Raw genomic sequence first — 70,705 nt, 5'->3', positions numbered from 1 at the left:
TGCATTTTCATCATCTCTCCAATATAACATACAACCCATACTACATACATCAATCCTTACAACTGGAAGACCTAAATTTTCCACTAGCTTTTTCATATCGTAAAAGTCACTTGGCATGATGTTATCACGAGGCATTGTTTCCCGCATTACTTCAACAAAAGAGTTGAAGCAATCCACAGACACATTATGCTCTGCCTTGATATTTAACAGTCTTGCTGTCACTGATACTTTCGTGTGGTTGTCACAACCTGCCCATAAAGGTTCATCTGCTGTTTTCAACTCTTCCCATAACCGATTAGATTGAAAAGTTCCATCACACACATTCTCATCAAAACCTGTAACTCCTGCCTCTTCCAATTGTGATGCATGACTAGTTCCCACTTGTTCAAGTGGAGGAGTTAAACTAGTACTTGCATGATTCGATTCTGGAAAAAAATTATGGCCTGCTTCATCAAACACCATCCCCTGATATGGATTCAATTGGTCATAATAGCTACATTCTTCCCTAACAAACATTTGGTCGCTTCTTCGATATCCGTCATCAGATATAAATGGTTCACCGTGGTAAGTCCAATTATAATAGTTCGGAGTAAACCCAAATCTACAAAGATGTTCTCTAACTATGTCAATGTCTTGAAATTTTCCATTACTGCACTTTCTACATGGACACCTTAACTTATTTCCATCCATGAACTCATATTTATTACTAGCAAAGTCCAAAAATAGTTCCACCCCGATTCGAAACTCATCGGTCAATCCTTGACGTCCAGGTAGGTTCTTATTATACATCCAACCCCTGTCTCTTTGCATTGTGTCTGTATAAAAATAAATAAATTCTCGTACAATATTAAAAATATCATATCTATTGTTTAATATTGTTAATTAAAACCATAAAATTCTAACAATTACAATTTTCTTTTTTACGAAATAATTACTTTCAACTTGAAAAAAATGAAAAAATTACCATGTCAAGAAAACTTACCAAGTATTTGACTGAAACTTTTGTAGTAGAAAGTGGTCTATTTGATGAGAATTGCAACGTTCACTTGGATTGCGAGACCTTCAAATAGACACGTACCTGAAATAAAAACAAATGACTTAAAATTAATTTTTTAATTATCTTTTATATTTTCTCTTTTTTTTTTTTTTTTTTTTTTTGTCCTTTCTTCTTGGCCGGTCGCCGGTCCGGCGACCGCGAGCTTCGCTGGGCAAGTTCGGCGACATCGAGCTCGCCGGCGGCGAGGCCGCCCTGGCCGGAACCGGCGAGGGCCGAGCTCGCCATGGCGGGCGAGCTCGCCCGAACTTGCCCGGATGCGGGCGAGCTCGAGCTCGCCGGCCATGGCGAGCTCGGCCTCGCCCGATCGGCGAGGCCGCCCAAGCCGCGGGCGAGCATTAGCTCGCCCGGATCTGGGCGAGCTCGAGCTCGCCGGCCATGGCGAGCTCGGCCCTCGCCGGATCTCGCGAGGGCCGGCCAAGCCGCCGGCGAGCTCGAGGTCGCCCGGATCTCGCCGAGGTGCGGGCGGCCGGAGCTCGCCGGCCATGGCGAGCTCGGCCCTCGCCCGGTGCCGGCGATGGCCAGCCAAGCCGCCGGCGAGCTCGAGCTCGCCCAGATCTCGCCGAGGTCTGGGCGAGCTGGAGCTCGCCGGCCATGGCGAGCTCCGCCGCCGCCGGCGAGCTCGCCGGATCTCGCCCGGATCCGGGCGACCTCGAGCTCGCCGGCCATGGCGAGCTCGGCCGCCCGCCGCCGGCGAGGGCCAGCCAAGCCGCCCGCTAGCTCGGCCCTCGCCCGGTCTCGCGAGGGCCAGCCAAGCCGCCGGCGAGCTCGAGCTCGCCATGGCCGGCGAGGCCCGGATCTCGCCCACATCCGGGCGAGCTCGAGCTCGCCGGTGCCGGCGAGGGCCGCCTCGCCCCTGGCGGGGCCGAGCTCGCCATGGCCGGCGAGCTTGGCCGCCGAGGCTAGCCCGCCCGTGCGTCGGCGAGGTTGACCGACGGCCATGGCCAGGCCACCGGACCTCGCCCCATGGCCGGCGATCGGCCAAACCAGTGAGGAAAGGAAAAATTTTTTTTTAATAACACCAACAAATACAAATCCAGCGAAGAATAATTTTGCGACGAACCGTTTTCGTCGCCAATTATTCATGAAATTAGCCACGACACTTACCGGCGAAAAAGCTTTACCGAGATTGATTTGCGCGTGCACCGATAAGTAATTCGAGAGAAATTAAAGAGAGAGACGGAGAGAGAACAGCGAGAGGATAAGAGGAATCAGTCGACAGAGAGAAATTAGGGGTCGGGACAGATATCAAATACATCATATTTCGTATTGCAAATTTGCCACGAATAAAATTCGTCGGAAATTTCCGATGAAAATTTTTTCGTCGCAAAAATTCGTTGGAAATTTGCGACGAAAAAATTTTCGTTGGAAATTTGCAACGAAAAGTTCCACGAAAAATAAAATCGTCGGAAATTTCTGACGAAAATTTTTTCGTCGGAAAATTTCGTCGGAGATTTCCGACGAAAAGTGCTCCGTCGGAAAATTTCGTCGGAGATTTCCGACGAAAAGTGCTCCATCGGAAATTTCGTCGGAAATTTCCGACGAAAAATGTTTCGTCGGAAATTTCCGACGAATTTATTTTTCGTTGGAATTTTCGTTGCAAATTTCCAACGAAAATTTTTTCGTCGGAAATTTTCGTCGGAAAAACCCGATTTTTTTGTAGTGAATTACACACCTAAGTAAAGTATGAGATAGAACTTTATTTCTGTAAACAAGAGATTCATAGATGCAGGGACTTGCTCACGCTAAATAAATCTAACGCCATTTCGGTACATTTTTTTCTTTTTTGTAGTCTTGGTCGATTTTAAGCCTAAAGCCTCAAACATGCAATGAGTGATCATGCAGCTGCGCAAGCAAGAATGTAGCATTCAATAATTAAAGCATGTAAATAAATTACTTAATGGAAGGAAAGAACCTCGTTGCACGAAATAACAAGGTTTTGCAGCATGTCAACCTAAAAGCAAGATGACAATGCGATGTATGTATGAACTAAATATGATTTCTAAATGCAATGATTATTTGTTCTTTTCGGGTTTTTCTTGTTTTGAAGATTAAACTATGTGCAATTCACGAAATGTGACTATTAATCCACATGATGTGATTTTAATAAAACATTAACATTAAATTATATGACTCACTAAATGATATGCATTATGTGACATGAATATTCTGAAGCTAATAAATCCTATATGCAATCTATATGACATTTTATTTGATTTTGATATTTTTAATGAAAACTATTGATCATCTTAAATCTATACGGCATATTATGTGTCATTATCCTAAACATGAATTATGAACACACCTAAGTTCTTAATATGACAATGACACATAATATGGCATGTATACGTAACAATTAATTAATCAAATGATGCATCGAAATATATGTCCCATCGATAACTCACCAATACAATTCAATGACATATTACCTTAATGCAATGACAATTTATTTAATCAATTACGCATAGCAATCATAAGTCACGAACAAGACATGAGATAGGCGAAGGTGTTGAACTCCGGCGATGTAGCAGGGGTTTGCTAGCATGTATGATGAAGCCTCCCCCATTGGCTAAGCGAAGGTGTGTTGTCTGATATAATCATCTGATGGAAAATCGATTCCCCTTAGCCCCCAAGATGATAGAGCGTCATACCTTTTTTAATTTTTTTTTCCCCATCTCTCTTAAAACCAACCATTTTTTTAATGTTCCGTGTAAGCCCCCCAGGGAATAAGTTTGATAATTCTATTTTATATAGAGTTTATTTATTATTTTAGACTTAATATTTGCTTAGTTTTAATTGAATTTGATGTCTACTTTATTTATTTTAATTAATTTTTATAGGTAATTGAAGTTAAAGGGAGCTTAGAGACTAATTCTGTAATTTGCCGACTTTCCACGCGTTTTGCCCTCCTAAGCTGCGTGAAAGTATCCAAAACAATCCAATTGTTCCTAAATCATGTAGAAACTTCCCAAATTGGAGAACAAAGCCATTCAAATCTGAAATCAAGAAGAATCAAGCCTATTTTGAGAAGAAAATCAAAATCCAAGCTAAAAAAAGAGTTTTATTATTGAGAGAAATCCTAATTTGGAAGAACCTTTAATTGCAATCCTATTATGATTAATGTGATATCCTGAAAATTCGACACACTTTGGTGAATTATGAAATGGTGATTTCATCGACGCTCTATTAGTTAATTCTTGCCCTGATCTGATCACTCAAGAAATACTAACCAAAGGGGAAAGGCTATCGAGGTATATACTTCCAACAACCGCCCATTAGTTTGAGATGTACTATAATTGAGATTGATTGATTTCAACCACGAAGTATAATCCGATTTTGAGTGTCGAATGCTCAAGGATTTCACACCTGAACCATAGGACGTCGTCTCGTAATTTTTACGAATTAGCCATCGAAAATTCCAATTTCGGAAAAGAATCAAAGAATAGGAAATTTGCCGCGAGAAACGAAAGTGAGCCAAATAAAGCCCGTTAGGCCTTGCGCTCGAGGGGGCTGGCCATTAATGCCTGATAAGGTTAAGTCGGTCCATAATTCGGTGCTCGGACCGAGGACAAAATGATAATTTGGGGGACAAAATTTAAGAGATATTACAAAAAGAAAATTGGAAGATTTTGGGGGGGGGGGGGGTAATGATTAAACCCACAACCCCTTCTTTTTCTCTATCTCTCTCCCTCCCCTCCTCCGGCTGACTTCCCACACAGCGACTCCCCCATTTCCCCGCTGACACCACCAACTCCCCACCAAACCCCATTATTTCCCTCTTTCTTCCTTTTTTTCTTCTTCTTCTTCTTCTTCTTCCTTTTTTTTCCTTCTTCGGTGCTGTTGCTTCTTCGTGCGTCCCCTTCTGCTGCATTCCTTCGGCTTCTGCTCTTGCTTTGCTTCTGCTGTTTCTACTTCTTCGCTGCTGCTGCTTCTGCCTCTGCTTCTGCTTTGCTGCTGCTGCTTCTGCTTCTGTTACTTTGCTGCTGCTGCTGCTTCTGTTTCTGCTTCGCTGCTGCTGCCTCTGCTTCTGTTTGCTGCTGCTGCTTCCTTTTCGCTTCTGCTTCTTGCTCTGCTCCTCATTTTCAGCCCGCCAGACCAGCCCTTTCTCGCCGGAAACAGCCACGCCAAGACGCCACCACCAACCACCATTTCGTCCCCGGTTCAGCCCTCAAGCAGTGCCGAACAGCCGCCCACAGCCGGCTGGTTTCTACTGGAACGTCAACTTCGTCGCCCGTCGTCCGTCCCCGCCATTGCAGCTGCTAGTCCGCTGCTGTCCAGCCACCTAGCCGACACCACCAGCCACCATTTCACGCCCGGAACAGCCCCCAAGCAGTCCCGACCAGCCACCACAGCAGCCGCTCCTTCGCCGCGCCCGGATCGCTGCCGTTCATCGCTGGTAACGCAAAATCGGAGCCGCCACGAGTGAGCTCGTGTCGTCGCCGTCGTTCTCGTGTTAACGCCGTCGTTAAGCGAGTAAGTTAACCCCTAATCCCTCGTTTAGGGTGTTAAACTTGCTTAGATTAGTTTAGTTTAAGTTTATGGCTAGTTAAGTGGGATTATGTGATAGGTTATCGTTAAATTAGTAGATAATTGTTAGCGATAAGTTATTGGCGAATAATAAGTTATCATTGGATGCGACGATAGGTTATCGGTATTTAAATGATAAGTTATCGGTAAATTTTAGCGATAGGTTATTGGTATGTTTGATAAGCTATGATTATTTGTATGATAGGCTATTGTTGTGTTCGCAATAAGTTATCACTATTTTAACGACAAGTTATATATTATTTTATCATTACTATTTATTTTATTAAATAAATTAATTTTCGTAATTAAATAATAATATTTTATTAAAAAATAATAATAATATATTTATTAATAAAATATTTGATTTCCAAAAATTAAATATTAATATTTTCGAATGATTTTTAATATTGAATTGTGATTGTTTTATGCACAAATTGTGATGCCAACGTTGGATTTCGCAGTATAAGTTTGGTGTATATGGCAAATGATTTGAATGATTATGATTCGAGAAAATATTTTGAATCTTTGAAAATAAATTATTTTTGGATATTATTAAATAATTAATTTTCGAATTTATTTATTATTATTTCGAAAAAATTTTAATCTCAAATTATGATTTCTATGCTTGAATGGTGGCGATTATGCCGTGAATCGTCGTATTAATTTCATTATATGACAAATTATTTTGAATGGAAGTTTCTAAGGAAAATTTATGAGATTTTTGGAATTAAACTATTACATGGTTATGCCAAGAGATGATAGTGATGCTTTGTGGTTGATAAACGTGTTTGGCATCGAAGCTTGCAAGAATTGATTGACTGTTTGCATGTGTGATCACTTGGTTTGTTATGTGGTATTGTGTGAGCACTATTTATGGATGCATGGGTTAATTGAAAAGATAATAATGGGCCGGAATGTTTGTGTGCTCGTGTGGTCACCCGTCGGAGCCGTCTTGCTGTAGATCGCTTGACGATGCTCGATTTATCGAGGTCTGCTGCAGATCACGCTTGATTTTATCGGATGCCTGGAGATTATCTGGATAGCCGATACTCCGGATGCCGAATCGCGGCCCGATGGCGAATTCGATGCTCCTTACGGGATACCATCTTACTGTAGATCGTTTGATGTTGCCGTATTGGAATGCTGTCTTACTGTAGATCGTTTGACGCAGCCGTGCCCGACAGGGCGGGACGGAGCCCGGTCATGCCGGAAGACTGCCATCTTGCTGCAGATCGCTTGATGTGTAGTTGCCCCGAAGGGGCATAATAATTGGAATACGTATGATGCATAGTGCATGATTATGTGATAGAAACTGATGGGCATGGTATGGGATGTGCCCAAGTGGATTCTATCTTATAATCGAGACACGCGCGCCTGTGATGCATTAATGCATCGGAAATATATTTAAATGCTTCGAGTATGTGATATGTTCATTTCATCAATGGGTGTACCAAGGTGAGGTAAGGATGCCTGTGGTTGTTTAGTGATGTTGCTGTTGGTGCTTTATTGCTTGATTAGGGACCCCCAAGGCGAGTTGGCCTCCTAAGCGGGGCTTAGGCCATTAACTTACTGAGATTTTATCTCATTTGTTGACCTTAGCATGTTGTTGCTCCCTATGCGGTTTGGAGTACCGCATATTTTGGTTGGTCCTTGAGGGTTAGGCCTGGAAGCTGATCTTTTGGATGGAGTAAATTAACCCTAGCCTTTATCTTTTTGATAGCTTTTTGAGGAAACGCCTGAAGTGGGCTTGTAAGTATGTTCCCAGGGTTAATCGATTATTAAAAAAAAAAGGAGGGCTTTTGTTATGACTGGTTTTCTTCTGCTATCCCTGATTTGATCGTTGTATGGGGTTTGTTGTGTTGGTTATCGTTTTCGTTTGCGTAATTCAAAGATAAAAAGAAAAGGGTCGGCGACGAGTCCTAGGTCGTCACATCATAACGACCATAGCGGGATGTTGCGTGTCCGTAGGGTTCGGGGCGTAACAATTAAGGTTTCTTGGAAAGCAAGAGGAGGTCTATATAAAAGCCATAAAACATGATTTCAGAAAATCAAGGGAGAGAAAAAGAAGAAGAAGAAGGAGGCGACTTAAACATCAAGCATTTGATTATTCTTGGTGAATCTGTTCTAGTTCTTCATCATGTTTAGTTTAGTTATTATTTTTAGTTTAATGTTCATTATGTTCTAGATTACTTGTTAGAGCTACAATGTAGCTTAACTCTGATTGATTAATTTTCAAGATTTGTTTATGTAATTATAGATCTCGTATGTGTGAGTTATATATCATGTGCTTAATGCTTTTAAGTGCTTGATCACCATTTGAATGATTTTTGTTGCATGCTGAAACCGAAAGGAGATTTTATGCGAGTGCTTTACGATATATAGCCATGAATTTAACTTAGATAGAGATATACTAGGTTGTTTGTGTGGTTTCGATAGTAAGTAAATCGAGGGTGGTTTATTGAATCCGGGAATATTCATAGATTTTAATGCACTTAGGTTTACTTAAATTCACATGGACCAAGTGTGGGTTGCTAAATCTAAGTAGGGTTGCTATACCGGACCAAGGATAGTAATTTAAAATAGGAAGTTCTACCATCACACCATGATTTCAATTTGATTGCATGACGAGCTTGGTTAATTAATCTTCATTAGTTAAGTGAAATCGGATGCTCTAACGTTTTTAATTCTTGATCAAAGTCCTTTGCTCCTTGCTTCTTTATGTTCGAAATTTTTAGGTTTAGTTTGTGAATTTCTATTTTCAGTTTTGGTTTGCTACCTTGGTTAATTTAGCTTTCGGAAATTTCAATCATAATAGGTTAATTTAGTTTTCTTTAGAATTTCGATTGTTTTATTAAATCTTTACTTAGTTAGATAAAATTGAGAACTGTTCACCTTTAGTAAGTAATTTGATTGATTTGTCTACAATCTCTAGGTTTAGTAAATTTGATTGATTAATTTGATTGAATATTCATAAATTTCTAGGTTTAGTAAGTAATTTGATTGATTTGTCTACAATCTCTGTGGGAATAATACTTTAATTCATCACTTCATTACTTGTTCGATACATACACTTGCGTTGCTAATTTAGAGAACAAAGTCCTCTTCTTTCTTTTATAAACTTGACTTTTTATCTTTCTTGCAATCCTTTATTTCCTGTTTTAGATTAAATTTATTTGCTTCCTGCATGACCAACTTTCTTCCCCTTTCCCTTGAGTATATCTTTGTTATTCAGCCTCTCGATATTTTTTCTTTACTTGACCAAAGATGTCTCTCTTTTTACATGTTTCCTTGTGTTGAAAAAATCCTCTATGTTATCTTGAAGATGACAAAATAGTTAAAGACTACTGATATGTGTATTGATTGAATAGTACTGGATGATTCCAATATGAGGAGTCTTTGCCACCGTCAAGAGTGCTCTGAAAATATCAAGGGACCAGTGCTAATATCAGGGATGACTAAGATATTGGACGTTGAGATGTTTGCAAGCTGAAAGGATCTTCAAATAAGGTAAACAATTGGAAAGACCTGGATCGAGGGTGAACAAGCCAAGAAAAATGGGGATGTTTATGATAGCTTGGAGGAACCAAGACAAGGTGAACAATTAGATGGAATTTGGTGATGGTGAACAAGTCTAAAGCGAGGATATTTGGTAAAGCTTGAAAAGACCATGAAGGAGAATAGCTTAGTAGTGTAACGCCCCCATCTCGAGGTTATTCATGTGACGTTCCGTTCATTGTTATCTTTCTTTACACACAAGCGGAAGCATAATTTCGGGACAATCACATTCAATACACACAGCGAAAATAAGACAAGAAGTATCATGAGCAAACCTTATGTTTACAATGCATGCAAACATGTTTTAACAAGCCCTTCGGGCCATGGCAAACAACACATATTTCATACGCACTATAAATAGCAAAACTCGGCTTGGGTTGTCCTATATCCACTACGGCCTCTCGCTCCTCGCTTCTTCACCTCCACCCCGGTCCTGTCCGCCTGGCCATCTCACATCCCACCCGTGGCTTTATCCCGGAGCCTGCCCGTCCACACCGCAAAGCACCGTTGAACCCCCATAGGGATCCAACCCATTCTCCGTTCGCATAGCGATACCACGCCATGTACGGATGAGGCACCAAGTCTGTTAGGCCCTCATCGAACATCACAAGCGTCGTGATTCAGCGGTAGGCGCGGTCTTCTCTGACATCTATCACGGTGAGAACTTCGGCTCTTTGCTCCACGGGATTGCCAATGCGGGCCGGGGGAGATGCCATCCTACGGAACTGAAAAGGGGAAACAACGGGGGATGAGTTGGGGAAACTCAGCAAGTGAAAACACTAATATCAAGCAAGGATATATCGATCGCCGTTAACATAAGTCGGCCCTTACCGCACCCGCATCAATGGCAGATCAATAGCAAAGTTCAAACAAGAGAACATCACTCATGGCCACATCATGTACACTTTACCAACCAAGGCTCGGTTCTATCTCATAACAATATCAAACATGAAACATGATCAAACTAAGAAAATGAACCAACTACGACCAACCAAGCGACCGAGAAACGGTCCAAGCAAATCACGTTACAACGCATCTCAACATCATTTCCCGATATTAGGGAATTCACTTACACAACAATTAACAAAACTAGAGAACAAGTTAGAGACGGGCGAGCTCGGGTGATCTTCGGGCTTCCTCCTTGCTTGGCCGACTAATACGAGGCACACAAAGGCCAAACCGTGGGCTCTTGGGTGGAAATGAGTAGTAACATGGGCCGGTTCGGGACTTTTTTGGGCGTGAGCTTCTCGGCCAAAAGTGAGAAAACAAGAAACAAATGAAGAAGAAGAAGATGGTGAGGTTGGCGTGAGGATGAGGAGAGAGTGGCGTGAGAGAGCTAGAGGGTGGCGAAGCCTATTTATAGGCAAGCCAAACTTGCTCACCAAGTTGCTCTCCAACTTGCTCAAGAAGATACATGGCCATCATGACAAGGCCTCCAAAGTCAAGACTCATCATGGCATGCATTTAATGTCATTAAATGCTCTTAATGAACTAAAATGATGAAGAGGCCAATGCTTATCTTCTTCTCATTGGCCCTCTCTCTCTCTCTCTCTCTCTCTCTCTCTCTCTCTCTCTCTCTCTCTCCTTGGCCGAATGGCCTTTCTCACGGCTCCCTTGGCTTGGCCAATTAATGTTTGTAATTATGAAAAGGGTCCCTAAAGTCTAAGCTCAATTAAGGCATGTCATCATGATAGAAACTCCAAAGTCAAGGTCATTTAATTAGGCTTCTTGAACAAGTTTCATTCTTGGCCATTCATTTCCAAACTTGAGCTTCAAGTTTTGACTTCTCTAGAATTATCCAATTCCAAGCTTGCTTCTCTCTCTCGGTTTCCATCTAGGCCGACCTCTAATCAAAGTATAACATGTCTCATTTGAAAGATCATAACGTGTAATTTAAATCACCAGAAGACATCTAGTCGAAATTCCAACGTCCTCATATAGAAAATGCTAAATCTTTGAAGTCTGACAAAACCGGACGGCTTTGCACTGTTCACGAAATCGGACTTGAAAACATAGTAAATGGACTCCGAAAATTCTCAAATTTGAATACGTCATAGACAAGGCCTTAACAAACATTTTTCATGAGGAACACGAAATCTGAATCTCTCTGTAAATACCATTTTTAGTAGCTTCAAAGACAGACTAAAACAGTTCGCTGGAACAGAATTCTTATTTCTCAAAGTAAGCTCTGTCCAGAATCCAAATCATCTCGAAAAATTCTCAAATTTATATACGTTATAGAAAAGGAAGTTCTTAACAACTTTTGTGAAGGAAAATTTTCCAAAATCAACCAGAAAAGCTTGTAGAAAATCGACAAAGTGTGAACATCACCGAAATACCCATCCTAGGCAGTTTTACTCGGTCCGAATGTAACAGCCCGAATTTCGACGTAATTCCGGGATCAATAAAATTGACAATATTTCGCATTTCATTTTAGTAAGTCTCGCCCAGAGCTGATCACTCTCGGGATACTAACCAATGGGGTATGGCTAACTAGGAAACGGTACGTGGACTAGGGACTTGACAGTGAACGGGACACCGATCTCGAGATACGATAAGTGAATATTTTTTGCCAACGTGGGCCGATCTTAGGAAAGGTGATGGATTTGGTTTGGCCAAGGCCAACGAGGTACAATCGGATCGCAGGTGATTCTGCAAGATCGAAAGTGCACGTGGCCAACCAGTCCTGAACCTGAACCGAACGATCGTGATCTTTGGGACTAATGATAATTTCTCATTCTCTCAATGATCGGGACCATCGTAATTCGAATAACCCTAGGTCGATACGCGTATGTCCTAAACAGCCGCCCGTAGCCAGAGACCTTGAAATTGAAACTCGAGCGAGTTTTGATCACGAAATTGGGCCCGGATTTCGATGTCGATTTTCGAAGGCTTAAGAGACTATTTGTGGGAATCTGACGTCATATTACGCTGGCCACACACGTTTGGAGTTAGTACGAGTAAAAAGTGGAATTTCGGTCCGGGAGTGAAAAATTACGATTTTGCCCCTGTGGGCACCGAGGCTGGATTCGGAGGCCATTTGAGGTTATTTTTCGCGGCCAAGGTTATTTTGGGGTGGCCACGCACATTTAGAGTGGTTTTGGCCAAAAATTGGAATTTCGACAAAAATTGGAAAAATAATATTATTTTATTCCCGAAATTTTGACGTGGATTTTCGAGGGCTTGTGCGATGAATTTCACGATTCCGACGCCATATTATGTTGGCCACGCACATATGAAACACGTATATGCGAAAATTGAAATTTCGGTTCGGGATCGGAAAATTACGAAAATGCCCCTAAGACCATTTTATTTAATTCCGAAAATTGATCAAAATTTTGGGGTTAACCAAGGTTAATTGGGATTAAACCAGGTCTGGTCAACCATGGTTAGGGACAAAAGACCATTTCACACCCTAAATTATTGGATTAGGGCAAATCCTAGCCTTTGGATCAAGGGCAAAATTGTCCATTGGCCCAAGATTTGGACACTTAGATTCCACTCACATCAAGCTTGACCACATTTGACCAGACCATCTCTCTCTCCTGAAGATCATTCGGCCATTTTCCCCAAATTTTTCTTCCTTTTCCCGTTTCATTTCTACCGTGGGCACGTTTCTGCATTTTCTGGTACTGTTCACGCCGAAACAGTACCAGCCGGAGCTGCTGGCCACCCACCAGCCGTCGCCACAGCACCCTTGGACCTCCCTCTCACCTGTTCAGCCACCACAGTCCCGGTTTTAGTCCAGAACAGCCTTTTCTCTCTCTTTTTCTCTCTTCCCGTTACAGAACAAGATCTCGCCGGAGCTTCACGGAGCTCCGATCGCTGCCGTCCGTCGACGCCCACCGTCCGAAGACGTCCATACGTCACCACCCGGCCACCCGTCCGTACGGTACTGTTCACGCGCCGTACGGATCACTGTTCACGCCGGACCGTACGGACGCCGCGGCTGTCACCGGCACCTCACTGGCCACCGTCCCAGCCCGTCCGTACAGTGTCCATACGGAAAGTATTGTTCACTGCGTCCCGTACGGGAGTCACTGTTCACAGTCCGTACACCGCGCCGCCGTCCGCTGGGAATTTCGCCGCCGGTTTCACTGTTCACCAGTGATCGGCCGCCGTTCCCCGACGTCGTGATTTTGGATTAGGTGAGTAAAATTCCTAAACCCGGATTAGGACTGTTAGTGCGTTTTTCTGGACTGATTTAGGTATTATCGGTACAATTTGGACTGGCTTAGATAGTATCAGTGTGTATTTCAGACTGGGTTGAGGACGGATTGGTAGAAATTATCATTTGGAAATTTAGTGGATTAATGAGAATTATTTGGGGAGATTAATTGGATTAAATGATCAATTTAGGAGCCCGTTGGAAAATTACCGGGTATGTCCGGGTTGACTGATTGTACGTCAATGTGCTTAATTGTGATTGATTTCGTACTGCTATGTCATATGTGGTGTGGCTGATTTTATGGAGTGCGATTGGCCATTGTTTGGTTTACAATGATTTACTGATTTGTGAATCGCACGTTAGGCCACACGGTATTAATTGGGCCAATTAAGCACGTGTTGTGACATTGGGTGTCTGAATTATAGTGGTGCTCGTGGTGCATTGCATTGCATAACATGGACACGCATTGCGTATGCCAAGAGTGAGGCATGTGATGAACTTGCGCGAGAATGCGTGTCTGCCATGAGCATGTGATCACCTAAAATACCCTGAAGCGTTATACGCTGGGTTCAGATAATAATGAGTTGTGTGATCACCTAAGGACCTTTGGGTCATGACCTTCGGGTCGATACCGTCCTCATGCACTTTAAAGCAGGACGATGCCCGGTACGTCCGGAAGGCGACCATCCTCATGCACTTTGAAGCAGGCTTTGGTTCGCAAGGAGAACAGTGTTGCGCCTCATGCACTTTGAAGCAGGCTAGAGACACTGGGCCAGATTGGTTGCTGCGCCTCATGCACTTTGAAGCAGGCTAGACACACCGGGCCATGAATGTTGTTGACTCGAGTCGTAATAAATAATAAATTGGGCGATTGCTAGTGTGCCAGTGTGGGCCAGTGGGCCGGGGAAATACACGTGACATGTCGACGACATTTGCATGCATGAACATGCATGGACTGGCATGCGAGTGTGTGAGCCTCGGTGCATGAGCATGTGATTGGCGTACGTGTGATAATATGTGCCACGTACGTGCCGTGATTATTATATATTGAACTGCCTAACCTGCAGGGTCAGATAATTGTTTGACTATTGTGGTATTGTGATTTGAATAATTGTTTTCAGTCAGGAGATTGCATGCTAGCCTAGCCTAGGTTTAGGGGTTGAACTCATTGAGATTCGTCTCACAGCTGTGTAAAACGAAACATTTCAGACCCCCGGCCGTGAGGATAGAGAGGCCACCGCCTCTTTTTGGGATCCCGTTGCAGATCCAGCAATATACCAGTACCTACCCCTCGGAAAACGGGGAGGCTTTTGTGAGATATCGATCCGAAGTGATTGTGAATATAGGCGAGTATTATTATCAGAAGTAGGAGTACGTGGCATGGTGCCACCGGGATGCCGCTGGAAATGAGGGAGAACCCCTCAGGACCTTCGATATCCCGGTCGATAGTGTTGGGTTGATACAACCGATTATAGCGGGTGGTGAGGTGATCAATCCAGAGGCCACGCCCGAATGGATGAGGCAGGAGGAGGAGATGGACGAGGAGCCCGAGGTAATAGCAGAGGACCCTGAACCGATGGAGAAGGATCGGAATGGCGAACCCGAGGCCATGGAGCAGGACGGAGAGGAGGACGGAGAGGTGGCAGAGCTGGGATCGGATGAGGAAGGGATTGAGCTTTACCTTGACCCAGAGTTGGAGCTGGACTCCGAGGACGAGCGAGCTCAAGCTATGGATTCGGAGGAGTCAGGGCCAGTAAGGACGCCTCCGAGGAGTTATCTGATGACCCCACCGAGTCGTTCAATCCTGACTGGGAGCCTTAGGGCCGCCCAGTGTCCTTAGCTAGCAATGAGGGCCGCTACTTTTTGAACTGTTGCCCTCTCCCCTAGTTTAGCCTGACCTCCCTAGCCGCTTATCCCTTTTTGACCAGGTGGCTGCTAATCGTGTGTAGTCTTTGTGTGTTCCTGTAAATGTTGTACAAATGGTTTTTAATAGTAAAACAAATGTGTAATTATTTTCTATTATGGTATTTAATGTATGGCTATCCTCGGCTCATACTGTAATTGTCTGGGTTTGTTGATTTTATACTTCCGCTTGTGCTTGATCTTTGTTGGGTGTGGGTCGGCGGCGCTTCCTGGGACGTCACAGCCAACTTATCGACCTCAGGTGGGATGCTCACGCTTCGTGGGGTACGGGGCGTGACACCGAAAATCAGGCCATCGTACCGCTCATTTCAAATCCAAAAATTCTGAAATTAAAGTATGTAAAACTTCATGATGTTTGGAACAACTTTCAAGAAAAAGTGTTTGGAAATTCGGATCACAAAAGTCTCCCCAAAAATAACAAAATGAAGGGGTACAAAGGATCCGAAATTGGGTTTTTCAAAACAAGAGTAAAAATTTTAGTTCCGATCGGAAAACTACCAACTTAAACCATAGTCATTTCCCTGAGACTGAAATTGAGGATGTTATAGGTAGAGTCATAATCGACAATATACAAGGAATGACCAGAAGATAAATCAATGGGATCGTTATCGAGAGAAGTAGACTGATGGCGGGAGTAGCTGCCAATATCTGATAGGTAAAAGACATGTGACATCTTCAGGGCTTTTAATACAAAAACTAGCATTAGAGTTGACCAGGAGCAGTTCTACCATTAATGAGCAGGAGAGAGACTCTGATAAAAGTACACTGACACTATTTGGGAAAACTACCACTGTCGAAGAGACGTTGCGGATGTCAAAGAGTCTTATTAACGATTCTTAGCGACATTTTGTTGCTAGCAACTGTAGAACCAATGGCTACTTGAGGTTTCAATGAGTAAAGGTCATCAAAGGATGAATGACTATACATCGAGTTCAAGAGAAGTAGTTGAGTTGGGTGGAAATGAACAACATGAGTCATGTGCTTTGAGCGTTCTTCTTTGCTTTGTTTGGTTTGGTAGTTTTTTTTTTTTTTTTTTTTGGTTTGGTTTGGTAGCTGTTGTGTATTACTATTGTCAATGTTTGTGTAGTGCTACTGTTTGTAATTAGTGATAAAAGGAAGTGCACAAGAGTAATAGTAGTACGTGAGTGATATTGTGATCTATTGGAAAGGCAATAATTGCTAATCGCAACTTCTCTTGTTAATAGTGGATTACAGCTTTGTTGTGACTATTAATATTGAGAGTAGATGTAGGCTTGGGAATAAAGTCAAATAGCTATATATTCGCTTGTCATATCTTATAACTCTTCATTATCAGCCTCAGCTATTCATTATCATCAGTATTTATTTATCAGCAGCATGCGCACCTTATTTCTATATTTTGTATATGCTACTGTTTGAAGTTTAACTTGTTATATTCCGCAAAAGTTCTTCATAGTTCCAAAACAACCTATTCAAACCCCGCCCCCTCTCTCTAGGATTTATTGTTCACTCTAACAATTGGTATTTGAGCCTCATTACTTGTTATTTGAAGTTCTAAACTCCAAAGCATAAAGATCTTGTTTTGACAAACCTTACAAGAGGTGATTTTACAATTTTCTGTTTGTTAACTATCCATCCTTTATAGTCAAGATTTCTCGAATTACTTCATTGCTATTGCGACCTTTCTTTTCCAGGGAAAAGATGAAGTTGTAGAGGTAATGCCTAAAGGCATGCCAAGAGCCCTCAATTAGGCGCTAGCTATCCCAAGCCCTTCTCTCATGCAACATTGGATTTCGTTTTAAATTTGAGATTAATCCTAAAGGGATTCTACATGAGACAGTAGTCGCCACTTGCTTTTTCGAGGTTGGCTAGAAAGTAAGCGAGACACGGGAGTTTGTCTCACTTCCTACGCATCCAGAGTTTCTTAAGTTCGGGGACTTGATAGCTAATAGTCTAATTAGCGTCATTTCGGTACCTCTAACTTCGTTTGGTTATTCATCTAAGTGATCAAATAGTCTTTTTAGTTATGAGTCCTAAATGCCATTTGATGTCGCTAAGTGTTCATGCATTGGTTTTTCTATGAGTTTATTATGATCCCAAGGCTTATTCTAACTATACTAAAAAGGAAAGGAACAACCAATGTATTGATAGTGCAAGAATTAAACACCCAAGTATTTAAAAATTCAAAGCAAAAGTGCAGAAATAAAAACCTAATACTTGTTGGGCAAAAAATATATATGGCCATGTTATAAGTCCTACGACATGATCCCCCATTAGCTTGACCCAATACCAATCCGGCAAAGAATATACAAGACTTCGTTATTAAGCCCAAGGACAATAACCCTTGTGAGCTAAATTCCTGAAATCAAGTATGAATCTAACTCTAAACTTGAACGACGAACTCGGCAAGAGTTCACCACCAATCGACATGTAAAGATAAGGCATGCAAATGTGAAATGATTTGATCACATAAAAGAACCAACCGGGGGTCATGGCCACCTATTAACACTATCCCAGGGACACGTTATTTAACTGAAAAGAAGAACAATGCTTGCTGTCCCTGAGTTGGACATCAGCATATGGCCTTGTCTTTGTCCAGAAACGAGACCAAACAATGCTAGAAAAGATGAAAAATCAATAACAGGTCAACGTGTCGTCATGAACAACCAAAGCAACTCCCGAACGACTTCGAAATCCACAAAAGTCACCCTCAACGAATGTTGACCAGCAGCATTACAACACATATTCCATGCATGAGATTGTTATCCATATTAAAGTGACGAGGAACATGATCACCAACTCAAACCGACTCACATCTGAGCATGGACAACACACCACTTAGTCCCACTAAATCAATATAAGACATGTACACGCATGGGTTTGGCGAGGAGTTTGCATGTATCCCACACAGTTCGAAATGACATGCAAGTCGAGTCGAATAACACTCATCAAGACCAAAGACTAATCTGGACAGCAAGTAATCATTGAACACAATCGTCGTCTTTCATCGGTCATAGTCACCAGAACATGAGACAAACGATTGTGCTTGCAAAGATTTTATGTAACAGCCAAATCAAGCCTAAACAAACTTGAGACTCTCCGTTTCTCATGGAATTAAGCAACTCTTTAATCTGGACAGCAATCGCCCACTCTCGGTTTCATGCAGTTATGTGAAGCGAAGTCCTCGAAGCACACGAACCCGTCCCCACTTGTCCACCTCCCCTATCATGCGCCTGCACTCCTCTATCGTCCACCCCTCGTCCCCGAGCACCACGAATGAACGAAAACGTTGGACTTAGCTTATCCATGACTGCAATACGACAAGAAGGAAAAGGACGCATGCTCCAAGTATATGACTCAAAATCAGAAAGTCAATATATTCCCAAGCTTCGATTAATCAAGTTTATACTTACCCAAATGATGAGTAGGTGATAAAGTCCAGAAAGACTGGAGGGTCGTGGAACTCCAGTGAAAGGTGGCAGCTTGTGAGTAAGCTATTCTCAACGGCAATATCTCTGCGGATCAACAAAAGAGGAACGACACGATTCAACTAAACCAGCTACAGAAAACCGAACAAACGAAAATGTTGGACTTAGCTTATTTACCGAAAACTGCCCCATCTTCTCCAATATTTGCTCCTGTGTCTCCGGCATCATCGTGCAAAACAACTCCCAAGTGACACTTGCAATCACCGTGAACAAAAAGGCGGCCCTAAAATGATCGCATTGTACAGCGACACATACATCATCAATAACACTGCTCTCATCACCTGATTAATATCAACATCGATTACGCACTCCAGCGCACGCAACATCTGTGGAAAGATCTTTCAGATGTACACCCATGTGATTGGCCCCATCCTGATGAAGAAGAAGGCCACCTAGGACAACGAGGTGATTCACATGACCCCCGCCAATATGGGTTTCATGTTGCTGTGGGCGATGATGGTGAGACGCATTCCGAGAGAGGTGAGCGACAAGATCATCTCGCCAACGCTATTCAACATCAACGGTTGCCGCCCAATCGTTGCTGCGAGTAGCATTGGTGGGATGATCATGTCACTCGACTCTCTCAGTAGGTGCTTCATTGTCATTGACCACAGCCACACGAAGCTCATGTGGACAGTGACCATGTGCATCTCCCCAGTGTTGTCCTACGTGGTCTTCTTCTCCATTAGAATAGGACCAATCATATGGTGTACAGCTCAGAGATCTTCCCACTGAGGTTGCGGGCACTGGGGTACGCATTCGGCGTTGCCCTGAAACGAGTGGGGAGTAGAGTATTAATGATGACGTTCTTATCGCTATATAAGGCGATCACCATCGGCAGGGCCTTATTCTTGGTCGTGGCTATATGAATTGAGGGATGTTTGCTGATGTGGTTGAGGACAAAAAATAATTACTATTATGAAATTTCAAGGAAAAAAAGCCAACAAAAATTTCTTAGGAAATTCAATTCCAATGAGAACAGGAAGTCTTTGATAGGTGGTAGTGAATTTTCTGTTTCGCCCATTTGAGTCCGGCCCCACTATGTAGTTTAGCCACACTCTTTTTCTTGGCCTTGCGTAAATTTTTTTGTGCCGTGCATGTTGAATACACATTTTTTGGAGGACTTCTAGCTAAGAATTAGGCAGAGCTTTTCATCTAGAATTTTGATTTACTCGTGATTAGAGAATTCGTTGGTTTTCCACGTGGGAAGGACTTTTGGGAAGTAGGACAACATTCAACTCTGGAGAGACGAATTGAGGAGGTTCGCAAATATGACCTATTATCAAAATCCAAGACATGGATGAAGTGTTCGAATTTGCAAAAGTCCATTATGAGGATTTAGATAGGGAGTAATTTTGTGTGGATTATTGGTTCACGAATATTTTGCCATATTTGTGGATCATTTAATGGAAATTTGGAAGGTAGAGAGATTTCTCAACGTGCATTCTTCTTGTTTCAGGAAAAATTAACATTACAAATGCGATCTCTTCTTTATGCATCAGTTGCAACCTTCTCGAAGTGGGTCTGCCAACCAGGGAGATAGGTTTATAGGTCATGTCGAGTTGAGGACCAACAGTCCTCAATCGGCACCAATTCTCCCAAACCCTTAGCTCGATGTTGGAATTTCATTTTAGTTGATTAATCCTATAAGAATTCTATATGATAAGGAGTCACCGCTAACCTATTAAATTTGGCTAGAAATCAAATGAGATATGGGAGAATACCTCCCTTCCTACGCAACCAGAGTTCTAGATTGGAGGACTTAATTACACTAGTTATTCAACTGATACCCTTTCATCACCTAACTTGGTTCATTGTTAACTAAGTGTCCCATGTGGTCTTTGTCCAATTATTAGTTCTAATGTTTTCGTCTGCTAAGTGTACATGTAATCTTTTTTATGTTTATTATGGGCCTAGAATGTAACTTAACCATTCAATTAAAACAATGAATCACAACACAAAAAATGATATAAGAGCAATCACAACAAACGCATCAAGAATAGTGATGAAGAACAAATAAAAGGTAAGGTACGGTAAAATAACCCAATGCAATGTCGGGTAAAGAACATCACAAGGCCTCATCTTAAGTGACAGGAGAGCAACCCTATGAGCTAAAATCAAATAAAATCCAAAGTGTAATTCTAATTCTAATATCTAAAACGAATCTATTGTTAATGAAACCTACAAAAGAGGAAAAACATGTATACGAACTAATCCTTAGATGCAAATCTAAAATTAATGCAATGAGATTTTGATCTTTTCAATTTTATACAAGTTTGACATTTTCTATATTTTTTTTCTTTTCATTTGTTTCATCTGAAAAAAAAGACTATCTAAAGTTTGGATTCATTTCCAAAATTCAAAGAAAATATCTCCCTAAACAAATCAGCCCAAACTAAATTGAAATTCAACTAACGCTACAACCTAAGATGCAACCACCTAACTGAGGCTTGCACAGTTGCACTTATTTCTCCTTTTTTATGTATTTTTAATTTTTATCAGTTTTTTTAATTATTTTATGATTTTTTTATTCCCTTTAATTTCTTTTTCCCCTTATTATTCTTCTTATACGCCCAAACACGTAGCACAGCTAAACTTTCTCTTCCTCTATAAATATATTTTTTTAGTTTTTTATTGCTTTCTTTCTTTTATTTTCTTTCTTTCGATCTCTTTCTCAGTCCATCACCTTAAGAACATGAACTCATTCTTCGCTTGGTTTCCCTTTGCCTCTTTCATTTATTATTTCTTTCCAACGTCCGACAGAGAAATGATCAACTCTTTGCTTTGTTCATCATTCACCTAAGCTCTGTTCACCATTTTTCTAGCTTCAAAAACTTAACATCATAAAAAATCTTCATCAACCAGGGAACTGATTGATGCCACAATCCATATTCTAATCATCACATATGCAATGAAATTTTGTTCAAATCACAAACAGGAACTCAATGGCAGACGATCTTCAAGAAACCAGTAGTTAAGATTTCTCGTCTTTATTTCTCCAAGAACAGAGTATAGAGGTACTTACCTTGTAGATTCAGATGTTGATTTCAAAAGATGATCAAACTAAGAAGCTGAGTGAACACGTTCAAATCACAAATAGGAACATACGATGCAGATGTTCACACGTATAAACAGCTAACTGCATCAACGGCTTGATATCTGAACAGCATGTAATGATCGCAGACGTCCTTACTAGCTGACCGATATAAGATGCTTTGACCTCTCTAATAGTTAATGGCCGTCCTTTCGAAGATGCTCTAATATAAACTTCACTGAACAAAAAAATTCAAGAGGAAGTCACAACTACTGAAGAAACAAACAAACAAAAAATATGGCACGCAATGCTTAGGTGCTGGGCAACAAGCAGAAAGCCAAAGCATTGCACAACATACTAGGGAAAGGAGAAAATTTTTCTCACTGCATGCTGAATTCTGCAATTTTGTCGATGAATATTGGTGCAAGAGAATCAAATTTCCTTGGGGAACCTCAAATTTCAGCTATGAATGCATTGTTATAACTGGACTAGTAGTCAATAGTAAACAAATTAGATGTTTAAAAGTATCAAAGGACAAGACCTCTAATGAAGCTTACAAGTATAGTTTGATTTCAGAAGGTATCTTCTGAAGTGGATCCACACCGTCCACATTTTCTCTCTTATCTTTAGACCTCTGGGTTAAAAGTATGTCATGATCATCATCCGGAAAGGGCTCCGTGGGTTCTGGCATGAGCTCATCGATGGCCCCAGCAAAAATTCCAATATATCGCCAAGTATTTTCAGTGACCCGTCTAAGAAATTCTTCATCTAAGTCCTTGTACTGCACCCATGTTACCACAGCGTCAGAAGTAATTACAGAACATAAGAAACCATAGCATGTGAGGTGCAGAAACTTACATCGACTGATTCCTCGAGCTCGATCTCAACAGCACGAATTTTTCTATTTGATACTTCTTGCTGAAATCGGGAAAGGCGGCCCTTGTGTGAGTCATTTAAATTGGAAATAAAAAATTAACTACGCTTGATTCAATTGTAAATATAGGGTTTATCCATTTTTAAGTACAAGAACATAATTGCACACGAACGAGATTCCGCAGCTTTAGTTCATAAACATCAGATAAAGGATCAGCGTGATGTGAGATCAAGCACATATCGTTTTCATTGATTTCACCAAACACGAATGATTTACATCTTACAACGCTTAGAAGGACATCCGTATATAAATAATAGTTAAGAGAAGAAACTTACGAGGACGTTCGTGTACTTGGCTTTTCCATTTGCATTGGCAAAGTTCGAAAGGAAATCCTTGGCGATTGCTATCAGCGTCACAACGTCAAACTCGATCCTGGTTTCACGAAACGCCACCGATTGATTCGACGAACACGCACAAAAACATAGCGAGAGAGAGAGATTAACTTTATCTGCCTTGACGTCGAGGTCTTCCTCAGCCTCTCCCTCAGACTCAGCATAAACATGTCTTGGAGGCGTCGGCGTCAGCAAAGAAGAAACGAGCAGGAGCCGAGTTCTTCAAAGTCTCTGATAAGAAAATACGGTAAGACAGTGGTGCAATCAGTGAGGCTCCGGAGTGGCACGGACCATGTGCAAGACGTGGCCGCACACCAAGGCAGGTAAGGACGTGGTGCTCCTCGCTGGACCCGCTGCTGCACATGAAGGTGGGGGTCATCAGGATCAGCTTGGCTGATGCTTCGCTACAGGGACACCAGAAGGGAGCAACGTCAGCCAAAAGACCGCAAGAGATGCCCCGAAAGCTTCTGAGTTCGTTGGACGGTGGCTGGAACTCGCGGTGGCGGGGTTCGCTGAACACGGTGTGAGCGTTGGCGGAGCACGATGGCCGGCACCGGCAGCGGGACTGATCATGTGAGTTGAACACAAGGAGAAAAAGGGATAAAGCTGCAGGATCGTTCCCCCCTTGCAACGAAGTGATGATGACCTTGTTTTTAGCCACCTTCTTTCTCCTATACCTGCACAATCTTCATCCGTTCCTTGTTTTTAGCCACCTTCTTTCTCCAATACCTGAACGATCGTCATCCGTTCCTTGTTTTTAGCCACCTTCTTTCTTCTTTCAAAAACCAAATCCCTATCCCTCTCAGATTTTTCAATCTCCAGATATCCACCAAATTTCCGCCGTTTTCTGAGGGTTTGAGCGAGTCATGAGGTGTTACAAAAGCCATCTTCATCCATCGTAACTGTCTCTAGATTCATAGTGAATTTGTCACGTTTTCCTAAACAAGAAAAATCCAAGAATGCAGAATGGTGAGAGAGTTCGATCCAGATATGAATGAATCAAACAAAAGATCTCAAAGCAAGACTAATTATTGGTTTATAAGTCATAAAATCACTATGACCGAGGTTAAGACGAGTCACGAATGGCATCGTCATTTAATCGTGAGGAACAGTGTCATTTCGTCTTGGATGTGTTTATTATACACTTCCACCCACTATTTGCCACATTGAAAGCCATATCGGTATGTATTCGTTTCAAAAAAAAAAAAGCTATATTGGTATGCATGTTTAGTGTACCTCCACCATGATTTATAAAGTCAATTTAGCTACTTAATCTAAATGAGACTTGGTTTTATTATATACATTAAATTGATCTTACGCATAAGTCTTTAGCAATCATAACTGACCGCCTACAAGAATCCAAATAATCTGAAGTTATAACAAAATTGAAGTTGAAAAAAAGTTAATAATGTTAAACTCTTCTATTCCGAATCTCTTTTCGACTAGAATTTAAGTTAATACTTTCATAGACCTTCTGTATGTCCAACAGACAATTTATTGTTTGTATTTTCCGTTCTCAGTCAACAAATAATTCCAAATAACATACGTCTAATATAAAACTACTGGCACTAATATAAAGAGAATAAACGCGTGAAAATGGATTCTGCCTACTTATCTATTTTATTAGGGCTGCACTTTTTATACTCCCTTCTTGGCTAAAACACTCCTCAATACAGTAATTTGATTATATTGCCCTTTAAGGTCCCGCTTTTTAGCATCCCTCTTCTGTCAATGTTCTATAAAAGTGTTCCATCTTTTTCTGGTCGTGTCCCCTTTTTTAAATTTTCTATTTCTGTTCTTGTGAGTCCCACGTTCTCTCATGTAACCACTCAAAGCAATAGAGAGACAGAGAAATTGAGACTTTCATGCTTATGTAGGCGGAGGCGGCTGAGATGGTTCTCATGACCCAAGACAGCACCTTCTCGAGCCACTGAGTGAAGGCTCTGCGCCACATTTATTATGGCAAAAAGGGGATCGTGTTCACGAAGAGTGGCGCATACTAGCAGGGCATGAGGAGGATGTACACTCTACATCACATGAGCCCAACGAAGGTGGAGTTGCTCGCGTTGTGAGGAGGAGGAGCTAGTAAGGGTGATGGGGAGCTGAGGGCGGCAGCCTTGAGGCATACTTTCCACAATATAAAACACTTAATAAAAAAAAACCCTTCTTTGCATAAAGAATCGATGAGATTGGCAGAAGCAACGTTGCTCACAAGCAAGTCCTCTTGGCATTTCATTACCTCCCAGAGCCTGAGAATCAATTTTTTTGCCTTCTCCCAATCTATCTATCGAAAAAATCCACTGACCAATGTGCTATATATCCAACAATTGAGCCTTATATCATCTTCAACCATTTCATCAAGTAACTTTTGTGCAGCCCTCACCGTGCCCGCCTTACATTACCCATTGATCAAAGTAGTGTAAGAAATGCAGCTCGGGCAATGCCCCTTGCTCCTCATATCTAGAAACACCCTATGCCCAAAAGCTAGTCTCGAAATATAGCACAACTGATCAATTAGCTAGTTAAAATTAGTCAATGAACACATGTACCCGAGCTTGACATCAGCCAAACACCTAATGACCCGCAACATGCAATGTGGGCTGCGAGAATCAAGCAATCTGGCAACGATCATGTTCATCCGTGACGACATAAAAAGACCAAACAAAGGAGACGAACCGACGATGGGCCTCCTTGAACCATTTCGCATCGCAAAGAGTGTGAAGAACGTTACTGAGGTTGAGTGAGTTAGATTGGTAGCTGTTGAGACGGAGGCGGTCAAGGAGGCAGAGGGCTTCGTCGATGTCTCGATGGTGGGTCCCTGACTAGGATATGCGAGCACAAGGGCATGACCTTTCTTATTCTTCATTTCTCTACCTCTTGAGAGAAAACGGAGAGAAGGAAGAATTAAAGAAAGAGAACATGAGACCCACAAGAAAAAAAAGTTGAAAATCAATAAATAAAATAAAAAAGGGACACGGCTAGAAAAGGGGGACACTTTCTTAAAACAGTGGCCGAGGGATGCTAAAAAATTGAGATACACAAAGGGCAATATTGTCATAATACTGTATTGAGAAGTATTTTAGCCAAAAGGAAGCGAAAAAGAGTTAATCGTGGGCATCAGATTTTAGCGATTATATGACCAACGGCCTACTAGATCTTTTGTTCAACAAAAGTTAGACTATGTGGGCTGAGGCCAACTCAAATGTTTTGCTAGCCCATTAAATTAAAAACATTTTAAAAATAGAAAAATGAGATAGAATTTGGAAAATGGGATTAATTTAGAACAAGGAAAAAATCGATCATTAAAGCAGATGGAAAACATTTGAACGAAACACAAAAGGCTTGCTTTATGCGGTGTAACATGTATATATTATATATGAATTTTATTTACATATGTAGTTAGTTTAAATCATAATGACGATGCTTGTATATATCATCATCTCGAGAGCGCTAGTATAAAGAAAAAATTATATTGATAATATTTTTCATGTACATAGATTCATTGTTCTTTACCCAATATATATGAATTGGGCGGTTGCCAAGTAGAAGGTTCGAAAATGCTATGTTAAAGAAAAAAAACATGTAAATTATATATGTCCTTTCAGTCGATGTTAAGAGCAATCATGTGCAAGTCTCCAGCCAAATCCATATGGCTCTATCACTATAGTACATTTACTATCTGTCCCACGACTAACCTATGTGTATATCACATAATCAATAATTTTCGAGACCCCCAAATAGATATTCCAAAACATACACTAACATTACAAGACCTAAAGTGGAAACAAATTAAGGCTTCTTCGTGTTGTCTCCACATCATCTAAGCCATTGACACAGAAATATATTCAATTACATGCATCAACGATTAAGAAGTGGTTGACATTGGGACATCAATGAGAGTATCGTATGAAGTAGAGTATATTCCTCGCGTACCCCCTGCGAATCAACAAAAGAGGAACGACATGATTCAACTAAACCAGCTACAGAAAACTGAATGAACGAAAATGTTGGACTTAGCTTATTCGTGATTTTTTGCTTATTTTCCTCGCCGATGATCGCCACAAGCAAGACAACAGGGCATCACCGAAAGTACCGCACGTAAAAACGTAAGGAAATAAACTGGAATCAGATATACTTAACAAATCAACTGATAACAAGCGATTTATGCCATGACGCTTTCAGATCTGAGGATATCAGTGTCTATTTCTCAGCCGTGCCTGTAAGGCATTTTATCAAAGCTGCTACAAGCGCTCGAACCTACAGTTGAAGCTTTCACGAACGTCTTTGACCGTAATCGGGACTAGGGAAGGGCTCTTCGAGTGAAACCCAGCCACTTTGCAGCTTTCGATCGCGAAAGAGAGTACTACTTTCGGTGCTCCTTCAAAGATGAATCCGACAAATGGCGACGGACAGCGACTAATAGCGTCAGCGGCTACTGGAATTAGGGTCTACAAGTAATCTTCAACCGAGATCTAAGCATTTGAAAAACTTTTGGTCACAGAATAAAGGAAGACGGAGCTTGGCAAACCGCAACTATGGACGCGAATGAGAACGACATTGACTGCCATTTCGTAGCGATTAATATCGATGAAGATGGCTGAAGACCGAGATTTTATTTCATCTGGTTTTTCTCTCGTGTCCCTTGAACTCGCTGCGGGAGGATCACTTTGTACAACAACACGTACATAATCGATAACACTGCACTCACCACCTGGTTCACAACGTCGATTGCGCACTCCAGCACACGCAGCCTCTGCGGAAGGATCTTTGAGCTATACACCCATATGATCGGCCCCATCACGATGGAGAAGTATGTCATGTAAGACAACGTGGTGATGCACATGGCCACCGCCCATATGAGTTTGATGTTGCTGTGGTCGGATGGTTAGCCACGTTCCGAAGGAGGCGAGCGAGAAGATCATCTCGCCAACACTATTCAGCAACAACGGTTGCCGCCCGATCGTTGCTGCAAGTAGTATCGGTGGTATGATATTCGCACTCGGCTCTCTCAAAACGTGCCTCACCATCATCGACCACAGCCACACGAAGCTCACGTGGGCGGTGACCATGTACATTGCCTCGGTGTTGTCCACATGGCCTTCTTCTCCATTGGGATGGGGCCGGTCATATCGGTGTACAGCTCAGAGATCTTCCCGCCGAGGCTGCGTGCACTGGGGTACGCAATCAGCGTCGCCTTTTAATTGAGTGGTGAGTGGAGTATTAACAATGATGTTCTTATCGTTGCATAAGGCGATCACCATCGATAGGGCCTTATTCTTGTTCGCGGGGATCACGAGCATCCCGTTAAGCGTCCTTTTACACGATGATGCTAGAAGGGGTCAAACACCGGATGAGATGGTGCAGTTTTCCGGTAAACACACAAAGTGGAGGCTTACAACGAGGGTGATAGAGATGCAAAAACAAAAAAGAAAAACAACAACGGGGTCGGTGGTGACGCGATGGAGGCAACAGCGAGGGACAGATTGGGAAATGATTATAAGGTAGGGGGATATATGGTAAAAATGGATGCCTTTGTTGAAGTATTAGAGTAATTGTACAGGATATGAATTGGGTGATGTTTGCTGATGTGGATGAGGACAAAACGAATTACTATGATGAATTTCAAAGAAAAAAAGCCGACAAAAATTTCTTAGGAAATTCAATTCCCATGAGAATAAGAAGTCTTTGATAAGTGGTTGGGACTTTTTGGTTAGCACGGCTCCACTATGTACTTCTGCCACACTCTTTTCCTCGGCCTTGCTGAAATTTACTTGTGTCGTGCATGTGCCATATGCATGTCGTGCATTGACGTGCACGCTGTTCACGTGCAGTGCATGCGTCGTGCACGTTGAATACACATTTTCTAGAGGACTTCTAGCTAAGAATTAAGGAGAGTTTTCCATCTAGAATTTTGATGTACTCATAATTAGAGAATTCATTGGTTTTCCACTGTTTCTTGATAAAGTGGGAAGGTCTTTTGGGAAGAAGGACCACATTCACCTCTTGAGAGACGAATCGAGGAGTTTGCAAAGATCACCCATTATCAAAATCCAAGACATGGATGAAGTCCTCGAATTTCCAAAAGTCTATTATGAGAATTTAGATGGGGAGTAATTTTTGTGCTTTTTGTGTGGAGTATTGTTTCACGAAAGGTTTGACATATCTGTGGATCATTTGATGGAAATTTGGAAGACGGAGGGATTTCTCAACATGCATTCTTCTTGTTACGAGAGAAATTAACGTTACAAAGGTGATCGTTTTTTATACATCAATAGTGACCCTCTCGAAGTGGTCTGCCGTCCGGGGAGACACTTTTATAGGTTATGTTGAGTTGAAGACCAACGGCCCTCAATCAGCACGCATTCTCCCAAACCCTTAGCTCGATGTTGGAATTTCATTTTAATTGATTAATCTTATGAGAATTCTATATGATAATGAGTCACCACTTGCCTATTGAGGTTAGCTAAAAATCAAATGAGATATGCCTATGCAACCAGAGTTCTAGATTGAAGGACTTGATTACAGTAGTTATTCAACTCATACCCTTTTCACTATCTAACTTGATTGATTGTTAATTGTCTCATGTGTTCTTTGTCCAATTATGTGTTCTAAAGTTTTTGTCCGCTAAGTGTCCATGCAATTTTTTTGTGTTTATTATGGTCCTAGGATTGAACCTAACCATTCAACTAAGAAAATGAATCACCAACACAAAAAATGATATAAAAGCAATTACAACAAACACATCAAGAATAGTAATGACGAACAAATAAAAGGTAAGATACGGTAAAATAACCCGATGTGGTGTTGGGAAAATAACATCACAAGGCCTCATCTTAAGTGCCTGGAGAGCAACCCTGTGAGCTAAAATCAAATAGAATCCAAAGTGTAATTCTAATTCTAATCTCTAAAAAAGAATCTATTGTTAATGAAATCTAAAGAGGAAAAACATTTATATGAACTAATCCTTAAATGAAAATATAATATTAATGCAATGAGATTTTGATCTTTTCAATTTTATGTAATTTTGACATTAATTTTCTACATTTTTTCTTTTCATTTATTTCATATGAAAAAAAAGGACTATCTAAAGTTTGGAATTATTTCAAAAAATTCAAAGAAAATATCTCCCTAAACAAATGAGCCCGAACTAAAATGAAATTCAACTAACACTACAGCCTAAGATGCAACCACCTAACTGAGGCTTGCACTTATTTCTCCTTCTTCATGTATTTTTAATTTTTATCAGTTTTTTATTATTTTCTGATTTTTTTCATTCCCTTTAATTTATTTTCCCCCTCTTTATTCTTCATTTACGCCCAAACACATGCTTGACAGCTAAACTTTCTCTTCCTCTATTCTTATTTCTTATTTATTAATATTTCTTTCCTTCGGTCTCTTTCTCGGTCCATCACTTTCTGAAAATGAACTCATACTTCGCTTGGTTTCCCTTTGCCTCTTTCATTTATTCTTTCTTTCCAACGTCCTACAGAGACACGACCAACTCTTTGCTTTGTTCATCATTCACCTAGCTCTTTGCTTTGTTCATCATTCACCTAGCACTGTTCATCGTTTTTCTAGCTTCAAAAACTTAACATCATAAAAGATCTTCATCAACCAGGGAACTCATTAAAGCCATAATCCATATTGTAATCATCACATATGCAATGAAACATGTTCAAATCACAAACATGAACTCAATGGCACACGATCTTCAGGAACCAGTAGTTAAGATTTCTCGTCTTTGTTTCTCCAAGGACAGAGTATAGAGGTACTTACCTTGTAGATGCAGATGTTGATTTTCAAAGGATGATCAAACTAAGAAGCTGAGTGAACACGTTCAAATCACAAATAGGAACATACGATGCAGATGTTCACACGTATAAACAGCTACTTGCATCAACGGCTTGACATCTGAACAGCCTGTAATGATCACAGATGTCTTTGCTAGCTGAGCGGTATGAGATGCTTTGACCTCTCTTATAGTTAATGGCCGTCCTTTCGAAGATGCTCTAACATAAACTTCACTGAACAAAAAAATTCAAGAGGAAGTCACAACTACTGAAGAAACAAACAAACAAACATGATGTTTTGCTCGGAAACTGACAATATGGCACGCAATGATCAGGTACTGGCCAACTAGCAGAAAGCCAAAGCATTGCACAACATACTAGAGAAAGAGGAAAAAACTTTTCTCATTGCATAAATTGTAAAAATCTCGTCATCAATCAGATTGTCAGCAGCCTGAATTCTGCGGTTTTGTTGATGAATACTGGTGCAAGAAAATCAAATTTCTTTGGGGAACCCTCAAATTTCAGCTATGAATGCATTGTTATAACTGGACTAGTAGTCAATAGTAAATAATTTTGATGTTTAAAGTATGAAAGGACAAGGCCGCTAATGAAGCTTACAGGTATCATTTGTTTTCAGAATGCATCTTCTGTAGTGGATCCACCCCGTCCACATTATCTCTCCTATCTTCAGACCTCTGGGTTAAAAGTATGTCGTGATCATCATCTGGAAAGGGCTCCATGGGTTCTGGCATGAGCTCATCGATGGCCTCGGGGAAAATTCCAATATATCGTCGAGTATTTTAAGTGACCCGTCTAAGAAATTCTTCATCTAAGTCCTTGTACTGCACACATAGGACCACAGCGTCAGAAGTAATTACAGAGCATAAGAAAACTTAGCATGTATGACAGCACTGAGTGAGGTGGAGAAACTTACATCGACTTAAGTCCTCGAGCTCAATCTCATCAGCATGAATTTTTCTATTTGCTACTTCTTGCTGAAATCGGGAAAGGCGATCCTCGTGTGAGTCATTTAAATTGGATATAAAAAATTAACTACGCTTGATTCAAGTACTAGAACATAATTGCACACGAAAGAGATTCCGCAGCTATAGTTCACAGACATTAGATAAAGGATCGGCTTGATGTGAGATCAAGCACATATCGTTTTCATTGATTCCACCAAACACGAATGATTTCCATCTTACAACGCTTAGAAGGACATCCGACTATAAATACTAGTCAAGAGGAGGAACTTACGAGGACGTTCGTGTACTTGGCTTCTCCATTTGCATCGGCAAAGTTCGAGAGGAAATCCTTCGCGATCCCTGTCAGCGTCACAAAGTCAAACTCGATCCTGGTTTCACGAAACGCCACTGATTAATTCCACTAACACACACACAAAAACATAGCGAGAGAGATGAGAAAGAGGAACCTTTACCTGCCTTGAAGTCGAGGTCCTTCATGGCTTCACTTCACCGAGGCTCAGCCTCTCCCTTAGACTCAGCATAAACATGTCTTGGAGGCGCAATCAGGGAGGCTCTGGAGCGACACGGAGCGGGCGCAAGATGTGACCGCACACCGAGGCAGGAAAGGACGCGGTGCTCCTCGCTGGACCTGCTGCGCGTGAAGGTGGGGGGCTCGTCAGGATCAGCTTGGGTGATGCTTCGCTACATGGACACCAGGAGGGACTAACGTCGGCAAAAGACCGCAGGAGATGCCGGGACAGCTTCGGAGTTCGTCGGACGGTCGCTAGAACTCGCTTGCTGAACACGGTGTGAGCGTCGGTGGAGAGCGATGGCTGGCTGCGGCAGCGGGACTGATCATGAGAGTTGAACACAAGGAGAACAAGGGATAAAGCTGAAGGATCGTGCCCCCCTTGCCATGAAGTGACGATGACCTTGTTTTTAGCCAACTTCTTTCTCCAATACCTGCACGATCTTCATCCGTTCCTTGTTTTTAGCCACCTTCTTTCTTAGATTTTTCAATCCCTATCACCATCAGATTTTTCAATCTCCAGATATCCACAAAATTTCCGCCGTTTTATGAGGGTTTGAGCGAGTCATGAGGTCAAGAGATAAGAGATTCGGTTAGAGAACAGAAGGAGAGATAAATTGAAGAATTACGAGCAAATTTGCAAGAATCATTTCGTGGTAATTTCATATGAAAACACACATATGGCTATTTTATTTCCCTTGTCCGGCTTAAATTGATGACGTTGATTCGGTTCTGTTATATCCATCAAATTGATAACTTGATCTCGCGCATAAGATTTTAGCTATCATAACTGACCGCCCGCAAGAATCCACGTTAGCTGAAGTTAAAACAAATTTGAAGTTGAAAAGAAGCGATTAGTGTTTAAATTCTTGTGTTCCGGATCTTTCCAACTAGATTTTAAGTTAGTACTTTCATTCACCTTTCGTATGTCCAATAGACGATTTCCTTTTTGTAGTTTCCGCTCTTAATCGACAAAGAATTCCAAATAGCATACATCTAATGTAAAACTACTGGCACTAATATAAAAAAACAAAAAGAGAATAAATGCGTACAAAAATATATCTAATGTCATGTAACTAGTTAATATATAAAGCCGTTTTCATATAATTTTTCACAGCTTCTTAACCAATTAATGTTCGCATTAGGTACAGCGTGTTAATAGGAAAATGAAAGAGACAGAGAAAGAAAGATGAGCAAAGGTTTTAAGTGGTTCGGTCAGCCAAGAAAAAATTCCTTGGAAGCCTACAACCATGGTAATAATCCCCATATTTCTTAGCTTCTTGGGGGAGATTCGTTCTCCTTAAGTAAAGAAGAGTACATCATGGTTGCTAAACACAGCCTATGATTTTTATGGTAAGTAGAACTATTACACATTGGACCTTGGATCTTAATCTTATCATGATTTGGCAAGTTTATCTCGCCAACATTAGGCTTAACTCTGTTTTTAATTAATAAGTTGATCGGGCGCATCATATTTTAGCGATTATATAACCGGACGGCCAACTAGATCTTTTGTTCGATAAAATTATACTATGTGGGCTGAGGCGAAGTCAAATGTTCTGCTAGCCCATTAAATTAAAAACATCTCAAAAATGAAAAAATAAGATAGAATTTGGAAAAATGGGATTCATTTGGAACAAGTAAAAAACCGACCACTAAATCAGAGGGAAAACAATTGATTCGTATGATGAAACCGAAAACGATATACAAAGGCTTGCTTTTTGTGGTGTAACATGTATATATTATATTTGGCTTTTATTTACATACGTTGTTACTTGAAATTATAAAGAAAATTGGTTTGTATATCATCATCTCAAGAACGCTTGTACAAAAAAAAAATTATATAGATAATATTTCTCATACAAATAGATCCGATATTCTTTACCCGGTATATATGAATGGGCCGGTTGCCAAATTGAAGGTTCGAATATGCTATGTTAAAGAAAAAAAGATGTAAATTATACATGTCCTTTTTGTCGATGTTGAGAGCAATCATATGCAACTCACAACCAAATCCATATGGCTCTATCACATATTGGTATAGTACATTTACTATCTGTCCCACGACTAACCTATGTGTATATCACATAATCAATCATTTTCGAGACCCCCAAATAGATATTCCAAAACTTACACTAACATTACAAGACATATAGTGGAAACAAATGCTTCTACGTGTTGTCTCCACATCATCTAAGCCATTGACACATAATATATTCAATTACATGCATCAACGATTATGAAGTAGAGTATATTCATCCACTTATAAGCACTCCAGAAGTAGAGACATTCAATATGGCCGTTGGCCGACGTAGTTCCCCACCGGGTCATAGTTGCAAGTCATGAACACGTCCCCGTCGTCGCAGACCACGCGGGCACACCCGATCCGCCTCGTCGTCTTCCAGACGATCTGCGTGTAGTGGCCGCACACTTGGCCTTCATCGCATGTGTTGGTCGCGTACGTGTAATACTTCTCCTCCGCGGCCCAGATGCCCACTGCGTCGCTCGGCGTCCATGACGACCCGCTCCCCCAGAATATGTTCTCTCCTAGCTTGAACCCGTCTTCCGGGAAGGAATGCTCCACTTTGCAGTCCGACTGCCTCTGGCCGGCCCACCACCTCGCGTACCTTTCTTACTAGCAAGTCACATTAGTCGTAGGAATCCATGGGAAATATATCAGAGTAGCTTGAACTACATCTAAATGAGATTTTCCTTATTTTTTTCCTATTTGAGATTCTAATCTTTTCTCTGAAGTTTCTACCAATTTGAGCGTGTATGAATTTGACGTAATTGGCTTAGTGTTTAAGAAATGGACATGTACGTGCGTAGACTATGTACACCGCACAAATTTAGTTGCCCACGTCACCAAGTGCAAACAATTTCCGATTTAGACTAGCCATCCTATTTTTTGCTCATGTTCCATGTAGTCCATAAAGTTAATAGTACATGTGCCGGTGATAATGTAATGCTCCCTCGTCAATCAAAACAAATTATGTATATATGTATGTAAAAGTTCCCGGCAAGGTATACCAAAATCGGTTTAAAAAATTGAATTATCAAGCGACGCAACAAACTGTAAATGTCTCTTTGAGGTAAGTGAGCAATATCGAATTTGGGGTGAGATATAGGAAATCCACATAAGATTTATAAAGTATAGCATATATTCGGTTAAAAATTACACCAAGAATCAAGTGCCTAAGGAATGAATAGAACGAGATCAGAAAATGTAATATCCTTGCCAAAGGCTAAGGAATGAACAGAACAAGTGGCCAGGCTTTAGATAGGGGCAAAGTATTCAAGTTATCGCCATTTGAAGCCGATCTTTACTTATGCATAACTTCACGTTCACGATCCTGAATCTAATGTGAGATGGGAGACGCCACAGCCTTTATAGATTCAACAGAATTGAGTGAAATCAAAGTTAACGTACCGCTCGAGTTCGAAGTCCCACATCAATGGGAGCTCCCACTTGGAGGCTCGCACGAGGTTGTGAGTGAACAAGAACTGGAGGGACTCGCCGATGCAGTTCCAACAGAGTTGCTGGGAGACCCTGTATATCGTCTCGTTGTCTGGCTTTGAAGAGAGCAGCTTGGCTTGGAGCTGTGGAGAGAGATAGGGAGTGGCCGAGACAACAGAGATTCTGCTGATGTTGCTGTGCGTGAGGAGTACAAGGAATAGAAAGAGGGAGTGGTGATTGCCCATGGTTTGTTCTTTGGGATGGGTACGAGTGTGGGTGTTGCAGAGCTCCACAATAATGGCTTTATATGGATCCTAAGAAGGGGTCTTGGGAGCATAATTCCAAATCAATTATTTCTCAATAATTTCCAAAGCCATTGTTGCAAATTTTCCACAATAATGATACTTATCTTTGGGATGGAGTGGTTTTGTATCTTGTACTATGAGAAAACTCATTTAAGATATGTAAACCGCTGACTAGTGACATATTTCACTAACCCCACAAATGAGATAAGATGAGCAAGCAGGCCCAAACCTCCAAACCTTAATGGGGGGCTCGAATGTGGGATTGTTCGCATTGGATGTCGAGGGAAGTGAACATGTACCATATTCCGCACATGGAATGTCTATTCTATGAAGGCCAACCCGTGTTCTTAAGGAGTGTTTTGATTTCTAAGGTATAACTCCAATGGTTGCACCGTTTCTAATCGATCGTCGTGAAACTGCGTCACCCAGTTTGAAAAAATTTGTAACACTAAATAGCACGTGTTTTTAAGGGTTTACGCGACAACATGTCACAACATAGCAACGATAGAATAAAACTGAAACTCCGCCCACAAGGTCCTTCCTATAGATTGATAATCATACACAAATGTGTGCGACATCTATTCCTTTGTGATATTGCGAGGTTTTATATTATTTCTTAAGCAGTCTCGTGATCATGATTCGGAATGAAGTCATTTTCTGAACGGTCGATATGTGTCGACCACGAGATGGAACGTGGACGTAAAATCTTTTACAATGCAAAAGAAGGTCCTATGATTGATTGGTGACCTCAAAATATTATTTCATCGCCAAAGGATTTGGTTCCCCTGACTGAATGGAGAGTGGAATCTGCAGCAGTTGAATGGTGGGAAGTTGGATGAATCTGGGCCAAGTAAATTGGCAAGTCCCAAGCACGCGCTTCGGGCGTTTCTCCGGCATGAAATTAGAGACATAAAGTAAAGACATGATTTAAGGGCCTTCTCGTGAAATCAGAGCAGGGTGGCTTCTGTTGTTGAGCACCCGTGAACTCTTGTCTTGTTCGCATTATACGACAAGATCGTCCCCCGTAGGCCATTCTAGAACTCCACAAATGTTCACATGTCGCTAGAACGTTATGTCTGGATTTATGATGTTGATGAGAAGATTCGATGCATCAAAACATGCGCAAATTCTCGAGGCAAACCCTATCAAAGAGTTATGGATTTATGATTCTTCAATCGCTCAAGCTTCTTTAAGCATGGCAACTAAGAAACAAGTGAGATTAGTCGGGTGCTTTATAAGTCTAGGTTTATGCACCCTGATGTTGGCCAAAATACGTATAATCATGTCCGCCAGACAAATGAAAGCCACGAAATGTGAATGCATTCTCGAATTCAGCCTCACCTCCCCAACTCAAAGTAGTCTTTTGGTAGCTACGCCCCATGGATGAAGCTTTCTCCAAAATGCGTCTATGTCACAGTTTGCATGCATTTGCGAGGATCGATTAAGCAGGTCGTATGCAGTCCCAAGATATAAATGGTACCTGCATAAAAGATTGTAAATCTTAAGTGTGCAATTCACTTAACTGATAAGATTTATATTGATTGTTCAACAATCTGGTAGCTACATAATAGTGTTGTATCGATGGCCTTCGTTATTCTTAATTCTCTAAACCAGTTTGTTTGCAGGAAATTGAGTTTTTAAGAAATTTTGGAAAATATTGTAGACCACATACTCATTTTACTTTGATTAGTCTAATAACTATTGTGGAATATTAATCCATTTGCAACGTGTCGTTTCCGATGCCTAAACTCCACCCACGGCGAACTCAAGATCTAGTTTTGATTGTTTTTAACCTTGAGATATCAATGGACCAAAATAAATTCTTAGTCCTCAATTCAACCGGCGGCTAAAACTGTAAAACTTGTTTGTGCATTTATCCCCAAATTGGACCATTGCAAACACATGGAGCCTTGATGATCAATACTGATGGACATCAGGACTATCAAGGAAGAACAGCACTGCAACGGGTTTTTTTTTTTTTTTTTGGTCGGTAAAAACTTATTTCATTACTCATTAGGAAATTCACCAAAGCAATGTCCCATGTCTTTACATAACAAAGAAAAAAGACAATGGGGAATAGTAGACAGCTAGTTCATTGGCAAAGATTCATTCCAGTGGGCCTTCACTACCAAATCCGTGGCCCGGTTTACTTCTCTCTGGACAAAATGCAACTGACACACCCTCTAAGCAGCCCAAGAGATTGGTACAATCCCTGACTGACGTTTGGACGGCCCATGGAACTTCGGCCCGGCCCATGATGTAGCTTTCCAACAGAGTACAATATGACTCGATCTAAACTGATGTACTTCCGTCGTTCAGTATGCTCGGCAAGGCTTCTCTTTGACTTTTCACGAACAGCACTTGCAACGGGTTTAATAGGTGTGAACTTGAAAGGGGCAAATGTTGGATATTTCAACGATTTCGAAATATTCAAAGCCATTGTTTTGTAACGGCTCTAGTAGAAATGTAATGTCTAATTTGATTTGTTTCTTTAAGGATAAGCGCACCATAAGTCCTAACTTGCCATGAAAGTGCATTGAGTGCTAAAACTTTCACAAAGTGCTATCAAGTTCTAAAATTTATCAAATTGGTGCAATCAAGTCATCCGTTAACTTTGTCCAACTTGACAAACGGAAAATACTGATATAGCATTTTTTTTATTACTTTTTCTCTCCTACATGACATTTATATTATTTTCTTTTTCATATTTTACTTAAATTATATTAAATAAATTTAAAAAATAATTTTTAAAAAAAAAAAAGCCAAATACCGCTATCGCCGCCCATCGTCAAAAATGGCCGATGGAAGTAGCCTGGGCCTTACTGAAGCCTAGCGACCCTCGTTAGCCCCCAATGAGAGCCTGCTGGCCCAGATCTGGGGAGGACGCAACCCTCCTGTAGATCTAAGCAAGGATCAGCGGCTCCCGGCGAGGGTCACCAATCATCAGCAATGACCAGGCAACCTCCACCAAGCCTTTCCAGCGATGGATGGCGGCGGTGACCACCAGCAAGGGACTTTGATTCAATTTGTGTTTCTTTTTGTAGTTTGTGTTTTTTTTTTAGCTTTTTATATTTTTAATCTAATTTAGTTTGTATTTCTTTTTATTTTGTTAATGTTTTTCTAATGTGGCGCTTAGTGGGCACTACATCGTCACCACATGTCTTAAGTAATAAAATAAGACATGTCGGCATTTTCTGTTAGCTTAGTTGGATGGATTTATGGAAGAGCTTGATTGAGCCAATTTGACAAGTTTTAAGACTTAATTGTATTTTTGAAAGTTTTAGACTCGATTATACTTTAGTGATAAGTTTTAGGACTTTCAATGCACTTGTATCGTTTCTTTATTAACCCTTTTCCTTTCATTTACCATTAAAGAGAATCTCCAAATCACAATAAAAAGGGCAAAAGATACCAAAAACCCTAAACTATGTACACTTGAACATATTTACCTTAAACTTTTTTCTGTGATACCAAAAATCTTAAATTTATACCAGTGTGACACATGTACCCTCCGTCAAAGTTTTATCAATGAGAACAATTAAAAATCTACCTATATGGATGCCATAAAGCAAACAGTATTAATATGGTGCTTACGTGACTTATATGAAATAAAAATGAAGTTGTTTTGGCTGACAAAACATTGACGGAGGATAAATGTGTTACATAAGTACAAGCTTGAGATTTTTATATCACAAAAAAAATTTAGGGTAAATGTGTCACAATGGGCATAGTTTGGGTTTTTGCTGTCACAAAAAAAAAAGTTTAGGATAAATAAGCTACATTGGGCATAGTTTGAGATTTTTTGTGAATTTTGCCCAAAAAAAAATACCAAAAACAAGAAAGTCTCTCTTTTCTTTCCACTTATTTGCTTGGCTTCACACATAACAATGTTGTTCATGTTCCCTTTATTTATTGTGTGCGGAGAAAACAAGAAGATATGTTGTAAACTTGGAGGATAGTCGCTACAACCTATCGCACCGAGGTTCATACTTCGAGAAGTGGTATTATCCATAAAGATAGTGCTTGCACGCCATACATTTGTTCTTATTTCACATCTTTTCCAACGGTTAAATGCAACAATCTTAAGGATAAGTCCTATGGGTCTCCAAGTTGAAATTTTTGCCATTATCACCACCGCTGCCACCGTTGATGTCTCTATCTCTGCTGCTCCAATTGTGTTACCACCACTTCTACATATGTCCTATGCTAAACCATTTCATAACATATCAAAGATTGAAATTTTTAATGGCAACAACTTCAAAAGGTGGCTAGAAAGGGTTTTCTCTATCCTAGATGTACATGGAGTAGCTTTCGCACTTATGGAGGCTAAGCCAACTGATAATAAGCTACTAGAACAATGGATACATGCTAATAAGATATGAGCAGACAAAAGTTCGTGATTGGAATTATTGGTAAGAAATGTATGATCATAAGGATATGAAGACACGTGTCCATGAATATCACAAGCTAGTGGAGGACTTGAAGGCAAAAAACACCAATTTACAAGAACTTATTGTAGGGTTGCTAATTGAAGAGCAGCCAGATTATTGGAATGACTACAAGCAATAACTCAAGCACAAAGACAAGCAATTGTTACTAGCCGATCTGGTCGAGCATATCATCATGAGGACACCCCCGCAAGGAGATGAAGGCTGCCAAAGCTAAAAAGATTGTTACCAGGGCAAAAAAAAAAAAAATTTTGGTAAGGTAATTTACCAGGGCAAATTTGGTGTAAGGCAAACCTCAATATTGCTAAAACAGGTATAATAACAAAAAAAAAAACCTTATTACAAACACAAAATTGCCCACCCCGTCTTCAAAAAGAAAGACTCTCACTTTGTTTATGGTAAACTAGGTCATCATGCAGCGCAATGCAAAAAGAGAATAAACGAGAAATGACAACCTACTAAACCAAAAGTCAACCTGGTTGAAGCAAATGACTCTAATGACATAAATGTTGTGGTCATTTTCCAAATGGGTGATAGATTCTAGTGCTACCAAGCATATTTGTGCAAATAAAAATGCTTTTTCCTCCTATACTGCAGTAAGGAAAGGAGAAGAGATTATTTATCTTAATGATTTGAGAGTTGCTCAAGTTCTTGGGAAAAAAAAAGTTCTTCTCAAACTCACATCTAACAAGACTTCGGCTCTAAATGATGTACTGTATATCCCTAATATAAGGGCGAACCTAGTTTCCGTAGCTCTTTTGGGAAAGGTTGGGGCGAAGGTGTCATTGTCAGATTTGAATGACAAAGAATAATGTCTTTATGGGAAAGGGTTATCGTAATCAGGGAATTTTAACGTTTCCAATTCTATCAATGAAATTACTTCTTCTTCTAGTTACTTGGTTGAATCTATTGATTTATGGCATGGTAGATTAGGACATGTTAATATTTCTTATATTAAGAAAATGCAAAAACAAGGTTTAATCTTTGGGATTAAAAACACATGTTTTAAAAAATGTATAATATGCGCCAAAACAAAATTAACTAAAAAGCCTTGTATGTTTGTAAATAGAGAATATGAATTGTTGAGTTTAATTTATACTGATTTAGGTGATGTAAAACAAACTATCACTAGAGGAGGTAAATCATATTATATGACTTTTATTGATGATTATTCTAGATTTACCAAATTTTATTTGTTTAGGCATAAAGATGAAGCTTTTGATATGTTTTTTTTAATAAAGCTAAGGTAGAAAATCATTTGAATAATAAGATAAAAAAGTGGTAGATCAGACAGAGGTGGTGAATATGTATTGCTTAATGAATTTTGTGAAAAGGAAGGAATAATTCATGAAACTACCCCTCCTTATTCTCCGAAATCAAATGAAGTAGTAGAAAGGAAAAATATGACATTAAAAGAAATGATGAAATATATTCTTCTTAGTTCTAAAGATCCTAATAATTTATGGAAATAAGTTATATGTCACATCCAAAATAGAATTCATTTTAAGAAAACTGGTAAGACACCTTATGAATTATGGAAGAATTATTGTCCTAGCTTAAAATATTTGAAAATGGGGGGATGCCTAGTTAAGGTTATTCTTCCTAGTTCTAAGAAAAGCAAAATAGGATCTAAGACATCTTATTGCATGTTTATTGATTTTACCAAACATAGTGCTACATATAGATATTTTGTATTAAAAAGAGATGTGCTTAATAATAATACAATTGTTGAGACAAAGAATGTGGAACTTTTTTAGCATATTTTTCGTAAAGATCTAATACTATTTCACATGCACCTCTTCATAAAAATGATATTAAAAAATCAAATGATTAATTGAGGAGTAAAAGACCAAGGAAAGAAACTTCTTTTGGAAATGATTTTAATACTCATCTTGTTGATAATGATCCTTTTAACTTACTTCAAAGCAATTTCTTCTAGAGAAAGTATTTTTTGGAAAGAAGCCATAAAAATTGAGATTGATTATATTTAATAAAATCAAAGTTGGGAATTGGTTGATTTACCAATAGGTGCAAGACCGATTTGTTGTAAATGAGTTTTTAAAATGAAATTTAATCCTTATGTTCCATTGATAAATATAAAGCAAGGTTGGTTGCAAAAGGTTTTACTCAAAAACAAAATGTTGATTATTTGATACATTTGCTACAATAACTAGAATTTCATCTATTCGTCATTTAATTGCATTAGCTTCCATTTCCAAACTTGTTATTCACCAATTAGATGTTAAAACAGCTTTTCTAAATGGTGATGTAGAAGAAGAAATTTACACGATGCAACATAGGGCTTTATTCTTCCTAGCCAAGAAAACAAAGTTTGTAAGCTCGTTAAATCCTTATATGGCTTAAAGCAAGTACCAAAGCAATGGCATGAGAAATTCGATCAAGTTCCAATTAATAATGGATTTTCCTCTATTGGAATAGATAAATGCGTGTGCACAAATATCATTTATGGTGAATATATAATTATTAGCATATATGTTGACGACATACTTATTTTTGGTATAGGCATTGATGTTGTAAATGAAGAAAAATGTTGTTTGACTTCTAAATCTGATACGGACTTGGGAAAAGCTAATGTTATTTTGGGTGTTAAAATCATAAGTGATAGTGGCTGAATGCTTACTCAAGAGCATTATGTAAATATGCTACTTAAAAAATATGATACTTTGATGTCACATATATAAGTACTTCTTATGATGCTAATACCCAATAAGTGAAAAACATATGGGTAATATGTTCACTCTTGGTGGAGATGCTATAACTTGTAAATCAGCTAAACAAACAATATTTGCTAAATCTATTATGGAGTCAGAATTCGTAGCTCTAGAACTGGTTCACACAACGAGGCTGAGTGGATAAGAAACTTCTTAGTAGACATTCCTTTGGGAATGAAACCAACACCTTTTGTGTCTAAAGAACCTCCAAATCTAATACTAGCACATGAAACTCAGCTTTTTCCACAATCAGTCCGCTTAATCTCTACATAGCTAACAGAATTGAACACAAAACCAAGCCCATCAGAATACAAAAGAACTTTGCGGCTTTGAGGATGCGAGATTCATGAAAGTTTCCGCGAAATGAACAGCGAGAAAGCCGCAGAGATAAAAATCATAGACAGAGTAGAAGTAAAATCAACGAAAGCCAGGTCACTGCAGATCACATCCCTGCCCTGTCCCCACTAATCTGGGTTCCGGCAATATGAGAATTTTGGAATTCTGTATGCTAACAAGATCCCTGACACTTTGTCTAACTCAAGATTTCACACCCCACGACAATTCCAGGTGATCATCTTGAGAGATCCATTAGAGTGAGGGACTTCCTCCAAATGAAGACCACGAAAAGCATTAACTAACCGACTATCAGCTTTCATGGGAAAACTATAACCAGAATAGGGTACCGCCCTAGTTATTATGAGCATGAAATTCACTCTAATAAGCTCCATTTCTAATAATAGTATATGAAACTTCGCTTTCTCCGCAATCACTCCGCCTAATCTCTACAAAGGTCACAAAATTGAACACAAAACCAAGCCCATCAAAATACAAAATATCAATGTGGCTTTGAAGACGCGAGATTCTTGAAATTTTCTGCGAAATGTAAAGCAATAAATAAAGTCATCAACAGCTTAGGATCTGTTCTGATTGACAAAACAAAACAAAAATAGCTTCGAAAGCAATGGAGGGGAAAACGAAAAGAGGAAAAATGTAGCAACTTGTTCGAGGCCATAATCAAAACCAAAAGAGATTTGATAGGCATGGAGAATCGCTGATTTATCACCAACCTTCAATGCAATTTGCGCCATCGATTTTAAATCGATGCCTTTGCTTTGCTAATTGGCTTCTCCGTCACAATTTTGAGGAATCAAAAAAGCTCACTAGAAAAAAGAGTTAAGAAGAAACATAGTTGAAGATGATCAGATGGACACAATGGATTCGCAGAAAAAAGAGTTAAGAAGAGCCATTTGTGAACACTAAACAGAGGCAAGTACAACAGATCCGAACATCTAACTTATTTGAGAGAGAGAGAGAGAGAGAGAGAGAGAGACTCTTACCTCTGCAAACGACTTGATGATTGAAGCTGGATTGGCAAAGCAGACAACGTTCTTTCGCGATGTAAAGATGCAACAAATGACAAAGTTGAAAAAAACAATTTAACAATAAGTCCCAAAAAAAAAAAAACAATTCACATTTCACCATCTATATATAACAAGGAGTCATTCATCTACAATATCTACTCCTAAAAAAACAACAGACTCCATCTCCGGCTCATCAAGTGAAAGACTCGCAACTTCAAGTACCCCAACATCTTCAAACGTGTCAAATGCATCTCCGCCAATATCCCACATCTTGGTCTCTCCTTCTGCATATTGTGGGTTTTTTCTTGATAGAAGACGAAGGTTGCTGTGAATGAAAACCAAATCTTCTGCACGTTTTGGGGTCATCTTATTTCTTCTCATCGAGTGCACAAAAGAGTAAGTGCTCCAATTTCTCTCAGCACATGATGAAGAAGAAGGTTGTGCAAGAAGTTTTAAGGCTATGTTTTGAAGCATAGGTGCATATGCACCATGATTAACCCACCAAGCCTTAGGATCCCAAGAATACCGATCATGAATGGAATCAAATTCTCTAAAATCCCCATTTTTGCTCGCAAAATCTACATACTCCAAATTTACCTTGTGGTGCTCATCAAAGTTAGGAAAGTATTTCCTAAGGCATTTTAGTCTTTCTTGGTTGATCTCCTTATTCTTGTGTGGAGAAACTCGAGCAGGATCTTCATTGAGCCATTGATCACTATAGTATCTTATTCAATAAAATAAAATCAAAATAGAAAACCATAATAAGTAAAATGAGTATTATATTATCATGTCAAAGAAAGAATAACTAATAAAGTAATAATCTCATACAATTTTAGAACTTACCTAGGATTCAGGGCATGTGCCAAGCAATGAAGTGGAGTGTTCATAGTCCAACGATCCACAAGAATTGTATGAACCACCTCATAAAATGTAGATTCCTCATCTAGCCTTTTCACTTCATGCGCATATATAGCTCTCTTCACTTTTTCAATCATTGAATCCCACATGTCGTAGACTAAGTGAAGACAAGGCTTGTCGGTGTCAAAAATTCTAAGCATGTCATAAATAGGAGCCGTGAAGGAAAGTATATAATCAATTGAATCCCACAAAAAATCATCCAACACCTTCTCCTTGACAAACTTAGCTCTCCCATGATTATCATCTCGATAGATATTCCATTTGTCACAAATAACCATACTTTGAAGACCACCTTTTATTAGTTTAAACCTTCTAAGCATCACAATCATCGAAGCAAAACGTGTATCCGCTACGGAAAGCAACTTCAAGTTAACAAACTCATTGTATATTGCTAATCTCATGGAATGGTTCGTGATGAAATGTTTGATTTGCATAACATCCCCAACAATCTCTGAAATCCAACTACATTCCTCATAAACTACTTGATTGATCTCCACATTCTTTGCGGCACAAATGTTCTTCAAAGCTAGATTAAGGGTGTGCACCACACAAGGCGTCCAAACAATGGATGAAAATTCTTGCTCGATGAGTTGTCCCGCGCCCTTACAATTTGAAGCATTATCCGTAATTACTTGAACCACATTCTCATGCCCAATTTCATCGATTACTTCTTTCAACGAGTTAAAAATAAAATGCATATCCTTTATTTCTCCCGAGCAATCAACCGATTTTATAAACATAGGTTCTCCATCCGATACCGCCATAATATTAATAAGTGGTCTCCTTTGTGGGTCACTCCATCCATTACTCACAATACTTACACCCCATTCCCTCCACATGTTTCTAATAGGAGCATACAACCTATCGATATTTGCCTTTTCTTTTTGCAGCAAAGTAGTCCTTAATAAATTATATTTCGGTGGTACATATCCCGCAATATTATGATTAGCGGCATAAGTGAAAGCGGATTGAAAGTAAGGGTTCCTTGCTAGGTTAAACGACAAGCCCGCCGAATAGAACATCCTAGCAATTTCATAATCTAAACGTTCCCGTTCAGTCATGTTGAGTGCCTTCTCAATTGATCCTCCACTCCCACTTCCAATCTTCCTTTTTTTGGAGTCAAAGGATGAATCCATCCCCTCACCACCACCACTAATTGAAAAACTAGAAGGGGGTAAAGGTACATTTTTAGGCACAATACTCATTAATCTAGTATTGACCTCTTCATCTAATCTTTCCATCTCGAAAAGATCCTTCTTTTCTACTTTTCCGCATTTTCCAATTCCTTTTCCACTTATCATCAACAAATGGGCCCTAATTCTCGTGTATGAACTCTTAAAATCTTTTTCACAAAAATTGCATTTCCAAGACACATTTCCCCCCGCATCGCTATGAGTAGCTAACTTAGTAATATACCTCCATAGTGGTTTATTGAAATCTTCATTGCTAGATGTAGGTGGTCGAGTACTGGAAGCGCCACTATCCATGCTTGAAGTCAATCTACAAAAAATACAATTACAAGAACTATAAATTTAATATATACTAGTAAATATGATGGCCAAAAAGCAAAAATAAACATATATAATAATAAGCACATCCATTGTTACCTCATATCATTGGTGTATTGCAATAGAATGAAAAATATAAGAGCAAAATCATATCATCCAAATTGCCTAAATATTTAAATTACCATTGTAATGCAGTTAATAGTTAATAGGGCTAAGCATGGTCCAGATGAGCGGTTCCAGAAACGGTTCCGAAAAATTGGAACCGGAAACTGCCTATTGGTTCCATGGATCCACCCGGGACAAGATGGGTGGATCCATGGAACCGATCGACCATTACTACAAAATTGCATTCACCTGCTCGAATCAAGCAACACGTCATCAAATCGGACAAAATCTTTAACTACTTCTTATTCATATTCTCGGAGGCATTCTATCAAACATGTTATATGCAGCCGATTGAGGAACAGACTACAAACATTGCAAACTCAGATTCCAAACCAGACTACAAACATTGCAAACCGACAAATCCCGAACTAAACTTCAACAGCTAGGTCGAAAATCGAATTCGCTAGAAGTAGGTCGCATATTGAGCAAATCGAGCAAGCGTGACTGGTGTTACCGGAATAAAACTGACCAAAGCGATCAGTGTTACCTAGTTAATCTAAGCCAACACGCTTCTCTCACTCCCAGTGTCAAGAAAATTGGAATGCAACGTCCGATCAGTTTACTTCAAGAAATCATAGAGCACTCGTTCAACGGAAACTGAAGCTCTACACTAATCGACAAACTTCCAATATCCAACAGACTACCCGCGAAATCAGCCTCAAATAATCGGGTAATCAACAATAATTAAGGAGATTCTCGTAATGAATGGCATTAACAAGGAATGCAGAAGTCGTCATATTTTACCGACACATGTGAAGGGGGCAATCTCATAATGATCTTGAACTAAACCAAAAACCCGGTTTAATTAACCATACATAATGCACAAGAAGTTGAAAAGCAAAGATCCAAATTTCTTGATGATAAGTCTGCAGTTAACAGAAACAAGAACTACTGCAGTGAGGTTGCAGAGACCTACCTACAATGGCTCTATCACAAGCATAAAGTAGATCTCAGTTGAGCAAGTAGCAAGTTCTAAGTTCGAAGGGCTTTTATCCGTAGCTAAAATCTCTGTCGATTGCATCGTCAAATAGCTATATTAAATGACTAAAAATTCCATATAGAAACTTTTACTTACTTGAAAAATTCTCCATCAACTCTGCATTAGCCCACAGTCTCCAAACCCAATCGGAAGCAAATAGATTGGTACATGAGCTGATTTAGAAGTCAACTAAGAACAAGGACCTCCCCTGCAATGCAGATAGGACGAACACGGTTAAGCCGGATCAAACCATTTCCACACCTCTTTATCACACCCAGCCGCCGAAAAGAATCACAGAAACAGTGCAAACATTACAAATTATGCTCAGACAAGGTAAAGCATTTGTACAAAAAGATAGCCTTGATAAAATCTACATATAAAGCACGAAAAATAAGCCATATAAGCACTTTTGCTCACATGATGAATACCCATCAACAAATGCAAGATGGGCACCGGACAACATGTGTCAAAACTGTACTGCCAGAGGAATGAATCAACAACGAGGATCACGTCTGAAGCAACAAAAAATCCACCCAGTGAGTCTCCCGGCGTGTAAATTTGAACTAAGTGAGAGGCAAAAGAGTGGCCGGACACGGAGAGAGAAGGAGCAATCGCACCGGCGAACCCCGGCGACCGTGAGCTCGACAAATTTCGGGATCGACATTGTGATTACAGAGGCGGAGACAAGACAGAGAGAGCGAACTCACCAAGGGAAGCTAGCGATTGAAGTCCTCGCCGGCTGCAGGCGGCGGCGCCGGACGCGAGCTTCCGGCGGCGGTTCCCGGCGGTCGTGAGCGAGCGAACGGTGGCGAGAGCGCGACGACGGGGGGATGAAGGGGAGATCGATGGATAGAGAGAGAGAGAGAGAGAGAGAGAGAGAGAGGGAGGCGGGGATGGAGAGACTTGGGCCGTCGGATGGAAAAGCCCAGCTATCAAGGTTGCACGCGCATCGCACGTGATCATGCTCTCATGCAAGAACAAAGATTTAGATTGGAGACTTGTTTTAGAATATAGGGAAGAAGAGGAATGAAAGGTTTAAGCTGTGTGAGAGCTCGGGAAAACTATTGCTCATTTCGAAAGACACAACATTCTCCCGAAACTTGAAAAGGTGAAAGTAGCGATCTTTCGAAAAAATGCTTTTTATTGTGATTCATGTTTCTTGATTAATTAAACAACACGTCGTTTGATGAAGAGGTAATGATATTGGAAATATATTAACTTTTTGTCCTTTTACATTTTTAAGTCTTCATCGTGACCTCTCGAAATGATGCCATGTTACCTGTTGACATATTGGATGATTAAGATCATATGAGTCACACACATGCAATCTTTCTTGTCATCAAGTTAGGGGTGTGCATGGTCCGGGTGGGCGGTTCCCACCCCGGAACCGTGGATCGCCCGCTACAGGACCGGTTCCAAAAATTGAAATCGAGAACCGCCCGTCGGTTCCATGGACCCGCCCGAGAACCGGACCGCCGGTCCGGTCCGGTTCTTGGGCGGGTCCATGGAACTGGTTTCAACAAGTTTTCCTAGACAAATAAAAAAAAAATCTGTGGACCAACATCGGATCAACAAAACAAAAGGAAAAGAACATAACTTTTCATACAATTCCTACACTATGATCGATTATATTAACCACATCATCCATAAAATCAGTGGGTACCCATTAATTATTGGGAAAAATGACCAAGGTATCCTAACTACACAAGAGCTTCAGACATGATAATCAATTTTCTTCTTTTTTTAAATTTTTTTTGGTCAGATTTTTTTAATTAAAAATTTAAAAAATAAAAATATATTATTATTATATTACCGGTCCGGTCCGGGTGGGCGGGTGGGCGGTTCCACACCGGGAACCGGGAACCGGACCGGTTCTGGGCGGTTCCAGACAGTCTGGGCGGATCCCGATTCTTTTGCACATCCCTACGTCAAGTGATACCTAAATGGAAATGATTATGTCCACAATAATGCTTAACTTTTGCTGAGTGAGCAAGTCAAATCAGTAAAACCTTATCACTTTCGAGGCCTCACATTGAGTCGAGTAAGGCGGGAAGAGGAGCCGGAAGACCGTCCACATCAAAGATATACCACGGATCAAGCGAACATTGGCACTATCTCCTCATTCCTCCACATTCATAAATTAGGGGCATTTTTTTTTAACTAGAAATAGCCTTCCTACACGAAAAATTAACTTATGCAAGATTGCCCATTTTTTGTGAATGAATGCTAACCCGACCCGACCCGACCCGACCCAAGTTTTATTTTTATTTTTCCATTTTATTTATGAACCAAATAAAAAAATAATTCTTTAGAGGTTGATGGTGGACTATGCTCCTGAGTTCGGGTTAATATGGTGTTAAATGAGACCTTGATTTTTAGGCGAAGCCCAAAACCCATGCGAGTCTTGACGTCAAGCCGACATGACCTTTTATGTAACCCGGCCTCACACTCTCCCTCGTGAAAGAAGACTTAGGCTACTACTCCATCTCTTCACTGGAAACAGCATGAAATCCAACCATTCCTTGGCACGATCCCTTGCCTAAGCTATCCTAAGTAACGCAAAGATGCGAAGACAATCTCAGCTTCTAAGGGGAAAAGCAATGCTTGCCGAGATTGAGACAGAAATAAAACAAAGGAGGGAAAGAGAAGAGAAATCGGCTCTCACATTGCAAAGTAGAGGAGAGAGCGAGGTCTCACGGAACGACATCGTCGGATCAAGATCGGAGAGGATCGAGCAAAGGGATATCTTGCCGCCGTGGGAAGTCGCGGGTCTCGACTTTGTCGTGACGATTCATTTATCCTCCTTCAATGTTTTTCCTCCATTTTTAAACTTAGAAGCCAAGGACAGCAGCAAGCAAAGGACTCGGACCACATCGGCCAAACGGGGTCAAACCGGCGCCGCCGCCGCCGCCCAGAGATAAACTCCCACGAGGTAACTCCGATCACTACCCCTTCAACTCTCGCGTTTCTCACGTGGTAAAAAGAACTACGAGGAACCCGACAACATTCTTAAGTGAAAATTTGGTTCGTTTTGTCCGGGAGAGACCCTTTTTCCTTAATCAGGAAGAACGACACCGAACTTTGCTTTGACTGCGGCTGCATCGCCGTAACCACTCGCTCCCCACACCTTCCCCATACGGCCGAAGAAGATGAGAAAGGAAGGATTTTGAGGCAAACCCATGAATGGTCCCCGCTCCCCTCTCCGACCCTGCCCCACATGTTCGCGTCTAACCTCCCGGTCCGACCCTCGACCCCGCCGCGTTGTCTCGCTCAGCCGCCGCCGCCGCCGCAGCAGCAGCAGCGCCGCCTGAGCGAGCGTCCCCGCTTCGATCGCGATCGCGGGTCCAAGCTCGTCGGGAGGCTCCGCCTCGGGTGCAGGAGGCTCGCGGCCTCGGTGTATTGGGGCAAGGTCGACCTGGTGGCGAGGATGGGCGCCGGGTGCTTCAAGGTCGCGAGGGAGAGCGACAGGGGGGTGAGGGTGGAGTTCGACAGCGGCGGGCAGGACTTCTTCGACGCCGTCGCCGTGGAGGCCGGCGGCGGCGGCGGCGCCCCGGAGCATCTTGTCATCATGGTTAACGGGATGGTCGGAAGGTACGGGTGATTGGTTTGGTTTTGATCTGGGTGAGGGGTGAATTGAGTACATTGTGGTCGTTTTCGTGTCCTCCGTATTACCTGGGGCCTCCAACACTTAGTTTGTTAAGAATCTAAAAATGTGATTTTTGGAGTTCATTGGGTCTTAGATCATCTTAGAATCGTTGGTACGGTGTTAGTTATCGTGGAATTCTTGGTATGTCGTGCTTTCATGAGTGTGCATATTACATGTTGGGGGCTTGAGTTATGAGTTTGGATATGTTGTTTGCTTGAAGGATTCATGTCGCCAAAAGCATAGTTGTAGTAGTTGTTGCTTGCCGTCAGAGTGATAGTTTGGAAGCATGCTAAGTTGTTAACATTCTATCTTAGATATTCAATGCAACGGTTTTATAGTTGTCAGGAGAGCTTCTACGCTCTGTGGAATAAATAGATGCTGTCAATAAGTGTTGTTCCCCTGTACACCAATGATCTTTTTAAATAATCATTTTCTCTATTGCTTGGTGTGATAATTATAATCATAATTACTGCTGCCTTCCTGAAAAAATAATTGTCCGAGGTGATGAATCATGAGCCGAAAACTCATACATGGTTATTCACATTGTTCAGTGCTGAAGATTGGAGGTTTGCTGCTGAGCAGTTCGTGAAGAAGCTTCCAGATAAAGTGATAGTCCATCGTGAGTACTCCTTTGCACAGACAGTTTTCTCTCTTCACCCCCCCCCCCCCCCCCCCCTGCGACATCAAGTACTGTCTATTACTTGTGTAATATACGTTTCCTATCTGTGTTTTCTCCATGATAAGCATTAACATAATGGGTACATGGGTATCGATCATTAGTGATAACTTTGTTAAGGATAACATGAATGGGTCTTCTTGGTTGTCCTATGGACATATGCATGCTGGGACGAAGCAGGTACACTCATGACACCCTAGGTGTGATGGAAAAACACATGAGAGAAGTTCCTCTAATTCTTTTTCTGAACTAGGGTCATAATACATTGCCCCAAGAGAGGCAGTTTCTCTTTGTGCAAATTTGCTGCAAGTTTTAAGCTATTATTTTTAGCTTTTTTTTTCTTTAATCTCATCTTTGTTGGTTGTATCTCATGCATTAAATGTTCGGCTTTCAATACCCCTATAGCATCAGTACCGGGGGAAGTGTATTAGAGTGGGATAACGCATCAATCTGTGTCCTCCTTGAATCATTTTATTTGTGTATGAGGTTCTGCTTGTTCAAACTTACTACGTTTCTTCGGGATGTTTTCTGTTGGCTGCGATAGTTTAACTGCCAAGCATTAGTAAATAGGTAAATGTTACTGTTTTGATTGTATACCCAAAAAGGTTACTGCTTTAAGAGTCCTGTAATTTTTCAATTTGTTGTATTGTCACTTCTGAGTATCTGTGAATTCCGTCAATATTCAGAGCTTCTTTCTGCCAAAATAGCATTGTTTCGTAATTTCTTATCTTGTAATCTATTTTGGTGTTTTGAGTCATAATATTGAAAGCTTGGTAACTTTGATTTCTACTGAGCCATTTTCTGTACAAAAAGTTTATGCAAAATGGCCTGAATGCTGGTTTTGTTACTTCTTCCAAAATCCTTATATTTTTTGTAGTATACTCATCGACCTAATGTGCACATGTTATTTTATTCACGCTTATGAAGTGCTTTAATGTGGCCAACAAGAAGTTGACAACTAAGCCTCCTTATTCTCTTCAGGTAGTGAATGCAACTCGTCGAAGTTGACATTTGATGGTGTTGACATGATGGGTGAACGATTGGCAGAAGAGGTATTATTATATTTTTTTACTCAAGTTAGTTATCTGTTTGCTGCATTGTATTTGGAACGGGGAATGTGATTGTCTGCTTAATCGTGTGATATTGAGTGGATGTTCAGAGAATTATAGATATTTTGAGCTTGATTCTTTTTGATGCAGGTTTTGGATTTTGCTTTGTCTTGTTTTTTGACCATTAATGCAGGTATTGGGTGTTATCAGGCACAGACCTGGGGTTCGTAAGATTTCCTTTATTGCACACTCCTTGGGAGGCCTTGTTGCAAGGTATGCTATTGGGAGACTTTATGAAGAACCTTCACAATCAGAACTCTGTACTGCTATTAGGGACCGCCCAAGTGAAGAGCAATCAAATCATCAGATGGAAGTTCTGGAGCCTCACGAAGCCAAAGTTGCAGGTTTGGAGCCAATGAATTTCATAACAGTTGCTACACCACATCTTGGGTCAAGAGGGCATAAACAGGTGACACTGATCATTATCCTGGCCTATACTTAATCTGAAGATGCAGCTGCATAGAACACGAACTCCAGTTCCTCTGTCACTGTTTGAGTGGATGTCCATTACACCTGCTTTGCCTCCTTCAATCTTTCCCTTTGCTAATTGTGTGAGGTGTTCTTATTCTTTGTATTTGTTGATTGTATGGAAAATTTAACTTCTAGTCCATTAATGATAATATGCTGCATGCAACTCATAGGTAGAACGTCTCTGATGCGCACCTATTGAAATTCTTCTGGTGTTGTTTCTGTGCAAACTTATACTTTATCTTTTCCCATTGGTATTGGCATTTGGATAGGATGTAATGATAGTACAAGCGGTCCTGAAATAGTTTATTGCCCTGCAAAATTTTTATTTCTATCTATGTCTTTGTTATTCCTGTAGCTGCCTTTCCTTTGCGGTCTTCCCTTTTTGGAGAGAAAAGCACCTCAAGCAGCGCATTTGATTGTTGGGAGGTCTGGAAAGCATCTCTTTCTTACTGACGGTGATGATGGGAAACCTCCTCTTCTTCTCCAAATGGTCAATGATTCTAAAGATCTGAAATTCTTGTAAGTGTATTGACTACCCCCTTCTCATCAGAAGTCCAAAGTTTTGGCTTTTTTTCCTCCTCATTTATGGTAGAATAACAGCTTGGCTCCTGTGTAGGTCAGCTTTACGCGCTTTCAAACGGCGTGTAGCATATGCAAATGTCAATTATGACCGTATCCTTTTATGCTCCTACTAACTTTTACGGGGTTTATATTTGAAGATAATCTTTGAACCTGCCTTTTTTTCTTTGTGTGGATCTTAACTATATTTATAAAGAAGTCGTTGGGTGGGGAACATCATCAATCCGGCGTCAACATGAACTTCCTAAGGTAGGGTGTCCCTTCATTTTTTATTTGTCACGCCTGCAAAAGATAAATTAACATCTGAGAAGTACATTCAGAACTTGCTTTAGTGATAAATTTTCTGCCTTTTCATTTCCAGTCCAGTCTTCTGGTAAAAGATGAGAGATACCCTCACATTGTTTACGTGGAGAAAGAAACTTCTGAGATGTTTCAAAGGAGAGCGTCTTCTCTGGTGACTGACAAAAGGATTGATTTGGAAGGTTTGTTATACCCTTTAACTCCTTTGACTACTTGATTACCATTATCTGTTTGCTTGTTTCTTGATTAACTGTGAAGTCTAAGGGCGAGTTGTTGACTTTGCTCTTTGTAGTTGATAAAACAATTCTGCAAATGTTGCGACGGAAGAAGCCGATTATTCTAGACAATACATTTTCTTTTCTCTCTTTCCCTAAGAATTGTTAAGCCTGTACTTATATGGATGAACAGTCAGGGAGAGAATAAAATAGATTTGGTAGTACAAAAAAACAGTTTTGTGCTTTTGGATTCTAAAGCTTCTTAAAAGTTGTTTTATCTGGCTGGATCGATCCCTGGCCTCTGTGAAAAAAAAGGTGACCGCTTTTCTGTTGTCTACTTCGGGTGACAGTATCTTGTTGCTGTTAGCATGGTCCATAAATCCATAGTACATCACAGGGTTACCATAAATTGCCCATTACCCCGTGATTGGCTATCACAGGGTAAATGTGTCACAATGGGCAAAGTTTGGGGTTTTTTGTGGCTTTTTCCCTAAAAAAATCTCAGTAAATGTCTCCTTGTAGCAGTAATAAGGGCCAATCAGCTGCTATGGCAGTAATATTGTGGAAAATAAATATACTTCGCTGTGCTAGTGGCAATAGGGCCTGTCATGAGTGATATTGGAGTTATGAAATGAAACTGACAATTCATTATGCTATGTTTTTTTTTTTTTATCTCATCTAATCTTCAAATCAAAATGAAATCTAGCTTTTTCGACAGTTATATAGGAAATGCTCTATCTCAAAGCAGACCTTTAATGAAAATCATGTAATAGGTGATGGTATTCTTGTTAATCATAGAAAGAATTGTAAAGATATTACAATATTTACAATATTATGAGATCAATGCTTATGTATGAGAAAGCCTCTTCTCCTACTATGTAAAGAAGAACAGTGTGTGAAAGAGACAGGGAGGATAAAGGAAAGTTTCTGAGGAACTGTGCCCCTCGTTTTCCTCCTCGAGATCTTTAGATTAAATTCAGAATGTTTTCAGTTGATTTAACTCTTGAATATAATTGTAAAATAAGATCTGGAAATTAAATCAAAGTATTATATTTCTGGGAGTCTTCTGGTTACGTTCTTTATAAATAATCTGATCTCCGATTTCTCAAAATTTAAACTGGCCATTTGATTTTTGTTTCTGCGCCTTATCTTGATGTAGGAACTTTTAATTGTCTCCTCTTGTATCAGACAAAGCTTTGTCTGTTCTTCCCCTTCTTCCGTTAATGTCCTGTTAATTTATGGACCTGAATATTACATCTTATGTCATTTTCATTCTCCGACTGACTTTTGTGACCCTTTTCCATCTTCTGTGTAGAGGAGATGATCAGAGGCCTCACGCAGGTGCCTTGGGAGCGTGTAGATGTCAGCTTTAGCAAAAGCAAACAGCGGTATTCTGCACATAATACAATCTTGGCAAGTTTCGAACTTCATCTTATTTGACTTAACTTTTTTGCTATCCATCTAGTGATCACTCAGTCTCACATTCATATTTTGATTGAAAGACTGTTGTGTTGTTTTGCTCTCTCATAAGTGGATTTCCCATTTTTGAATGTCATTTGAGAGGTAGATGTCACTTGCATAAGATTGAATCCTATAAGTAAGAATAATATTTGCGTGTTTGAGAGTATATTGAACATATCCAATTAAATGATTAAACCACACCCAAAAGTTTCCACCACCATTCTTACTTTAGAAGATTATTTCACCCCCAATTTTTATCATAAGCTTTTTGCATGAAGGATCTGATAAATATTCCGACTATGTCTGAGCCAAGAAAAATTAAGTGATTAAAATCGAACTTTTGGTTCCTTCCATATTCCAGAATGGCTGTAGAATGCAAGTTGAAAATATTTGACCCAGTTTCCCTTTCCCTTAATTTTGATCCTGTCCTACTGATTCTTTGTTAAAATGTTTAGGCTTCTGATGTGTGCATGCGTGACATTTGTTGAATGTTTCATTTGCAAAGAAAGTTTACTTATTGAGTAACCAAAAGGATAAAAAAAAAAGTGAAAAGTTCTATTACAAACTGATGTCTAATTGCACGATGCTTTGGTTTTCAGGTGAGGAGTTACAGGCTAAATTCTGATGGTGCCGATGTTGTATTCCATATTATTGACAACTTTCTTCTATAGCTTTTAATGGTCAATCATTTGTGCTTCTGGAAAGGGGTTAGGTTTATCCTCGGGGACAAGATGTTCATTGCTATTATGAGCTACTCTTCACTTTGGCTTGCTTGCTTCTCTGTTTTTTGTGTATATGGTTATGCCATCTGTAATTGTACTTTAATTCATTGTTAATCTTTAGAAAAATGTATTCTTTTATGAGCTTGTGGTTTCTAATCTTCCAAAGCACTGAGTTTCGCCTTAAAGCATGCCTCTGTGTGCGTCGCGCACAGGCTTGTGTGCACATGCATGTGCGTGTCCTTTAGGAGGACTCAAGTCATTGTATTGAGACTATTGCAAACAAGCTGGAGGACTAAATCCTGTTACAAGCCCAAACCATAAAGGTGTCAAAGTACTACTACTCTCCTGTCATCACACAAAGATCTACGCAAAGAATTGGCAATCCTAAGGTAAAGCCAATAATGTAAGCCTCAAATCAAGTCTAACACTAGAAAAAGTAATATGTGCCGATAATTTGATATTGACATCCTATCATATTTCCCTTTTATGATATTTCCTGACATTAAAGTTCAATGGAGCTATAATGAGTTTTACTTTTTCAAGCACAGCATATAAGTTCCTCATGTGAATGCCTTGAGCAACCGATGCGCGTTCTGCCAAAACTATGGTCTATGTGTGTCCCACAAGCAAATCCATAGCCACATGATGATAATGTAGTTGTAGCATTGACGGATTGTTGATGAGATGGCAATATGGTATCGAACTTGTGATCAGTATTTTTGTAGAGGTATGTGTCTACTTTTAGGCATTGACCATTTGTTCCATATGAAGTTCATGCTTTAGAGCATTTCTTCACTTTTTGATTTTTTGCAATGCCATGTGGGGTTAACTGATGCTTCTTCTATCTAATATCTCCCCAAGAGATACCTAGTTATGATCCAATATCAGATATCACTGCTTAATGGTTCCCTTCGGAAAATTCATTAGTTCACACATAAGGTAAAAATCCATATACTTGTACTTGATTCAGTGGAAGCTCGGACCTCTCATTGCTCAGGTTCATGAGGCTTTAGAGAATGCTGCTGTTAGGAGGTCTTGACTTTGAAGACAACTAGTTTAGTAATAGCTGCAGGGATTGAGCTTCTATTTGTTTGCCTGGATGCCTATTCTCACTTTCATTGCATATGTTTTGTTCATATGCTTTAAATTCAGTTTTCATAGGTGTTACGGATCAGAAGACCAGTGTTGCATCCATAATCAGTAATTTTTCATATTAGCCATTATGCTATCTCTGCCTTCGACAGGTAGAGCTTGATGACTCGGTAGCCAGGGATGAAAAGCTTCATCATTGACTTTACAGTTATACATGTCGGCATATGAGGCATCTTTTTGTTCTCAACATAATTCTTCATCTTGATCTACAAATCAAGGGTTAGGTTCATTGAGATGTTAGATACTTATTACTGCAACTAGCTGGGCTATGCTACCATGAGAGTCCCCCTGCATCATTGCGCCATCAAGTTTCACGGGTCATGTTAAGTCTTTCCTACTGCTTGACTTGTTCTCCAACCATAAAATCACATCTGCCTCTCATGGCATTCTGAAGTGATCGCTCAGAAGGTCAAACTATCTAAAAGGGGTTTCTCTCTTCTTATCTTTTAGTAGACTGCTCCATTATTTTGCAGACATATTTCTCTCTAATCGTGTTGTGCATGTCTAAACATCCATTTAATTCTCCTCTACCGAAATTATGTTCACCGCGGTACTTGATCTCGCTGCATACTTCCCCTCTAAGCTGGAGCAGACTATAACCGTGATACGATGCACTTTATTGACCCTGCTAGTGCCCTGCAAGTGGTTTGCACAAATGCCTCCATTTTCCGTTCTGGAGAAAGGACCCAATGTATTGGAGGTGTTTGCGTTGGTACGCTTCAGTCAGATCATGTCTGGCACTATGTATAAAGAAGTATCAATGGAGCCAGGATTGCTAATAGTTGTAGAACATCTGGGGAGTAGGGTTATCTACAATAGAATGCTTTCACTCCTTTATGTCATATTAATCTTTGTTAATCTCCATTTGTGGGAGGGTTATTTTATTGAACATTGTTGAAAGTAGATCACATCCACTTGAACTACTCATGCACATTGATTATATACAATATATGTTTAATTTGGAAGAGCATCTCTTAGGTGAGATAAGAGTCAGCAGAGCTGAATGCCTGGAGTGTTTTGCATTTATGCGAGGAAAAGTGGAAAATGCTGCTCATCAAAAAAATTATGTCCGGTTGGATCCCGCTCATCGTTTATATTATGTCTGGTTGGATGATGCAATGGAAAACTTTATGACTTCCCTTCCTAACCTACTAATGTCCTGCTGGTTTATGAAATTCGAAATTTCTACTGGTGGGAAAAGGTGGTAGTAGGAACTCTCTGAGATCTTGTCAATTGTGTCTTATGTTAACCAATTCTTGCCAAAAAAAAAGCAATTCTGCATGCATTTAAGTACCCTCTTTTGATCGTATCTAATTAAGAACAGATAAAAGATAAATGTCTCCTGATAATATTTTGTCGTTGATCTCATCGATTTTGCTCTGGATGGTCAAGAAACTGAAATTCCAGATTCATGTGACTTCTACTTCAGAATTATTCAGACTCCCTTTCCTCTAAATTATTCTATTACCATGTAAATGTTATGTTCTTAATTTATTTTGATTTTATATTCTGCTTTAGTTTTACTAATCTTATGGTTCTCTGAACTAGAACCATCTAGAGAACTGTCTCAGATAGAGCTTCTTGTCCTGGCTCCACATGTCTAGTGTAAAAAATAAACTCATGCAGAGACTCCTTCCATTGTTTACCCGATAGAAAGAGCTAAGTTTGGGTGGGTTGAATACATCTTGTACGGAGGTAAAGAAAGGATGATGTTAACCCTATCTCTGCAGTGAACAACTTTACTTTTTTAGGGATCGTAGTCCTGGATAATTTATTCTTCCTGATTGAGACAGAGTCATCATGCTGACATGATCGAAGATATTGGCTGAAGTAAGCAAAGCTCTCTCGCTGATCAACAGATATCATTTTAGTAGATTTAGAATTGGCTTAAGAATTGAGGTCTTTACAGTTGTGAAGTTATTTTATGGCTCAGTTCGAATTTGAGAAACTCATCATCTAAGAAAGAACAGTCATGATAGCGATTTCAGAGAATGTCCTTTTTAATTGAGGCAGCATAAGATTTTTTTGGTGTATTAGTCGTGGGTTATATTAAGATTCAGATGCTGTTTCCTTCCTCACCAGCCATGCTATATTTTCTGAACTTGATTTTGGACTTTATTCAATAATCAATACTATATATATACCTTCGTGATTCTAGGTCTCTGAGCCTACTAGTCTGAAAATAAGTTTGCATGAATCATAATGTAGAAAGTCAGATTACTTTATCTTTATGGCCCTATTCTTGTCTTGTTACCTATTAGTTTAGGTTTGTCTTGTTAAACACTGTAGTTTGATGTAAATGGGATCAGGATTTCTTGTCAATGCTGGTGTGATAATGGATAATGATTTAACCTTGTGGTAGATGTAAATTGACAAAATCATACTGAAATGTGTCATCTTGTTTAGTTCTCTAACACTTTTAAATCTAGTTAGTGACATCCTGTAATAGGCATGGTGGTACTTGATTTTGTTGAAAATCAAAGGTTTGTGTGTACATATGTCATCCTTGAAGCACCCTGTATATTTCTTATCATTCTTCTACTAAATAAGAAGGTGGAGATCTAATGCTATACATCATTCGAGAAGATCCTTGGGTTTTAAGAAAGAGAAATTACAGCTAGTGGATTTTTGTTAGCCATTAAGTCCATTGAACTTGGTGTAGAAGCTTTCCTTATATTTCTCAATATACAGTCCAAATAGGCTTTACATTCTTCCATCGGCGGACTGGAGATGAGCGCGCTTGGCATGCTAGACTTCTCGCTTGTGCCCCAAGGGCCATCCGGGTGCTTGTATGTCAAAGAGAGGATTGTGCATCCAAGATGGCTCTATAGAGAACAGCAAGTACAGTTCGGCCCAGGGAAAAAAAACTTCAATAGAATGGTTGTATGAGCAACTTCTGTTCAGGCATGGAATACAGTTCTTTATTTGAGTTATGGCATGATCCTGAGTCCTGAAAGGTGGCCAGCTTGATCATAAGGAGGATGAGTAACTTTTGAGGACCTCATTATCATCAATTTCCTCTTCAGAGCTGCAAAACAGACAGTACAAGTGAGTTGGCTATGGAATATATCAAAGATTTAGCCCTTTTCAGAAGCTTTAGATTACCATCCTGCACCGACTATGTCTTTGCAGATTAAGCTCTCTTGAGACTTTTGACTTTCTAATGAATTGCTTGATTTCTCTGTCAGTAGGCTTGATAAACTTTGGCAGAACTGATCACAAGAGAAGTACTGTGAAGTAACATGAAGAGAAATAATCAACATATACAGAAGATGCTGCTATTTACCTCTTTATACATTCCTAGCTCTCCTGCTGATTTTGAGATCTCTACTACGCAGTGCTCGGGAGCAACTTCAATTACCTGAGATAGGTGGGCCTCATTTGACTCATTCAATTGGTACTTCCAAGCATGTCATAACTTACTGCATTTTTAACAAGCTTAATTACCTCCGCTGAAAAATCAAAATAGGATCTAGCACATCTAGTCATCTTTTGCCTTGGATGCATCTTCATCTGACATTGTCAAGCAAATCAGCGTTTGTATAGGTTTGAACTTATAGTAAACGCTCATGAATGTTTGATACCTTATTATTTAACCTTTCAATTGAAAGACTCATATCTGTTGCAGCAGCTTCTATTTTTCTGAAGGTATCGCTAATTGTATTTTTGGATCCAAGCCTCGTCTTTTGTTTCTTCTCTTCCTGTGGTTACAAAACAAACACTGTGACTAAACAAAACTTGTACAGGACCAACGTGTTCAATGTGTTGTGCTCATCTTGTCTTGCCTGTTCTTCAAAAAGTCCTGATAAATCCAGGTCGCGTGACATCGCAATCAATTGAAAAGCATTTATAAAATTGGAGGACTTTGGCATTGTCTTCTCTGCATCGCTATCCTGTTCAGAAGGACACATGATTTAGTTGAATCACTATGCACTGATCTTTGATTATCTGTGATTAATACCTCTAATGCGTCAAAAGCAGCATTAACATCATCCAGGTTCTTTGCATCACATTCGCATCCGCAAGCAGGTATGTAGTTTTCCTGGAACCAAGCATCCTCTACAATCTCCGCGATCGTTATTCGCTGCATTGTGATATAGGACTGTGATTAAATTATTGACAAGAAAAGAGACATTCTGAAACATTTGGAACACTCTTACCCTTATAGGATTTGGATCGAGTATTCTATAGAGGAACTTCTTTTGACTGGCTGTGAACCATGGTGGACATGTGTATTCTGCTCTTGCGATCTTTAGAGGTATGATGATCAGTCAAGGGAATTGTTTCTAAGGGAAACTGTGTCAGCATCTGGTTAAAGAAGCATACCTTCCTGTACAAATTCATGAGGCTACGGTCATCAAACGGCAAATACCCTGCCAGTAATTCGAAGAGGATCACCCCACAAGACCAAATGTCTGCAGCTGATCCGTCATACCCTTTATCCGCAAATAGCTGTTTAGAAGTCCAAAGCATCATTGATAATAGGATTGGGAGAAAATTCATTTATTAGCTATGATCGTGCAATGTTGAGTACACTCTGTTCCAATTCCTGTTCGTGTTATGGAGAATGATGAAATGTCGATGCAAGGAATTAAATATCGGGTCCTCACCTCGGGTGCAACGTAGCATGGAGAGCCACATGCTGTCGATAGCATGTCTCCGGGCTGTTGAATTTAGCCAAGCATACTTGAAATGGTTCGACATCATATTTACATGGGCTAATCAAATTGAGTAGAAGATTGTCTTAACCTTTCGCAAAGCACTAAGTCCGAAATCCGACACCTTCAGATTCCCCTTGCTATCCAACAGCAAGTTTTCCGGCTGTGCACAGAGGATGATATCCCCATCAATTTGCATGACTTTCTTCCCTTCAAAATGGATAAATTGAGCGAAAGAGAGTCATCTACTACTCACCTTTAGATCCCTGTGATATACCCCTCTGTGATGGCAATAGTCCACGGCATCGATCAACTGTTGGAACAGCTTTCTTGCCTCGCCTTCACTGAATTTCCTCACATAAGACTGAGAAAAGCAGAAAAGTTATTTAAGCATAGCAGAAAAACCTGTAATTGCACTTTCATTAGGAGTTTTGATTGTATTGTCTCACCAGTTTGTCTGATAATTGTCCTCCAGATACATATTCCATTACTATGTATATTTTTGTCTTGGTTCCGATAACCTGTTCATGAGAGCCATCATGTAAGAAACTAATGATCTGCAAATTATTTGCCATGGAAAGAAGTGGCGACCCAGAATTCTGCGGAGCAGCCGCTACTAGATGAACCTACCTCTTGTATCCTTACAATGTTCGGGTGATGTAGAAGCTTCATCGTTCTAATCTCTCTCTGTACCTGAAAGTGTAGTTTTAACGGTATCAGGACTTGCAGGGAGGATCAAACGAAGGAAAAGGAGCTTCAAATGGAAAAAACAGGAACGGAGAGACTCGCCTGGTACTTGAGATTGCTCTCCATCACCATCTGCTTATCGATGACCTTGACGGCCACGTTATGGCCGCCCGCGTTGTCGACGGCCAGTTTGACCTTGGCGAAGGTGCCTTCTCCGATCGTCTGCCGGAGCTGGTACTTCCCTATGTTGCTGACGGGGGCCATTTCGTCCCGCAGCAAACTGTATGATCTCTCCCCTTTCTTCTTCGGTCTCCCAACTTCTCGTGGCCGCACTGGTCGTCTTTGGCCGTCGTTATCCTCCTCCTCCTCCTTCCTGCCGAGACGTGCAACCAAAAAAACAAAAAAAAAATGCGGAATTCGGGTATTCCCCTACGCTCCCTGCAAGTGTTCCTTATAAGCCGGGCGTCCCCGAATCTTTGCTGAAATGGGAAGTGATCGGATTTATCTTGCCCATCGTCTTCCTGGCGACTGCCATGCGTTCATGGCTCTCATGTTCTGTGGGAAAATCCAGCGGTGAATAGTCACATTTTTTTTTTCTTTTTAGACAAAGTCAGATTTCTGTGCATCTTTTATTATTGTCGGAGGCTCGTAAGTCCACCACTTGTTCCATCCTCTCTGCACGGACGGCGCATGACCGGTTGGTCAGCTGATAAGAGCAAAGAGCTCCCCTTTGAATGGATGGTAAAACCTCTTTCCATGCTCCCCATCTGTCACAGCTTCCCGTGTTCGGATCCAAGAAGATCAAGAATTGTTCAAAAACCGCCCCCCACCTCGATTAGAGACTGCGCACCGCCTTCGCGCCGAAGCGACGTGTCGTGACCGTCGCGTCTCGGCCCGTCGGCAACTTTCGGTTAACACGGTCGGTCCGTTTTTTGGACGGGTAATCGGATAGGGCGGTCAAATTTGATCGTGTTGTGGATAAATACGTGCTTTAGATTTATTTACAGAGCTTGATGAGGGTGTTATGAAATGGGAAGCAAGTTTTGCATCTTCTTGCTTGGTTGGTGCCGTAATTTCTTGGTGGAAACGTGAGATCTGAGGATCAAGAAAAAGTCTTTCTCCCACAAGGGGCTCCAAAATTCAAATTCACGCCCGCTGTTGCAGCCTCTCTTTGGCTGCCGCATAGAAATTGTTTTTTCTTGGTCAAAATGCCAATCAAATTCACTTTTACTCTTGAGATGATCATCTTGACCAATATTTAAGCTTCATTCGTTTTGCTACAAATAAATAATTCAAAAAAATGTTTTCCTAAAAATCGATCGCCTGTATCGCTTGTAAAAATAAATGGACGGAAAATATTTTCGTCGTCTACGAAAATCTTTAAAATATAAGCCAATGCCGATTTGTACTGACTAATTAGTTTAAACGATACAAGTGATTATTGTTAAGAAATTCTTTTTCAAATCGTTCATTTTAATCTCGTTTTATTTTTCACTTTTGTCAATTGGCTAACACTGTATTTTCTTCATGCAACCTACCACGGTGAGTACCCTTTTGAGCAAATCTACCCATTAGAGCTCTTCTTTCACTTAATTGGAGTAGGTGGGAACAAAAATTAGGTTGAAAATAGAAATTGCATTAAAAAAGGAGAGAGAGAGAGAGAGAAGAAATTGGAGAGGGTGTTTTGAGGACACGAGATTTCCAATCGGCCTCTTTCTTGTTGCTGGATTATTGGAAAATTCGAAAACGTCAAAAGCTTAGCGATTAAGGGAAATCCACCATCCTTACACCTGGATCATAAATGCGTCCAGCAGATTTGCACCATCATTTGTCTTTTGTCTTCTAATGTCAACGCAAAGGTAGTGCCAGCTTGTGCTCTTCACATACTGAAATGAGGAAATAATGCTAAGCATTTTACGATCTGTAAAGATGAATGCCTTTGAATTTTATAAAAAGTCCTAAGCTTCTGGCGGCGAGCATGGCAAACAACCCGTCGAAATATTTAATCGCCATTATGGACGGAGGTCTGACGGAATGTATCTTGTTAATCATCAGTACAAATTTAGGGTATTGGTAAGAAGAAAAAAAATGGGTAAGAACGTTCCACAGAGAAAAATTTAGGATTTTTTGTGGCATTATCCCTTCGATGATGTACTTGCTACGCACTATTAAACGAGCTATTATCTGTACATCCATCTTCGACTTTGATCACTATAGGAATTTATTTATGAGCAACTTAACTAAGTTGAAAATACAAAAGCGTATGCCGCTAATCTTTTTTTTTTTTTCCGGGATGATGAATTTCAATTAAATTCAAATTTACATGCTCCGATTACGCGCCTCTAATGTGTCCCACTGATATTTTTTAATTAGTGACATTATCTGTACTTTGCGTGGAAAAACAGGGTGACATATTTGTCATACTATATAACAAGTTGCGCTTATTATAATACTCCTTAGAGAGGTGATCCTCGATTGCTTAAGAGTAAAGTGTGGACCGAGCATTAGGTGATATAAGGGCTTGGACCAGAACGTTGGATGCACTTATCATTCGCAAATTTTCACCATAAAACATTTTATTTTGGCTCTGTCGGATTATGCGGTGGCCTAACTTTCTGTAACTACAAACTTGTCAAACGCTAAATCATCATAATGGAGATTATAATAATGACCATGATCGATGTTTTCAGCCTCAAAAGGAAGCTGTGAAGATCATTGGCAGTTCGTCCATGGGCCAAGGAGTGGTAGCTAGGACGAAAGTCTACTTACCCAAAAGTGGAAAATAAGGTGAAACCCGACCCCGGGGTCTTGGAATGGAACATTTGTTGGAAGAGCGTGCAATAGGGTTTGTAACCAAACACCTCTAGAATTGAGCCGAGTAGGTGCAATGTTTAGTGAACAACTAGTGTCAATAGTGCCTTCTTGGGAAAAGTGCCAAAAAAGTCATAAACCTTTTACATTGGTACCAATTTAGTCCTAAATTTTTTTTGGTGCAAATTCAGTCTTAAACAATTTACATTGGTGCCAATTCAATCATAAACATTTTGTCTCTATGCTAATCTAATCCTTTCGGCTAATTTTGGCCAGATTTTGATGACGTGAACGCCGGCCGGCTGGTAGCCGGTCACCGGCGTTGACGTGAACAACTTTAATAATATTTTTTGAATTATTTATTAATTTATTTCTTTTCTTTTTTTTTTCACTCCCCTCCCTCCTTCCTTCAGCCAATCACGGGACCGACCAGAGGCCAGAGGCCGACGAGGGCGTGCCTCGCAATGGCTGGGCGAGGCCCGACCTCACCAGATCTGGCGAGGTCGGGCCTCGCCCAGCTGCTGGCGAGGCTTGAGCCCTCACAAGAGGCCTTCGACCTCACGACCTTCGGCGAGGTCGAGCCTTGCCAACGACTAAGCAAAGCACAACCTCGCCAGATCTGGCGAGGTCCAGCCTCGCCCAGCCCAGCCATGGCGAGGCTCGCCTTCACCGTCGCCGGCGAAGGCAATCCTCGCCGACCTCTGGCCTCTGGCCAATCGCCGGTCCGGCGACCGGCTGGAGGACAGAGGTAGGGGAGGGAAAAAAAAAAGAAAAGAAAAAATAAATAAATAATTCAAAAAAATATTAAAAATTGTCAATGTCAGTGCTGGTGACCGGCTGCCAGCCTGCCGGTGTCCACGTCAGCAAAATTCGGCCAAAATTAGCCGGAAGAACTGAATTGGCACAAAGACTAAAGGTTTAGGACTGAATTGGCACCAGTGCAAAATATTTAGGACTGAATTAACACAAATGCAAAATGTTTAGGACTGAATTGTCACAAATACCAAAGAATTAGGACTTTTTTGACACTTTTCCCGTGTCTTCTTCATCCTAGAAACGATTCACTCGAAATGCATTTGGTCAGTCAGCGCCATAGAAAGAATCGCTTCGGGTGTTCGTTTATGATGTCATTCCAACTCGAGGCACATTTGGAGCAGAATATTGCTTTGGTCCATGGAGAGCAAGGTACGATGAAAGTCGAGTAACGAAGCGACGAGATTCTTAATGTTCATAGGCAGTTAGATACTAATTATAGAAATTCACTCTTTTTGTTCCGAGGGCGTAGCATGATGCTTTGCGTTGCAACTGTGTTTCTCCAAAAGGAACCGAGAATGGGGGGGAGTCTTTCTCAAGCGCTCGACCCTTATTCTAGGAAGTTGAAGAATGTTGAATTAGGACATTTTCTTTTTCGATAATCCAGATATATAATCGTGGAGATTGGGTTAACCAGTTAAGTTCAAACTTTTAGCCAGTGGAAATGGCTCTGATTTAGCGCAACTTGCATGCAGTTATTATTTATTAAAAACTACAACCTAAAATCAAAGTGTTTTAGATCCCTTTACTAGATATATAGGCTGCGTTTTGGGAGATTTCCCCAAAAATCTTTGGCTTAGAGTGTATTTGCTCAGCAAATACTATTTGGTTAGTGACTTTTGGTGTAATTTTTTGCAAAGTGACTTTGAAATTAAAAAAAAAAAAACAGAAAACAAAGGTGATTCTGTTCATTGTCTACATCGTGGAAGCAATGGGCTGCCATGAGCCCTTGAGGTCTCGAAGGTCGCTTACCTCAGGCGACATAGATCTAGAGACAAAAGGCTCGGATAACCCGTGACCTAGCAGCCTTGACCTTAGCATCACTCTACACGGCGACCATCAACCTCGACGGCCCTTAACTTGCCAGATCTCGCCTGAGCCGTGACCCTCCAAATCTCACTTAACAAACCCACGACCGTCAATGAGGCTTGGTGACCCTCCCACCCTTAGCGACCGTCGACAACAGTTCTATAAAGCTTCACCGACAACCCAAATTTGCAAAGTCGGAGAAGATAAATAGTTTTTTAAGAGGGCAAGAGTGGAATATGAAAATACTAGCAACGGAAATCTTGGAAGAAAAAGTTCATTAACCCTAGGACCCGCTTTCCGATAATGCTGAAAGCCTAATGCAAGTGGTCACTTAAGACAAGTGGGGACCTGCCTTGGGCTTTTAACTTTGCCAATACTAGCATTCACTCCATGCTCTCCAAAAAAATTTACCATACCGTCCAGCTTTCACTTGAGGGACTTTAGAGACCCAAATTTTCTTGGGAAAGTTGAACGTGTTTCATTTTGTTGCATTAACTAGAGTATTCATTATTTTATTTATTGGTTCACTTTGTGGGGGTAATGATCCGCTATTAGATTTGTCTACCATTGAGAAGAGGGATCTTCCATTATCTGCTAATAGTATATTATTCCTAAATCAAGTGTCTGGTAAGTGAAGGACAAGGTTTGATAACGGTTATTATCACTCGTGAGGTAGCTCCACCTACATCATCAGGTCTTAGCACCACGTTTTCCATTTTAAGAATTTAATTAGTAAAATAAGCCAAGTCAAATTGATTAGATCCTTCGCATATGAAGAAGCATGAGCCTTAATTCCGGTTCGACCTCAGTATTCTCTCTCTTGAAGCCAATTCACGATATAGTAATTTCTCGCGAATCTTCTGACGCGAGCATTACACAATGATCTCGTAGAATCTTTGGACCTTTGCCAATTGATTTAAAAGCTTATTGTAATTAGTCGAGGTTGGGGTTTAATCTCAAATGCCCCAAACAAATTGAATGGCCAGTGAAGATGGAGGTCGATTTGTTTAGATGACATAAGGAGAGGGTGTTATGTGGGTGCGTGTGAACAATTTGAGTAATTCATTTAATTGTCCATGAGGGTGCATGGAAAAAAAAAATTTCTACCCCTATCCCCACATTTTCCTTCCTCTCTATCCTCACAAACAAAGCATAAATATCATGGGACCACAATAATAGATCGTACTCAATTTGTAACTCCAACATATATTTCTGCTAACGGATGAAAAATGAAAGAGTAGTCAGATTTTAGATCTCAAGTTCAGATCTTCTTCGGATATGTTTTTTTATCCTATGAAAAAAGGGTGAGAAGAGACGATCAGCGTGACTGCGTCCTTTAGAATTGGAGTTCAATCTTGTAGTATAGGAACGTTTGACCTCCTAAAGTAAAAGCACACGGGAAGTAAGCCCTCTGTCCGGCCGAGTTACCGCCTGCAATGTTGTTTGACAACATTAGGAGGGATGCAAAAATTGAGAACTAAATTAGTGCAAACTATTCTGCCAATTATATACGATAATGCAGAGTCTTGTTGGAGTCTTTGAGAAAATGGTCAAACATAGAAGGCTAAGTATGTTTAATCGTAGCGTCTCCCATTTACGGTAACCTAGAGAATTGGACCATGCCCGGAGCCCGCCACTCTATGAGCCTTCTACGATGCGCGTGAACAACTACAATTCACGTGCGTCATTGGGATTTCACAAAGCGAAAAATTCAAATATTGAGAGGTGACACTCACACACTCATATATATGTGAGTGTGTACTATATGTATTAAAAATTAATTTTCTTTTCCGATCTTGTGAGATCTATGTGAGACTTGCATGGTATTTAACGAATCTACTATCCAATTGGGCATCTTGGGATGTATAACACATTCACTACATGAGAGAGAGAGAGAGAGAGAGAGAGAGAGAGAGAGAGAGAGAGAGAGAGAGAGAGAGAGAGAGAGAGAGAGAGAGAGATTAATATCACGAAAAAACTCTAAACTGGTATACCTGTGACAAATTCACCAAAACTAATTTTTTAATCACAAAAAATCCCAAACTAGTATGCCTGTGACAAATCTACCCAAAACTAATTTTTTGACAACAAAAAATCCCAAACTGATACATTAGTAACAAATTTACTTTCCGTTAGTTTTCGTTAAATTGGATCAATACCACGAAAAATCACAAATTAGTAAACCTGTAACAAAGAAAGGGTAAAACCCTAAACTAGTATAACCG

The 70,705-nt window shown here is 40.3% G+C and overlaps 4 protein-coding genes, 1 long non-coding RNA gene and 1 other non-coding gene across 22 annotated transcripts; 1 reads left to right on the top strand and 5 right to left on the bottom strand.

Moving 5' to 3' along the window:
* Positions 1-18,168: 18,168 nt before the first annotated feature.
* Positions 18,169-32,309, bottom strand: LOC130137932 (uncharacterized). 2 transcript variants are annotated; one of them, XR_008816367.1, is made up of 5 exons: positions 32,223-32,309; positions 32,042-32,138; positions 31,719-31,779; positions 31,403-31,626; positions 18,169-21,966 (listed from the first exon to the last, which is right to left on the bottom strand). It is a non-coding gene; the product is annotated as an uncharacterized LOC130137932 (long non-coding RNA). The 2 variants fall into 2 exon arrangements; XR_008816368.1 differs by lacking the exons at positions 31,403-31,626; positions 31,719-31,779; positions 32,042-32,138 and adding exons at positions 22,286-22,509; positions 22,587-22,646 and having other exon boundaries at positions 32,217-32,308.
* Positions 32,310-34,376: 2,067 nt separating this feature from the next.
* LOC115679521 (pathogenesis-related protein PR-1) lies at positions 34,377-36,068 on the bottom strand. The gene is made up of 2 exons (XM_030603125.2): positions 35,709-36,068; positions 34,377-34,905 (listed from the first exon to the last, which is right to left on the bottom strand). Exons 1-2 carry the CDS (start codon positions 35,978-35,980, stop codon positions 34,569-34,571), a joined length of 609 nt encoding a protein of 202 aa, XP_030458985.1. The 5' UTR covers positions 35,981-36,068; the 3' UTR covers positions 34,377-34,568.
* Positions 36,069-43,017: 6,949 nt separating this feature from the next.
* Positions 43,018-49,169, bottom strand: LOC115679450 (uncharacterized). 15 transcript variants are annotated; one of them, XR_008816492.1, is made up of 7 exons: positions 48,859-49,168; positions 48,248-48,359; positions 45,425-46,999; positions 45,179-45,305; positions 44,558-44,608; positions 44,288-44,380; positions 43,022-44,093 (listed from the first exon to the last, which is right to left on the bottom strand). XR_008816492.1 is itself a non-coding variant. In XM_056311071.1 (6 exons), the coding sequence occupies exons 4-6, from the start codon at positions 46,941-46,943 to the stop codon at positions 44,720-44,722; spliced, it is 786 nt and encodes a 261-aa protein (XP_056167046.1). In that variant the 5' UTR covers positions 46,944-46,999; positions 47,190-47,361; positions 48,089-48,359; positions 48,859-49,149; the 3' UTR covers positions 44,673-44,719. The 15 variants fall into 15 exon arrangements, 13 of the variants coding, with proteins under 13 accessions (XP_056167044.1, XP_056167046.1, XP_056167043.1 ...); XR_008816491.1 differs by having other exon boundaries at positions 43,018-44,093; positions 44,288-44,608; positions 48,859-49,169; XM_056311071.1 differs by lacking the exons at positions 43,022-44,093; positions 44,288-44,380; positions 44,558-44,608 and adding an exon at positions 47,190-47,361 and having other exon boundaries at positions 44,673-45,305; positions 45,425-45,596; positions 46,916-46,999; positions 48,089-48,359; positions 48,859-49,149.
* On the bottom strand, positions 44,208-44,333 carry LOC115679553 (small nucleolar RNA snoR86). The gene has a single exon (XR_004005517.1). It is a non-coding gene; the product is annotated as a small nucleolar RNA snoR86 (small nucleolar RNA).
* Positions 49,170-51,078: 1,909 nt separating the features above from the next.
* On the top strand, positions 51,079-57,468 carry LOC115679453 (uncharacterized). The gene is made up of 10 exons (XM_030603055.2): positions 51,079-51,742; positions 52,349-52,416; positions 53,455-53,525; positions 53,716-53,991; positions 54,409-54,572; positions 54,670-54,725; positions 54,829-54,881; positions 54,994-55,114; positions 56,463-56,560; positions 57,208-57,468. The coding sequence occupies exons 1-10, from the start codon at positions 51,369-51,371 to the stop codon at positions 57,277-57,279; spliced, it is 1,353 nt and encodes a 450-aa protein (XP_030458915.1). The 5' UTR covers positions 51,079-51,368; the 3' UTR covers positions 57,280-57,468.
* A 3,667-nt stretch (positions 57,469-61,135) lies between these two features.
* LOC115679452 (CBL-interacting serine/threonine-protein kinase 21-like) lies at positions 61,136-64,446 on the bottom strand. Of its 2 annotated transcripts, XM_056310599.1 has the most exons (15): positions 63,930-64,445; positions 63,771-63,833; positions 63,590-63,661; positions 63,397-63,504; positions 63,232-63,303; positions 63,093-63,146; positions 62,809-62,934; positions 62,643-62,732; positions 62,444-62,566; positions 62,268-62,375; positions 62,067-62,183; positions 61,930-61,995; positions 61,769-61,843; positions 61,588-61,694; positions 61,136-61,510 (listed from the first exon to the last, which is right to left on the bottom strand). In XM_056310599.1, the coding sequence occupies exons 1-15, from the start codon at positions 64,089-64,091 to the stop codon at positions 61,453-61,455; spliced, it is 1,401 nt and encodes a 466-aa protein (XP_056166574.1). In that variant the 5' UTR covers positions 64,092-64,445; the 3' UTR covers positions 61,136-61,452. The 2 variants fall into 2 exon arrangements, with proteins under 2 accessions (XP_056166574.1, XP_056166575.1); XM_056310600.1 differs by lacking the exon at positions 61,930-61,995 and having other exon boundaries at positions 63,930-64,446.
* Positions 64,447-70,705: the final 6,259 nt, after the last annotated feature.

The sequence above is a fragment of the Syzygium oleosum genome, unplaced genomic scaffold, assembly GCF_021117445.2.
Source record: "Syzygium oleosum isolate NSW1041296 unplaced genomic scaffold, Sole_v2.1 Sole_v2.04, whole genome shotgun sequence".
NCBI lineage: Eukaryota > Viridiplantae > Streptophyta > Magnoliopsida > Myrtales > Myrtaceae > Syzygium > Syzygium oleosum.
Note: the sequence above shows the minus strand (reverse complement) of the source record. Positions and strands in the feature narration are given on the sequence as shown.

What these genes read in the sequence shown, in the direction of transcription:
- LOC115679521 (XM_030603125.2), bottom strand. Translation starts at nt 35,980, where the DNA reads ATGGGCAATCACCACTCCCTCTTTCTATTCCTTGTACTCCTCACGCAC. An exon ending in TGGGACTTCGAACTCGAGCG is followed by an intron (nt 34,906 to 35,708) that starts GTACGTTAACTT and finishes CTAGTAAGAAAG; the next exon opens with GTACGCGAGGTGGTGGGCCG.
- LOC115679450 (XM_056311062.1), bottom strand. Translation starts at nt 46,986, where the DNA reads ATGGATAGTGGCGCTTCCAGTACTCGACCACCTACATCTAGCAATGAA. An exon ending in GCACATGCCCTGAATCCTAG is followed by an intron (nt 45,306 to 45,424) that starts GTAAGTTCTAAA and finishes TTATTGAATAAG; the next exon opens with ATACTATAGTGATCAATGGC.
- LOC115679453 (XM_030603055.2), top strand. Translation starts at nt 51,369, where the DNA reads ATGTTCGCGTCTAACCTCCCGGTCCGACCCTCGACCCCGCCGCGTTGT. An exon ending in GTGAACGATTGGCAGAAGAG is followed by an intron (nt 53,526 to 53,715) that starts GTATTATTATAT and finishes CCATTAATGCAG; the next exon opens with GTATTGGGTGTTATCAGGCA. An exon ending in GGTCAAGAGGGCATAAACAG is followed by an intron (nt 53,992 to 54,408) that starts GTGACACTGATC and finishes TTATTCCTGTAG; the next exon opens with CTGCCTTTCCTTTGCGGTCT.
- LOC115679452 (XM_056310599.1), bottom strand. Translation starts at nt 64,091, where the DNA reads ATGGCCCCCGTCAGCAACATAGGGAAGTACCAGCTCCGGCAGACGATC. An exon ending in ACATTGTAAGGATACAAGAG is followed by an intron (nt 63,662 to 63,770) that starts GTAGGTTCATCT and finishes TCTCATGAACAG; the next exon opens with GTTATCGGAACCAAGACAAA. An exon ending in TCATGAATTTGTACAGGAAG is followed by an intron (nt 62,733 to 62,808) that starts GTATGCTTCTTT and finishes ATACCTCTAAAG; the next exon opens with ATCGCAAGAGCAGAATACAC.